Source organism: Coptis chinensis, chromosome 1 (genome assembly GCF_015680905.1).
Source record: "Coptis chinensis isolate HL-2020 chromosome 1, ASM1568090v1, whole genome shotgun sequence".
Classification (NCBI taxonomy): domain Eukaryota; kingdom Viridiplantae; phylum Streptophyta; class Magnoliopsida; order Ranunculales; family Ranunculaceae; genus Coptis; species Coptis chinensis.
Window position 1 is genome coordinate 56369171 of NC_141456.1, and position 72089 is coordinate 56441259.

General features: G+C 36.5%; 1 protein-coding gene and 1 long non-coding RNA gene across 10 annotated transcripts; one reads left to right on the forward strand and one right to left on the reverse strand.

Annotated features, from left to right (window-relative positions):
- The first annotated feature begins 27239 nt into the window (after positions 1-27239).
- On the forward strand, positions 27240-31446 carry LOC147524628 (uncharacterized). Of its 6 annotated transcripts, none has more exons than XM_086603933.1 (7): positions 27333-27497; positions 27605-27708; positions 27790-28017; positions 29491-29607; positions 30294-30467; positions 30621-30680; positions 30764-31446. In XM_086603933.1, exons 3-7 carry the CDS (start codon positions 28000-28002, stop codon positions 30896-30898), a joined length of 504 nt encoding a protein of 167 aa, XP_086460059.1. In that variant the 5' UTR covers positions 27333-27497; positions 27605-27708; positions 27790-27999; the 3' UTR covers positions 30899-31446. The 6 variants fall into 6 exon arrangements, with proteins under 6 accessions (XP_086460064.1, XP_086460059.1, XP_086460044.1 ...); XM_086603924.1 differs by having other exon boundaries at positions 27393-27497; positions 27790-27986; XM_086603932.1 differs by having other exon boundaries at positions 27388-27708; positions 27771-28017.
- A 1333-nt stretch (positions 31447-32779) lies between these two features.
- Positions 32780-36090, reverse strand: LOC147524629 (uncharacterized). Of its 4 annotated transcripts, none has more exons than XR_015197057.1 (7): positions 35749-36090; positions 35454-35585; positions 34880-35358; positions 34681-34767; positions 33306-33497; positions 32964-32995; positions 32780-32857 (listed from the first exon to the last, which is right to left on the reverse strand). It is a non-coding gene; the product is annotated as an uncharacterized LOC147524629 (long non-coding RNA). The 4 variants fall into 4 exon arrangements; XR_015197055.1 differs by having other exon boundaries at positions 34681-34782; XR_015197054.1 differs by lacking the exons at positions 32780-32857; positions 32964-32995; positions 33306-33497 and adding an exon at positions 33535-33724 and having other exon boundaries at positions 34681-34782; positions 35749-36086.
- Between the last annotated feature and the right edge of the window lie 35999 nt (positions 36091-72089).

A 72089-nucleotide genomic window follows, 5' to 3' on the forward strand; every position in this document is an offset into this window, starting at 1 on the left:
GGGTGCACACATTAGGTTCAATGCCTTTAATGTCATCGAGGGACCATCCAATAGCGTAACGATGTTGTTGAATGACATTAATTAAACGAAGCTTCCCGACCGCCAACACCGTGAAGAAATTATAACCGGTGACGCACCAAAGATCGGTCAGACGATTTTAATCTCGGCGAAGTGGTTTTAATTCAGGAGGGCGAGCGGGTATTAAAGATTCTTGAGGAAGGTCATCATCCATGTAGTAAAATAGATCATGATCATCCAAGTTACCGTACATCACCGCTGTAGGTCAAATAATGGTAAATCGGACTTTAATAACTCATTTACTTTGTGTATAATCATCGCCCTCAAACTCGAAGCCTAAAGGAAAGAAATTGGTACACTTCATCCCCGTGAAAAGAGTTTGAGAAATACTTTTGCGGAATGCTGCTAACTCCGGCTGACTTCACCCATCAATGTCAGTTCGAATTTGTTTCATTAACTTGAACACATTCACCCTCGACCAAAGATTTCCGGCGACATGGTCATGGAACCATCTCGACATGCTTAATAAGAGCATTAGTAAAGGGGCAAGGAACGGACGTCCTAAGATGATATAGGAATGGAATCATGCAACTTCTCAGATCCAAAATAACAAAGTCTACAGATAGAAGAAATCTTGACTTTTACAAGGACGCTTTTCCACAATTCCTTTGGATACTTTTGGGAACGATCCGCTAACCGTAGAGAGTCATGCGGTAGGTTTGAGTCCTATGAAGACCCAATTGTTTAAATAAATAATATGGAAGTAAGTTCACGCTAGCTCCTAGGTCTAATAATAAAGAGTCGCAGTATTTGTCACCTAAGGTATGGAACCGGCCCTGTGGTCCTTTGTATTTTACAAATACCATCAGGTTCTGCGGATGGAGGGAAACCGCTCAAATGGGAACGCTGTCGAGGAACATTAGTTCTCTTTTTTCGGTGCACATATCTTTAGAAATTTTGCATGTTTTTGCAGTAATTTTAAGGCATCGAGAAAAGGTAAGTTTATTGTTAAATTTTGAAAAGTCTCTCAATTTCAAAGAAATCTTCCACATCAAGTTTATTCTTTGCTGTCAGGTTTGAAAACGGTTCCTTAGGGCCTAAATTTAGCCAAAAGGGTCTACTTGCTTGTTTCCTACATTCTGAGGTGTCGACTTTGTCAAACTCGGGAATCTTCCATAAGTTCATTATTAGAACTAGAATCCTTGAACCCTCCCGCTTCTTTGCTGATTATCCGCATACGATTTGATTGTCGGCGCTTTTCCATCATCGTAGTAGTCAGGATTGCATGCACCTCACCCGGTCAGTGCCAGTACCTGGGCACTGGTCACCAAAGGTCGGTTTGCCGGTTTAGTTTGGAACCGCTTTGCAGGAAAAAACACTTTTCTTTTTCAAGCCAATTGGTCGGGCGATTGTTGATAGACGCTAAAATTTTAGACCGCCGGGTTCATGTAAGCCGTGAAAGTCCCATTTGTCCCATCCGAATGGTTACGCAGTTGTGCAAATGGTAGTTCTCGACATTGCTTTTAATTGTTTATAGTTCTGGATTCGATTTCACCGGAACAAGGTCAAAGGTCCGATAATTAGCATTTCATTTTGAAATTGACCTTGTTGGTATTGTTGATTATTTTTTGGCTGTATGGAATAAAATTATTGGTAGTCGCACAGTTGATTAGCCAAACCCGAGGAGCCCCTATCGGTTCGGTTATTTTGACGCCGCGTCAATTTGATGTCGGCTCCACCTGCATCGGGAATGTTGAATGCACATGCCTCCTCCTCTTGTCGAAAGTGTAGAAGCATATAACAAAACAATATGCATCGATGATGACTAAGACAAAAGGACACAAGGATGTGTCAACGCTCATGACCGGTTTCGGTAGTCGATCGCTTTACTTGAACCGCAAGCGCATCTACTTTTTAGTTAGGGATTCTATCAAATTTTTTATTTCGCGATCGGTTTTTACCTCAAAAATAGATGTGGCTTTGCAGATCCCTTTGATGATCTAGGACTACCGCTGTTACCCCGCGTACCTTTTTTCTTTTTTTCGCCAAGTATAAGCTTCAAGAGTCCTTTGTCCATGAAGCAACCTCCGCCATTATATCAAGAGTTTTTCTTTGATGATCGCATTGCACTATTAAAGAATGAACTAACAAGGACGCCTTTTTCAGTTGGTGGGTGAGGACATTCTAAATGTATGATCGCGAAACGCATTCCATGCCTTGCAGAAAGGATCCACGCAGGATTTCGACGAAGAATCAAAGAATCTAAACTAAACATAATATCAAGATTCTAACTTTACTAATTTAACAAACAATAATTGAAATCTAATTAATAATTAAGAAATGATATCAACAAGAAATTCAACTAGATCTATAAATGTAATGACAGAAAATGAATTGAATAATAATAAACTATTTTATTAATTTAATCAAATGAATAACAATATTTTAAAGGTTTAATCTAAAACAAGAATTGAATTGAAACTAAACTTAATTAAAAACCATTAAAACTAGATCTAGAAGCTATTCTAATCTAACCCTAGCTACCATTACAAGGAACTAGTTTTCTAAATATAACTGGATAACTTAAGAACTAAGCTTTTCTTTGTTTTTATATGTTTCAGATCCAAAATCGTGCATGGGTTGAGTTATGTTTTGGGCCGGAAGAATCGCCCAAAACCCAATTATTTCGATCCAAAAGGCCTCTTAGAGGCTAGAGTTGGGTTTGACAAATTTTTGTCCACTTTTACTCCTCTGATTGGGTCAAGGCTTAGACCATTGGAAAGCTCTTTTCCGAGCCGGTCGTTTTGACGTAAGGTAGGCCCAATTCGAGGTTCGAGTCCAAAGATATGGTCTTTGGAAGTTCTCTTGACTTTGTACACTATTTACCGCGTGGACTTTGACTTTTCATCTTTTCGACCGGGCTTTACTGGAGGCTTTGTCCTCTTGAAAATTTGCCTTTAATCACAGAACTCCTTAGCAACCGACCTTTGCTCCTTTATCTCGCTAAAGTGGTACATTTCTGCACATAATGGACTTTGAAGACTGGGAAATGCATAAAACACGTAATCGCAAGATAACTCTTACTTATTATTCACATAATTGGTCTAAAAGTACGATTGTTAAGGGGTTAAAACTACAGTTTTGGGCTCTTATCGAGTCATGCTTAGGCTCCATGATATTACCGAACCAGTTTTTGTAAGCTTTTTGTTGTGGTTAGACTCCCATCAGGGGTGCCTTTGCGGGGTTCCATATAACGCCTCCATCGACACCTAAGTTAATAGGCACAAAAGTAATTTGTGTCACTATATCAGAAAAAATGAAGAAGGACGATGGTTGAGAATGTCTAATAAATTACTGGGACAAGCATGTCAGGGATGATAGTGTATCCGCATAATGTGTCCGAAACTGATCCACCGTTTCATTATTCTACCTATTCAAAAGTTCCATGTAAATAGAAAGAACCTGCTGGAAAAAAAATATAACAATAATAAATAAATAAAGTAAAAGAAGTTTGCCATTGTGTGTACGTACGGGCGTTGATGGATTACTATAGGGTAATAATTTGTTTTCAAACCTCATCATTCAGCCATTGTTTCTCATAAAGCAAGTAGAAGCACCTTAGATTAATGTGTAAGATCCGGCCAAAACATCTGACTTTAATAATTGGTGTAATAGCTTCCATGTTTGGTTGATCATCCGCCACCAAGATCGTGCTATGACATAGGCGGTAGTGGTCCTTTTCAATCGATCATCAAGAAGTTCACCTCGAGTGCATATCTGTAGAAGTTTCTCGCCAATTAGCATTCTTTCCTCGAAAAGTATGTCAATCTTTTTGGCATAGTTTTGCCACTTCTTCTTCTAGTACACTAAATTTGTTCCACTTTGGGACTCATTCATGCATTCCTTTTGTGAACTTGTTGTCAACAATATTGTTTGAGGATAGTATCTTCAAATACATTCTCGACAAATCTAGATTAGTGGCATATGCTATTCACAACTTAAGGCTTTCTCTTCAACGGACATTTCCGTGAAGAAGAGACACATTCACAAAGGAACGATATAGAATCTTGAATAGCTTATATAGTGTCTTGAAAAACTTATATAGTGGCTTCCATAACTTTGAAATTGTACTTATCAACTTGTTCCCGGTAAGCTTACATATGACACTAAATTAGTTGTGACAAGACATTATATATGTTTGATCAAGACACTATCGACGCGGGTGAACGTGCAGGTTATATAGTCTCTTGAACGGCTTATATCGAAGTCTTCAATAACTTTTAAATTTCCTCTTAAGAACTTGTTCGAGGGAAGCTTATATATGACTCAAGATCGACGCCTGCGGTGCGTATGAAGTTATATAGGGTCTTGCACAACTTATATAGTGTTATATATAAGCCTAAATTAAAACGTTAGTAACTTGTACATTAAAAAGTTGTTCTTTTAAACTAGATAAGGTGTTGGAAGAGATTATATAAGCTACCCCCACTTCCATCATGTTTAAGCTAAGTTGTTTAAGTGAAAAGCAAATAAAATTATCTTTGACATTTTGAATATGTGTCATACTCTTAGTTTACACCTTATCATTAGTCCGGTTTCATCCACTTCCTTTTAAGCACTGCCGCCACCACAATCTTTTACAATACCTTCTCCATCATCATTGAAGTCCACTTGACGACAACCAAAGACCATCTTAACATACTCTCGCAGCTAGCATTCCACACCCAATAAATCCTTTGCAATTCTCTGTCTGATGTATACTTTAGCCTTAGGGTCAAAATCTGGTGACCTATTCTTGAGAAGACAGCAAAGTTCAATGCATAAGCCCCACAAATGTTATCATCATATTGTTTGCAACAATCGTAACATAAACTTCCACTTGGTACCTAATTTGAGTGATCGATAGAGTCGCTTGTTGAAAGCCAACATCCTCGTAAGGCAATACGGAGAGTACCTTTTCCAAAGTCGGCTTGGGGTCAAGCTCCCACTCCTCACCACTCTCAGTAGCCTCCAAAGAATCAAATATCTTAACAGACCAGTCTCTGAAGTTGACTACAATGAGAATCCAATATATGTTGCCAATATTAACCATTATCATCAAACACGGCTTGTTCGCTATGTTGTTAACAAATGAAAGGAAACCCCTTCTTATGTTGTCTGGTGTAAAGAGCCTCCCAATACAGAATGTGTGACTTTTTTTTATCTTGGTTTCCAAATTAATTTTGTCATCGTCAAGGGTCACTGCCAAACTATTGTGGGAAAAGTACATACAGCGCTGTAGTCAAGGAAAGGAAAATTTATTAGTTAAGGGTGTCATGCAGGCTTTCTTATAAACATACTTCATGGTGGGTCAGCTTTTATATGTCCTTAACAATTTTAACTTGTTAACTTTCTTGGGAAAGCTTTTATATGACACCATATACCCAGTGGAAGACAGTAGATAAGATTCTGAAGACCCTATATAACATTTCTGTAAGCACAATACTATAAGTTGTGAAGGTTATCGAAAAGAATGACGCAGATATAATATGGTGCTTTGGTTCATGTACCATGTCCATGTACCAATGCCACAACAATTCCATGTACATATCGACGGCAGACCCAAACCATTTAATTAGTAAAAATATTTAGGCAATATATTTCCAAACAACCGCGTAAGTAGAAGATCAGTGAGAGAGACATACGATATCATTGAGCCAACCATTCTTATATAAGGTGTAGAAGACAGACATATCTATCTCATCTCGGTAGCCGTACCATCTAACAACCAATGTTAGGTTTGTACCAGCTAGGAAGATTGTGCAGTTTCCAGTAATGCATTACCCGTTGAGTAGTACTAGTCAACTTCAAATAGTCATTGGGGAGCCTTCTCCTATTTGCAATCCCCAGTGGCCTATCTAGTAATGAGCCTTTGCTGAAAATGCTCCGAATCAAGGGTTGGCAGAAATGGGAAACTTCCTTTTCAAGTTCGGGGCGATTCGATTAGTGTCAAAATTTGCGCTGCCTTCTCACCATGTCATCCTGCACTGTGGAAGGAGACACAGAGTTTCGTCCCTGATCTTCATCGTCACTGGACTGCTCACCATCTTCCACATTCTCGTCCTGTTCACCACTCACTGATACTAGCGTAAAAATGTTCAATCAAAGAACTAGTCCAAATTGCAAATAAAATATAAAAAACGCTATTTAAAAGCACAATTTTAAATTTTAACAACACAAGGAAATGCTATTTAAATTTTAACATTTGATTCAACCCTTGATTCAGCACAAGTTTCTTTTACATTCCCATCATCTGTCTTTGCCACATCAACCACTTCAACAACAGGAACAGATACCTCAATGTCCGCACCATCCCCAACAGCAATGTCCGCATCACTATCGTTTAGAGTGTTCGGAGCATTGTGATCACTAATGTTCATGTCCTTAACAGCTTCACTTATTTCCGCTCTCCCTTGCTCGAACTGATTTTTATTCAAAAAGTCATTGCAGATGTCAGTGTTAGATATGCCTTTCGTTAAGTGATCCCCTGCTCTTCTCTCCAGTTCAGGCTGACTCCAATTCAAAAAACAATCTAGGTTTTCAGAATTGGATAACTGAGGCATCAACTGCAATCCAACACCTTCTTCGGGGTTGGGTTGGTACCATTCAGTATGTCACTGTTGCCATATGACGATGACATTGACTGGAGATCAGCTACTTTGCATGGAGATCTCATCTTCTCCACTATGGTAGTGTTAATGTCTTCCAAAGTGTCCATAACACTTTTATGGGCTTCAACATCATTTTCATCCAGGGTCTAAAAATAAACAATTTTTTAGTGACATTTATTACGTACAATATCACCGCTTATATATCAAATTAAGCTTGTAAATGATACAACAAAAATCATACCCGTCCATTGATGGTCCCTCCAACAACACTAGCATTGTTCGAAGAAGGAATGGTGTTATCCAGAATAGCATGTAACATCTATGTCTAGCCAACTAATATCAGCTTCATCTTCGGGCATGTCACGCAAACAACGTAAAGGACTCGATAGAGACTCTTCTTCAGTGACATTAGCAAGACTTTCCTCAAAGTTACATGTCGCTTGCTATCCTTTCTTCCCGGATAACTCCTCGATATAGGTGTTGTATGAGGCACCCTTTCTATTGTTTTATTTTTCAAAGTAGGAGTATAGCATTTATCCTTGCCCATGACTTTTACTCCTTCGGCCTTCTTCTTCGAGGGCAACTTCTTTGAAGGGGGCACAACTTTTACAGCTTCTGCTTTCTTCTCGGAGGGGGGGATGACTTTTACTCCTTCTGCCTTCTTCTTCGAGGGTGACTTCTTTGAGGTTGTAACAACTTTTAGTGCTTTTGCTTTTTTCTTCGTGGGAGGGACAACTTTTACTGTTTCAGTTTTCTTCTTAGAGGGGGGGGGGGGGACAACTTTTACTGCTTCTGCCTTCTTCTTTGTGGGGGTATGACTTTCACTGCTTCTGCATTCTTCTTCAAGGACACCTCAACTATAGCTGGTTTTTTGTCTTGCTTAAGAACACCTCTAGCTCTCTTAGGAGCTGGCTATTTTTCAACATCATCCTCACCACTATCCCCTATTTTAAGGTCTTCCACACCACTATCCTGCCCTGTGTCCCATGCTCCAATGGAACATTTTCTTTTCACAGAAGGGTCCACCATAATCTAGTCGAACCGGAGTTTTTGGTAGCTTTAAAAAAGGACATCCATGATTTTAAAGTTAAGGTTATGCTCTGTTTCTCCCATTTCTTCCTGTTAAAGAGCAATACATTTAGATATGATCAAATAAGAGTGAGGAGACATCCAATAGGAGTGAGAAGACAACAAATAGGAGGGAGACTATATCAAATAAGAGTTACAAACCATCAAAGAAGAGTTAGACATACAATCAGAGGCAAACGTCATAATATAAGAGTGCTAAGACTTCAAGTACTATTGAAAACACTTTAAAACTGACGTCCAATGCAGCTCTAATGGTGGGATGAGCTTTAACATCTTCTGGTACCATCAACACATTTCTGACAAACAGTTTCTTGTTGACTGATAATGGCAAAATTGAATAGTTTACCTACGCAATGAAGCGATGAAACTCAAAACATAAGTAAACTAAAACTATCTACGTGTCTATTTTTATCAAAGTTTCTACTCTCAATTCTATCGAATATAGTGGAGGTAGGAAGTTCGTTCCACTCCTAGTGCTCTAGCATGGAATTGTTTTCTAATCTAATTAGTCGGTCTTAAGTCTAATGAGAGTTTTACGAGGGGGAATTATACTACGATGCAATAAGAAATTGATTATTTTAATTTAAACTACGAATGCTATGGAAATATGATTGTTTTTGAATCTAGATAAAGGATTAGAGGGGAATTGAATCTACCTCGAATCCAACTTAATAACCTAGCATAGATTGTTGTATCTCGATTCTTACGTTCTTACGGCAAGAATTTCGAGTTCTAATCCCTAGTGTTCGTGGTATTTCTACCAAATACTAACTAGCATGTGAGGTCGTCCACCCATTCTCATGGCGAAACACGACCTTCTAGAGTGGAATAGAATCTACAAACAATTCTACACTAACAACTAAGTTTTCATCAAGGATTCATCAACCCCTCTAATGGAGGTTTTAGCCTTGATTCATCAAACTAACATTTCCCATTGAATCTAAACTAAACATAATGTAAAGAATTGAAATTTACTTAATCAAACAATAATGACATCTAATTTAATGACTAAAATGAAATAAGAACAAGAATTGAAATTAGATCTAGAAATGGAAATGACAAAAATCAAAATTGATAAAAATACTACTTTATTGATCTAATCAAATAAAGAACAAGATTCAAAGGTTTAATCTAATACAATGAATTGAAACTAATTAAACTAAGTTCTAAAACTAATTAATGGAGGCTAACTAATCTAGGTCTAACTATCTACCATTAACAAAGAGTGAAGCTTTGGTTTTTATACATTCAGATCCAAAAATCGTGCATGGGCTTGGAGCCATGTTTTGGGCCAGAGAATCAGGCCCAAAACCCAATTCTTTCAGTCCGAAAAGGCCTATTCAGCTGCAGTTGGCTTCAACAGACTTTTTGTCCACTTCTGCTCCTCTGATTGGGTCAAGGCTTGGACCATTGGAAAGCTCTTTCCGAGCCGGTCGTTTTGACATAAGGTAGGCCCCATTCTGAGGTCTGAGTCCAAAGATACGGCCTTCGAAGTTCTCTGTCGACTTGTGTGCTATTTCTCCCCTCAAGGCCGACTTTTTCAGCTTTTGACCGGCTTTTAGAAAGGCTTTATCTTCTTGAATCTTGGCCTTTAATCATGGAACTCCTTAGTAACCTAACCGTTTGCTCCTTTATCTCACTAAAGTGGCACATTTCTGCACATAATGGACTTTGAAGCCCGAAATGCATAAAACACGTAATCAGTGTTAACTCTTAATTATTACTCACATAATTGGTCTAAAAGTATGATTATTAAGGGGTTAAAACTACAGTTTTGGGCTCTTATCAAACCACCCCCAAACAGCATTTTGCTTGTCCTCAAGCAAAGATGAGAAATTAGAATAAGTGACTAAAAATGGAGTTCTATCTACTCTCGTTTCGCTGAGTGTGATTGCATTGACCATATGCAACAAGGCCTTAAACCACTAGGAATTCCCTAGTGGACGAGTTATAGTCTCGTGAGAGTTTTCCAGTGAAGGTACTCACAAACTTCATCTATACTACAACGGCTAAGAAATAAAACTATTGTTTCCTTATTGATGTCTAAATTATCTATACATCTCACTAGCAATGAATACAGAATAATCATGTCGAAACTTAAGCTAATATATGCATAATAATCAATCATCTACAATAAACATATATACAATGAGTAATACTATGAAATGCAATAGCAGGTCCGTTTGAAACTTTGGAATAAGCGCCCTTAAGTAGGTTCTCACATAAAGTCAAGACAAAAATCACTCTGATTTTTCCACTCAAGTTTTTTGCTACTCCAATTGGTAAGTGGGCATACTTTTACCTTACAATCTCAATGACACACAAGGAAGTCGAAGTTGATCAAACACATCTCGCCACTTTACTATCCCACTAACCTATTCCTAATTGAGCTAGAGGTCTTTATTAGGTGTCATGGGATTAGGAGATGGTTTAAGAAAGAAGGAAATGGATATTCAAAAAGGACAAGTCTGAGATAATAGAGTCTTCATATTATGTAACTAGAGAAAACCTTGTTATCTACTTTTGCTTCTACACTTTGTTTCCATCCTTAGCCATATATTTTTTTTCTTTTCTTTGGCTTTTGACTCCTTTTATTCTATTTTTTGGAGTTTTTATTTTATTTCTATTTTTATTTTTCTTTTCTTTGGATGGAAACTTCTTTTCTTTATTTTCTCAAGCAATTACTTTTGTTGTTTACAGTGTTTTTTCTTCTTCTTTCTTCCTCATTCTATTCTCAGACTTATCTAAATTGGGTAGGTTGATTTTTTTTATTATTATTATTATTATTATTTTGTTTTGTTTGTAACAGGGTAAAGGATTTGTGGTTTATGAAAGGGCTGATAAAAGGCTCAGTGGGGCGACTAGCGGAAAATATACTTAGGTCGGAATTTCTAGCTATATCGATCCAAAAAGGGCCTAAATTCTCTCTCTTAGGACATGGTATAGTGGTCAAGCAAGTGGACGGTGATTTTCTATTCGAATATACTTCTCCCTTGTGTCATTTCTCAAATGTTTCACTCATATAAGGCTTTAGGCTATATTCTCACAGGATTTGTAGAATAAGTACTCTAGCCTAGATTTTAAACTTATGCCCAACAATCATAGATACTCATGTAATATATTTATAGATAGATGCAAAGATTATTACCTACATATTAACCTAAGTTTCTAAAAACTATTCTAATGCAAAAGCTAATGGAGACTTCTAGATTATTAAGAGCATAGAGAAAGAAACAATACCAATATTCCTAAGTGTATAGCATAAAATTTTTATTTTTATTTTTATTTTTATTATTTTTAAGACAAATAATACATAATATACAACCTAATATGTGCTTAACATTTACATCGTGTTTCTATACCACCCCCAAACAATTTGGGAGAAGGGGGTTCATGAAACAATTCAATAGCACAATTAAATTATGTAACTAACTAATTTTTATAATTTTTAACATTTTATAAATAAAAGTGCATAATTTACATCCTAAAAGTGTCTAATTTTTGCAAATGTTTCTATCCCACCCCCAAACAATCGAACGCTTTGTCCTCAAAGTGTAAAGAGATAAGGAAAAGAATTTACCATAGAAACGTGGCAAAATTGGCAAAGACTGTGAATGTAAATATTGTAAAGATGATATGATAATATGAAGCACAATTAAACTATTACGTACTAACTAACACAAACTCTACTCGAGTAAACATGACAGGCTTAGGGTGGCAACAAGATTTGAAATGAATACCAAAATACGCCACCCCCAAACAAAATTGGAAAACTCTTTTTAAGTTTGAAATTTTTGTTTGGCCTATACTCCAGAAAGTTGGTATTATAAAAACTTGGGTCTTTTAAGGTCAGATTCCCGAGACTTGCTAGATTACTATTTTTATAGCTTTAAACTTTTTACTTTTTATGAATTAGGTTTAATATAAAGGAAAACAATAAGCCAGTAAAGACATAATTCACACCATAGAGAAACATGACTCAAAAACCAAGAAAACATGCAAGAGTGGAAAACGTGAATTATGTGAACCGTGGACTTAGGATCCGGTATTTACAACCACACACTCCATGGGAGGGCCGGTTACCTGAATGGTGCATTCACCAATATATGGAAATGAAAGAAAATGCACCAAACACAAAAATTGAGTCGCTTATAGTCGATACTCGAGACTTTATTTAAATATATGTATGAATATGCAGCTTTATCATATATCAACAACCTAAATAGTTGTGGATCGCTCCATAAATAAATATCGCAGAAAACATATCCAAACACAATCAAGCACCAAGATTTCCTACGACGCAGCCTAGTGGAATGAAAGTTTAAGTCGATAGACCTATAACATAACCGAAAGCATGCACCTTATGTTTCATCTTTGAACGCAGAGGGTGTCCTAGTAAATAAGTGTGGAAAAGTGAATGGTCAGGGAAAATATGGTGGATTGGGATAAGTTTTAGAGGAAAGCATGGAAAAATGAGGATGTGGGTTTAGCACAAAAACTCATTCATGGTGTAGTTAGGGACCGCCTCAAGTCTGAAAATGAAGGTGTCAAGTGGTTTATCCTGGGAAGTATTTGTTTACTAGGTGGATTTAAAAAATCATGAAACACGTGAGAAACTAAAGGATCGAAGTGCAAACTCGAGGTTCCTTTGAAAAGGTGGAGGGTGGGGAATATTGGTGATGGAAGGTGAATGATTCTCAGCCTAGAGCTCTCAAGTCCATATCATCGTAAATCTTGATATATGCAAGACATTCCTCAATAGGTGGGTCAAAAGGATCACCTGGGATAGAGATTGAAAATTTCATCTTCCCGCCATAGCATCAAGGGATGAATGGTTGTTGGCGCGGGGACTCGCTGTTGGTAAAGAAGTGCAAAAAAGAGTTGCGTGAATTCTTCTTCGATTTCGCCTACTACCGTGGAGTCATTGTTAAAGTCGGAATTTCCGAAGGAAAGGAATTTGTTAACTGTTTCTCCCGAAACATGTTTTTGAAGTAATCTTGAGCTAAGCTCTCGATCATGCTAACCTCTCCATTTGTAGATGAATCGATATCGTGGTCCTCGCTTTTGAAAACATTTACCTCAACGTAAAGATGGCCAAAGGACAAGGACATCGAACCATCGCAGTTTATGATGAGGTTGGCAGTAGCCAAGAAAGGACGCCCTAAAATGATAGGTACAGAGTCGTTAGTGACTTTCGCGGTCGAGGATAACGGTCGGTCGGCGGGTAGTAAAAATTTTGGACTTTAACCAAAGACATTTTCAACCACACCCTTAGGATACTTAATAGACCGATCAGCTAATTGCAATGTGTCATTTTAGTAGGTTGCATCTCCTCTAGACCTATTTGTTTATACAAATAAAACGGGAGTAAGTTAACACTAGCCCCGTGTCTAGTAAGCCGTGGTCGCCGCGGTGAGAATCTCCTAAGGTGCATTGTGCAAAGAGGGATCTAATTGTGGTCCTTGTATTTAACAATTCCATTATCTTCGGATAAAGTTGGGAACCGCTCAGTTAGAAAGGCGCCTTTTAGGTATGTTGGTCTTACGCCTAGTAGTGCACAACTCCTTAAGAGACTTAGCGTGGTTAGGTAGCTTTTTTATAGCTTTGAGAAAAGGAAGGTTTATCGTTAGATTTTTGAAAACGCTCCTAATCTCCTTAAAGTTAGTATCCCCGGGTTAGCATGGCTAATTTCTCGAGGGAACGGTGGTTTCGCTTCTATATTTAGCATATGGCTCGACTTGATGTGTAACCTTGGCTTTCGTTTTTAGGTTATGGTTTAACCGGCACCTCTACTGGTAGGTTCTTCGGGTTTCTATTTCGTATCTAGTTCGACATCCGTGTAGGAGTATCGATGGGGTAACTATAGGCATAGTTACTTTAGTTATCAACCACTCTTCCGTAACGGAGAGTGGTGATGGCATTTAGCTGACTCCACGGATGTAGTTTTCCGTGACTAGTATTACCGCCTACCCTCAAAGGCGCGGTTTGTTGTTCAGGGTTGGGTATCGCTTGGGTTGGAAACACGCCTTTTTGGTTGGGCTTCCTCTTGGGCTAACCGTTGGGTTTAAATTATTAAAGGATTGTAGAATGTGTGGTTAGATTGAGCCATGGTTTGGAAAAGTTGTTGGCTCACTTGTATGAAGGTGTCAAGACGATCCGTCAGTGCGGGTGTAGTAGTCACGTGGGTGGACCGAACTATCTCGCATTGATTATTTATGGGCGGATTGTGATAGTTATTATTTACCGAACGATACCTCTATTAGCATTATAATTATTATAACTACATTGATCTTGTGCTTGACTTTGTCGAGGTTGGCGCTTTGGTTGTTATAATTATTATAATTACCCCGATCCCCGCCCTTGTTGTGGTGGAGCTTGGTTATAACTATGCGCTGGCCTAACATACCGATTATTGTACTCGTAGATGTGACTTGTTGGTTATTTCTCCAACCGAAGTTGGGATTTTGTCTCCGCGGGCTTAGGTTCACTATTAATGGAACAAGAATGTTCATAGGCTATAGGTGACGTTGGGAGTCGGGATGCTCGGGGACTCCAACGTAAAACTACATGGATTTGAATTTACATTCATGACGGGATAGGCTTTTATTGTATAGAAATGGCCTCTACCTTTTTGTGAGGGATTCAATTAGAGTTTTAAGCTTCGGGATCTGATTTAATCTCAAACATACCGGTAAATTTTAATCGTTGAAGAAGAACTAGCGGAGCGAGAGTAATCGCCACTACCCCCCCATTATTATTACGCTTAGTCCGATCTTCCAAAATTTATATGCCTCCGAGGCTCCTTTACTTAGGAAACTACCCCCATTCATTATGTCTAGGACTTCTTTATGGTGGTATAGAAGTCCTTTGAAAAGGCAACCTAACTAACGGTCTTTTGCTAGGTGATGGTGTGGACACTCTATAAGGAGATCGGTGAAACGATTCCAAGCCTCTGGAAATGATTCATGAGGATTTCGGCCGAAGAAGTGAATCTTGGAAAGCATTTCATCCGCCTTTAGGGGGTGGGTAAAAATGTTCCATAAACAATTTGAACAAGTTTGGCCCTCGAGTCCATTTAATTAGGCTTTGGGCGCTTAACCAAGACGCCTTTATCGGGCTAAGGTGAAGGGAAATACCCTCGGTTTAATTTGTTCCGCACCAACCGTAGGATGATGGAATGTTGTAAGGACTTGTTCAATCCCACGATGTGTTGGTAAGGTTTTTCATGGCGTAAACCATGGAAAACGGGTAACAAATTAAATATGTTTGGGGAATTCAAAATCCCCCAATGGGTCGCTAGAACGATGCAAGATTTAGGGCTATCGCCAAAGCTTTGTAGAAGTCGGAGAGAGGAGTCTCTCTTTCTTCAGCCATTATGTCGCTTATGGTTGGTGGGATAGTAGTTAGAGGTGTAGTGATTGGTATACTCGATATGTTTGTTTGTTGATCGTTAATTACGCTCGGTGTTTTTCTCCCACCGCACCTTAATCTCATGCAAGTCTAAGTCTAAACACGAAAACAATCTAAACAATCATGATATATTAGTATGAACCTCTAACCGAGATGCGAGGTATGGAAGAAAGGAATACCCGATAGCGCCCTTGTTTCGCTTTATGAATAGCGCCTTGTTTATTTTGTTTAGTGTAAATAACAAGTTAGAACAAAAAAAAAACTTAAAAATCGGGTTCTAAAAACAAACCTATAGAAATCCGCAAAAAATTTTGCATGTGGGCGCTGGCCGCGTCGCCCTTGTCCAAAGTGAGCGCTGGTTGCGCTTTGGTATGAGTATGGTCGCGCCAAGTCCAGTAAGTGAGGGCGGTCGCGCCAAGATGAGGGCTGGTCGCGCCGAAGTCCCAGACTATAGCGCAGCGCCTCCCTTATAGGCGCGATCGCGCTCCGTGTAATTCTGTCCCGGAATTTTTCAACGCTGAAACGAATAACCACAGTATGAATCAAACAAGGGTGGGTGGGTTTAATGGGACTTAAAAATGACTAATTCTACTATGAAAACAATGCTAAAGTGCAACTAAGATGGCAGCGGCGCCATTTGATAATGGCAAAATTGAATAGTTTACCTACGCAATGAAGCGATGAAACTCAAAACGTAAGTAAACTAAAACTATCTACGTGTCTATTTTTATCAAAGTTTCTACTCTCAATTCTATCGAATATAGTGGAGTAGGAAGTTCGTTCCACTTCTAGTGCTCTAGCATGGAATTGTTTTCTAATCTAATTAGTCGGTCTTAAGTCTAATGAGAGTTTTACGAGGGGGAATTATACTACGATGCAATATGAAATTGATTATTTTAATTTAAACTACAAATGCTATGGAAATATGATTATTTTTGAATCTAGATAAAGGATTAGAGGGGAATTGAATCCACCTCGAATCCAACTTAATAACCTAGCATAGATTGTTGTATCTCGATTCTTACGTTCTTACGGCAAGAATTTCGAGTTCTAATCCCTAGTGTTCATGGCATTTCTACCAAATACTAACTAGCATGTGAGGTCGTCCACCCATTCTCATGGCGAAACACGACCTTCTAGAGTGGAATAGAATCTACAAACAATTATACACTAACAACTAAGTTTTCATCAAGGCTTCATCAACCCCTCTAATGGAGGTTTTAGCCTTGATTCATCAAACTAACATTTCCCATTGAATCTAAACTAAACATAATGTAAAGAATTGAAATTTACTTAATCAAACAATAATGACATCTAATTTAATGACTAAAATGAAATAAGAACAAGAATTGAAATTAGATCTAGAAATGGAAATGACAAAAATCTAAAATTGATAAAAATACTACTTTATTGATCTAATCAAATGAAGAACAAGATTCAAAGGTTTAATCTAATACAATGAATTGAAACTGATTAAACTAAGTTCTAAAACTAATTAATGGAGGCTAACTAATCTAGGTCTAACTATCTACCATTAACAAAGAGTGAAGCTTTGGTTTTTATACATTCAGATCCAAAAATCGTGCATGGGCTTGGAGCCATGTTTTGGGCCAGAGAATCAGGCCCAAAACCCAATTCTTTCAGTCCAAAAAGGCCTCTTCAGCTGCAGTTGGCTTCAACAGACTTTTCGTCCACTTCTGCTCCTCTTATTGGGTCAAAGCTTGGACCATTGGAAAGTTCTTTCCAAGCCGGTCGTTTTGACATAAGGTAGGCCCCATTCCGAGGTCTGAGTCCAAAGATAAGGCCTTCAGAAGTTCTGCTGACTTGTGTGTTGTTTCTGCCTGCGTCGACTTTTCAGCTTTTGACCGGGCTTTTAGAAAGGCTTTATCTTCTTGAATCTTGGCCTTTAATCACGGAACTTCTTAGCAACCGACCCTTGCTCCTTTATCTCACTAAAGTGGCACATTTCTGCACATAATGGACGTTGAAGCCTGAAATGCATAAAAACACGTAATCAGTGTTAACTCTTAATTATTACTCACATAATTGGTCTAAAAGTATGATTATTAAGGGGTTAGAACTACAGTTTTGGGCTCTTATCATTGACCAACTTCTGATAGGGTTATATACTAAAAGCATTACTTTTGTAATAACTCTAATTCTTTATATTTTGAATGAGAATCATATGGGAAAATGTTATGCATATTATATATGTTATTAGTTATATGCATGTGTCTAATACTTTATGTTGTAGATGATATAGTGTGTAGTGACACACAGAAGATCATATCATCAATACCTTATAAAGTATAAGTAATCATTCACAACCTAGATGGATTTGGACAAACCATTGGTACGGTTGTAGTATAATCTGGTATTAGTCTATCTTGACTATAGGATTACACTAGTACACTTTGTGTGTATTGAACAGGACCAAGTGAAGTCGTTTCTCTTTATATTGACTATATAAGAGAACAAACGCCTCTATTATTATGGATGTTTGTCCTCTTAATCAGGATATAATAACGGGCACTTACGTACATTGTACCACTACACCAAAAGGGTGATTTTGTAACGCACTCATTTTTCGCTTAGTAACGTTTTTTAACCGTTACACAATTATTAACGTTTATAAGGCGTTAGTATGTCACTTTATCCGTTACTTAATTTAAGATAATTATCGGAATTAATTTGTCATGCTTGACTAACACATGGATACCGTTAGAAATAAAATAAAAAAGAAAAAAAATCTGAAAAATAAAAGACAGTCTAAAACCGAAGGTTGGAATCCCGCACTCTTCTCTCTCACTTTCAGAGAGGGCGAAGTGGTTGGCTTAAACCAACACTTCCTCATCTAAAACGAAGGTAAGGGTTTTTTTTCTTCTTTTGTTAGTTCTTCGTCTCTTTCTTCTTCTTCTTCTTCTCTTTTTAGGGTTTAGAAAATTTAGGTTTTTATTTTTGTGCTTTCCTCTTCAATTCTCTTATTTACTTTTTATGCTTATATACCAACAGTTTAATTGGATTTCAGATTTCGGTTTGAGAACGAGTTAGGTTTCTCAATGTGACGCTCAACTTTTCTGATTTGGAAAACTAATTTTGGTAAGGGATTTGTGAACATAGGTTCGTTGTTTTGTTGATTATCTCTTAATGTTCTTTGAATTTTTAAATTGTTTGACGAAAGTTTTAACTTTGTTCAACAGTTTTAATCTCTTCTATTTTTCACTCTTTGCAAATCTTGTTTCGATCTTATGCCAGGTCAAATTTGATAAATGATTGGTATTTTTACTACGAATAGTTGTTTGTTAATTTTCACGAAATAAAGTATTGATTTTTTTATGTTATATCTAGTTGGGCATGTGTGTTTATGGGTTCTGTAACATGGGGCTCAATTGTTATTAGCATTTGAAAGACTTTGAATGTATGATTAGTGAGGCTTTGTCAGCTATGGATTGTTCATAGAGATATTAGGGAAAATATAGCCTTGAATAATTAACACATTTTTTCTGCTCATTTGGTAACTTTTCTAAAGTTAGCTTAGTAGCATGGATGTTTAGAGTTGCGCTCTGGGTGTGGGTATTTGCTAGCTTGTGTCTCCAATCTAATAAGCTCAAATTAGAAGCTACTGTACCAAGTTCAACACTCCATTTAAACTATTAACATTAAGAGCCTTTGAATACTTACTTAGTTTAGGGTAAAAATGGAGTGAAGTGTAGAATTAGGGAATCATAAATAGAAGGGATGGAAGTGTGAAAGGAACTAGTGAAGTTTGTTTGTGAGTTCTATGGTATTTGAAAGTTGACGTAGCTGATAGAATGTAGGATTAGTCCTTGAACAGCTAAGAAAAATATGAAGTTATGAACACACTTCTTCTACTCATGTAGTCCACCCCCTTTAAAAGTTAAAGATATAGTAGCGTGTCCGTTCAGAGTTGCCCTGCTGGAATGGGCATTTGCTAGCTTGTGGTTCCTATCTAGTAACTCGGTAGGGTCAAGGTAGAAGCATGTATACATAATTACAGATCCACTCCCTTTAAACTAAACTGTAAGATCTTCTCAGTGTAATTAAGTTTGGGAGGATATTAATTAATATATCGAGATGGCCATATATATTAATCCTTTGAGCCATCACTGTTTCTGCCTCTTGTTACAAGAAGGTTTGTTAATGACTTCGGTGCAAAGACTAGCAGGCAACAAAGAAGACAAGTAGTCGATATCTCAAACAAATTACAAACAAATGAAACAGAGATAACCACAAAGGAAAGCAATCTTGCTAAGATCAAAGATGTGGTATGTTACCTCTTCACTTGTAATTCTAGCTCTTTAGCATTTGTCATAGTCTTGTATTGTCATCAGATACTCAGACAGTAGCTTGGTAGTATAAGTTTTGTTGGAGTGAACTACTAGTTTAGGTAGATCAATTTGGAGCACCTCAAGGTCATAACTATATAACTGCCTCTCCTTTTTAAGTCGTTATTTGTTTATTTAGTTTTCTCATTTATTTACTTTTTTTTTTACAGTACTTATAACTTCTAGTACTATATAACTACCACTACACCAAAACAGGGAATTAGTAACGTTCGCTTTTTTTCATTAGTAACAGTTTTTAAGCATAAGAGAGTTCCTCTCACTTTAATACCGTTAGCAATTATGAGGAACTGTTACAATGATTTTCCATTAAAATTGAATTAATTTCTAACATTTTTTTGGAATTTTCTTAGGAAATATATGCATTGTCAAACCGTGAACACTACAAAAAAACACAAAAAAAATTAGAAATTTGGGAATTAAGTAAACTAAAAACTCGCGCTCTCTTGAAGTTTCACGTATTCACTCTTTAACTATGGAAAAAAAAACTATCTTTAATTGATTCTCTCTCACAAATTTGTTTCGATCTCTCCCAACTAAATCTCTCAAATTTCTTTCAATCTCTCTCAAATCTATTTCATTCTTGAGTTGTTTGCTGCCGCCGCTTGTAAGTACGCCTTCCCCTTCCTCTTCCTTTCAATTATGTAGGGTTTGGTAATTCTTCGGTAGCACTAATTAACTTATCTCTCTCGCTTTTTAATCCATTATGATCTAGGGATTTGCTCGGTTTGTTTCAGTCCAAGTTCGGTTTGAGTTGCTGCAAAAGGTACGATTTTTCTTTTTGCATTTGTGCGTGTTCTTCGAGCGAAACTACTATCTTGTAGTCTGATTGTTCTTGTCTGCAAAAGGGATGATTTTAGGGCTTATGATTTTTACTTTTGCATAAGAATCAGGCATAAAAAATAATTGTTTTTGGGTGTTGTTAGTTCTCTGTTTCAGTTTGTTGGGTTATTTTTACTCTTCTGCTACTACTACTAGTAGTACTAGTATTGAGTGTAAATTTAATGTGCTTGTGTCAAATGCGAGTGAGACTCATACATTTGGTGGTGGGTAGTAGAGCCACGTACATTCCATATATATCAATAATAAGCTCTTGATTGGACGCAATTTTAGCTTTGGATTGCGATAAGTTTAAAATTTTCATGTTTACTAGTGCTTAGTTTTGCATTTTATTTGGTGTATCCAATTTTTAAATCTAATAATGTAAGTCTCAAATAATTATTGTTTTATGAATTTTTAATCTAGTTACAATGAGTTACCTCCTTGTTCATTGTGTTGATTTAGAACTATTATTGAAAAGTGTGGACTGTGGAGGTAATAAGTAATTATGCTACTTGAGAGAACTTGCATTTGTGAGTGTTAAGTTGAGATAGGTTGTATAGAGATCCAATTGTGAGTAGATGAAATTGTTGTTGTATCTCTTTGCACTTTAGGAATAGCGGTAGCAGCTATGTTTACGAAACTTAAGCTGTCATGCTACTAAAGTCTATGGTGGACGTCTATGATTTTTTTTTTGTTCACTTTTTTGGCTATTATATAGAACCGCTCCTTAGCTTATTTCATGTTGTTTTTCTGAGAATCAGAATTGAGCAATTGCCTCCCACAGAAAAGTCTTATATTGATGTCTCTGATGCAAGTAATTTAGTTCATGTACTACCTGAATTTTGAGTGAAGGATACAATTGAGTATGGTTTAGAGTTCATTGAGTCGGCGTTGAAGTGTTTAAAGATATGTTTCACCCAGTTCTTTGGTGTGGACAAGTGTATGCTCATTGGAGGACTAGCATGATGGTTAACATTAGCAACAATATTTCCCTCCTTTTGTTTGATGTTGGTACTCTTTCTGATTTGGCAATTAGCATTGGTGGTAGTAGTTAATAGTAGTAGCCTCCTTTGGTAGCAAAATTCTCACATCTCTAAGTTGCTCGAACCCACTATGTTCAAGATTCCACTTGTTTGTAGCAGTCTTAATCGATAAGAACTTGGTAGTTTTAATGTCTTTGAAATTGAATATTTGGGGTGCTCAACTTGAGTGGGGGAAAATTGTTATGGGGAAGCATTATGCTTGTAGTGACTCATTGAAGGTATTTTTTTCTGTAACCTTTTCTTACTACTTTGAAATCACTTATTGTTTAGTCTATGTAAGTTCATTCATTGCTAGTTTTGTTCTTATTAATGGGTTGTTAGTTGTGGTGTTAATTAGTTTGTTCAAGGAATGTCCACACCCAAATGACAAACAACGTATGAAACTTAGCCAAAAACTTAGGAATGTCGTGTTAATTCTTTTAATTTTTTTTTCTCAGGTCAAAGTCCATCGATCTAGATGTTTTTTATACATAAGCCTGTTTAGATAGATTTTGAAGATACATGGCCTCTTCTTATGAAATATAGATTTGTTCATGAAGCAATGCAAGTAAAGGTTTTGAATAACAAATCTGGCTGCTCAAGTATTCATGAAAGGACTCATTTGTGTATTATTCATAAACCTGTAACACTTGCATTTGACCAGCCATTGGGGGTACTTTTTTTCAAGATGTGCATGTTGCTAAGCCATATATGTCATGGCTTTGTCTAATGGGTGTTCTTGTATTGCATTTCACATTTCAGGGATTTATCTTCTAATGATCTTATTGGACCTGTGCCTAAGCTTTAAGGTATTACGTATAATATCTCTTTGTTGCATTTTAAAGTTTTCTCTATAGTCAGCAAATATTTAAGGTATTACGTATAATATCTCTTTGTTGCATTTTAAAGTTTTCTCTATAGTCAGCAAATTGGGATGAATGGTCTATGGGGTAGTTGGCAGAATGTGGTTAGTGATAGTAATTGCTTCTAATGTATTATAGTTGCAGAAAATTACATGTGTACACACATCATTTGTCTTATTAGAGGACTATATTGATCACAAGGTTTCAAGAAATTTATAATTTATGTGGTGTAGACTCATTTAACTTAGGTGACCAGAAAAACGTTAGTTTTTTTTATCTTGTTTGAACTTTTCACTCTTTGTATGTTTCCCTCTATATAGCTATGTATGGTGCAGCACAAAATGCCTTTAGCTACACTTTTCGTTGTTTCTACCTTCAAAAAGGAAAATTGTGATAAATGGGTGTCATGAAAATGTAATCTAGCTTATTGAGGATTTCATGCTTATATCAATGTTATTGAGATGAAGAAGATCCATCAAATTAGGGCCTTTTTCTTTGTTTGAATATCCTTCCAAGTACAGACCTATAGGTGCACTTCTATTCAGATGTAGGCAAGCTTCAAGACTAGGTCTGACCTTGTTTCTTCATGTATCAAGAATGTGCTGCTGTGAGATAGATTAAAATGCGTTACTGTGAGACTAGGTCTGACCTTGTTTTACTGTTATTATTTTTATGACATCATTAGGTTGTCTCACTTTGAAATGGACTTAAACTATGTCAGGATGCAGGAATCAGTTGGTCATAAAGATCTCACACCATTAATCAACCCTTGATACAACTGAGCAGTAATTTAAACACTAGCCCAAGACTCCAAGTCTGCGTTTCTTTTCAAGTAATATCTCTTTTGTGTGAATTGAATTCTATTTACTTATTTGAAATAGGGTAATAAACTATACGATGTTTGTCCTGAATGGACTATATTCTATAGGTAATGTGATAATTTCTCACAAGCTCATTATACTAGCTATAGGCTCTGAGCCTCTGACTAGTCTTAGGCTATGGGCAAGAGATAAAAAATATATGGTCTAATGAAAAGCTTTAGAGGAAGCTTCCTGTGAGGAGAAGCGGAGTAAGTTGTCTTGCAATAACTTGCTTTCAGCAGAGGTGAATACATACATCCATTTGTAATCAAGTTTATAGTTTACATCCATTTTTGTTATTTTTCCTACCTTCTAGACTTTTTAGAAGCTTGTGTAGCATTTGACTAGTAGCATAATAGCCTCAATGTAGGGTGCTTGTAACATGCAGGTCATAGCTTGTAGTCAATTAGCTTCTTTGGCGGCACTTTCAGATAAAGGTAAATATTATTCTTATTGCTTTTACATGGCTGTTCAAGCTCATCCATATCATTTGGTTGGCTTCTCTTTATTTGGTGGTGCTTAACAAGATTGGATGGGCTGTGGTGGTAGATTTAACGAGTTATCTTCTTCTCAACAACTATAACAATATATAGAAATGTTTCAGTTCCAACAGAGACATAATCAGTTTTTAAGACAAGTAGGGTGTTGATCCTACAAATAGTGATAGTTACAGATATAGTGATGTTCCTTCAATGGGGTTTTCTCAATCTTTATTAGCAAATTAGCATTGTGTTTTTGACTTTTGTACTTGAATTTTCTTAACCTAGTTGTTGAAATATCTATTAGGGATAAATTCTGGCAAGCCTTTAGCCCTTCGTGCAAAATTTCTTTTCATTTTCGAGTACAGAAGGCTTGTATCTGGTAATATTATACAATGTTTGTTTTTGTATCTTTTTCTTTTATTCACTTTGGTCCAAGAATAGATCTATTCAAGGGTCTCGTTGTATATTTGAACGGATGCATCTCTGTTTGGTGATGTATTGGAACGTAGATGGAGAGCAGCAACAGGAGACCTAGCAGTTAATGAAAGGTAAGGTCCTCGTGTGGTTTTCTTTCGTTTCATATGTCACAAGTGTATGCGGGTGTTGGAATATTCATGAGTTTTGTTTTGGAAGATGAGTTCTTACATGAGTAGTGTGAATGTATGGTGTATATATATTCGAAGTGTGGTATCTATGGTTGGAACTAATAGAGGTGTATAACACTGATATAAGTGGAAGTGATGTATATGTTGTTTTCATTTTAATTTTGGTATATAATTTATAGTGTCCTTATGATTCGAGGATTGGTTATTTGACTTAATTGGCATTGGTCGAGATGGTTAAGTAGCTGGTTCTACGAATCAATAAATATTTGAGTAGTTGGGTTTCTTAATCAAGTCTGAGGTTTTAATATATGTTATGAAAGTATATTATTTGATTTTCAGGTTATGACAGGATTTATGTCTATGAAATGTTGAAAATACAGAGGAGATTCTGCCGAAATTTTTATGTTTTTCGTCAAGGTGACAAGGTTATAGGGTTTTGGGGCGGTACATAAACTTTCGTGATCTATACTATGCTTCTATTGCTACTAGTCTGCTGCCACTCTCTTTTTTGAATTCTGAAGTTTGAGTATAAGGAGCTACTACTTAAAAATAAGATATATATAAGTATATATCTATACATATTTGTTTTCTACTGTCTGACTCTCTTTTATTTATTTCTATTGGTGTATACGATGAAAGGGACTTTTTTGATGATACCATCCCAAAGTTATCCCCTGATGATTGCAACTATTGAAGGTGGGAGTTCTGTACAAATGACGTGAGTGCTTCAGTTTAAGGACAAGTCCCATTGATCTGGAAAACAATGTGTATTTCATTCGTGGCAAGTCTTATTTATGAAAAGACGTTTTTGTGATATTATTTTAATAAAATATTATGTGATTGGATGTATTTGTGAGATTTCTTGTTTATGTTATGGACGATTATACCCAATAAGTGGGGGCATCTTTATGTAGGCTCAGTAGTCTCCCAGAAAGGGTGGTTTTGGGGGAATTTTTTTTTTTTTTACATATGAAATAGTTTTGTAACGGTGGAAAACCATAACTAAGCTTTGTAATATGTAACACTTACGAAGCAACAAAACCGTTGCCAAAACGTTACAAATTCTATAAATCAGTAACACAAAAACGTTACTAATTTTATAAAACCCGGATTTGTTGTTAGAAAAGAGTAACACAAAAAAGTGTTACTAATTTTATAAAACCGTTACTGTTGTTAGAAAAGAGTAACGGTCAAAAAGCGTTACTAACTCTATAAAAACCGTTACTATTGTTAGAAAAGAGTAACACAATTAAGCAAAGAAAACTGTTAGCAAATATTTTTAGTTACGGTAAAAACCGTTACAATAAATAATTATGTAACGGTTTAAAACTGTTACAAATATTAATAACGAATTAGAAACGCCAAAACTGTGACGCAAAAAAACCGTTACAAATATTTTTAGTAACGGTTTCTGACCGTTAGGAATGTCCTGTTTTGGTATAGTGACAACAATTATGTTATCGTAGCAAAGGTTTGGGGTCCTAGCATTCACGTGGCCTTTGACTACCACACAAACTAGGTTGGCACCTTCTGCACCATTTCCCATTTAATGACATGTTGGAGAAAAGAAACGCAACAAGTGATGGGGAAAGTCACCATAGGGGTTAATTGGGCTAGCCTACAAAGTGAAGAATGAAAGGGTACAAATTAACAATACTTCTTAGTCCGGTGTCCTTTACACTCCCTGTTGCCATTCTCAAGAGTAGCTTTAAGATGAATTCCATTTTATTGTTCATTATGAAGTTCAATTGCCCTCTCCCAGATAGCCAAGTGATGCTGGCTTCATGATGCATTTGCAACTAAGAGGCTTAGGTGTTAAGGACACAACCAATCATTCCGATGGCACCCATTTGCTGCATGTTCTCCTTCGAGCGAAAGTCGCAACTTGATTGAAAAAGAAATTAGAAAAAGGATAAGAAGAAAAACTTATTTTGGTTTTGTGGGAGGGGGAGAATTATTTTTGAATGAAAAAATGTCAGGACGTCTATATTATAGACTTTTGAGAGAACATCAACAAGGCATCACTTGGTGCTATCACTTGGTGCTTGGAGGTTTGGCATTGCTTCGTAAGCTCTTTGGATGGACGTCGAGCTGGCCAAATATGACAAAGTGACATTCATGTCTTGGGTAACTTTAACAATCGTATTATTGCAGCAAAGTCATATTTTTCTGGATGGTTAATTATGATAACTTGGTTAAGCATATCCAATAGTGGTTGATGATGGCTTGTCAGTTGGAATTTGTATTTTGAAGAATTAGTAAAATGGGTGGTATGATTGAAGCAATTTAAGGAAGTTGTGCATGATCAAAGGAGAAAGCTATGGACCGTAGGTTGTCTTACTATTTTAATGTAAGGGATTTTTCTTTCTTTGGTAGTGTCAGAATAATGAATTAGTATACATCAGAAGAATATGGATTGATAGAAGATTATATTGGGCCCATGGTGGTTGGAGCAAATTTTGATGTTAAAATATCATTGACTGAATTTTATTGGAGTTTATTTTCTTCAGAATTAGTATTGTAAGAGAGTTGTCGTCATTTGTCAGAAGTCAGAAGTCATGATTTCAGTTAGTTGCTTATTAGGTGCGATGGATTTTTAGATTTTTGGTGGAGCACGTTAACATCGTAGCAGTTAAACGTGGAGGGACTCCAACCGAAATATTGCTTAGCATCTATACAACCGAAATACATTTGCCCACGCCAATCATCTGGTCAGCCTTTATATTTACTTTTTAGCCTTTGCAATCTATTTAATATTACAATAATATTTAACTGTTTCTATTGTAATTTTAGATGGAAACTGGAACAAAACTATCTGAAATAATGTAAATGAAGTTGTCTCTTTGTATGAACGGATTTGCCACAGCTCTCCAGCTCACTCACGTACGCCTCATTACAACGTACGCCTCATTACAACGTAGAATAGATAAATAAAAAATAGAATTTGTTTTTTTTGTAAACTAGAGTCCAAACATCGAAGGGGTCGAAGAGCATGTTTATTACTCGCGTCCAAGTGACTACTGGATCAAATCACCCTCTAATACTAGCATTTCGCCCGGCCTATGGCCGGGATTGTTTCAGCCAATAGGATGGGCTTGCTAAATGAATTGTATTAGAGTTAAGGTCCATGTTATGGTCTTTTATGAATTTGGACTTTAGGCATTGGAGGGTTATATTACCAAGTGTTATGATTATCTAACGTGTCCAAAAAGATTATCTGAAATAGAATAGAATAGAAACACACTGAAGCAGCCATTCGTGCTTTCCGTGATAGATATCCTCAAGTTTACTCTAGTGAGCTGCTGATAGAGGGTCAGTTGTGCAATCGAGGCCATTAGTTTCAGTTGTTGCACCATTTCTGCAAAGACATCTCCGGGCAGTCATGGTTGACATATCTGAAGTTTTTCCTATCCTTGCAGAGTCTTCAGATGTGAGCAAGTTTTCCATGTTATCCTATGGTTCTGCAGTTCCTCTTGTGTATAGGCATTGACTTCTGATTTGTGGTGATGATAGCGTTAGCCTGGTAATTATCTTCGTGTTATTGAGTAAACAAAACTAAGTTTACTTACTGATTTAGTTTATCAGGACCATGTTGGGCCTGCAGTTATTCATGAATTGGAGAAGTTTCCTGTTCATTCTTTTGGACTTCCTTCTTTTGTTTCGGATCCTAGTGCAAAGACATCGGAAGAAGCGTTGGTACATATATTTGGCGAAGCGAGGAGAACCATGCCTTCAATTTTAGCTTTGTATGCCGTTTTTATGTGTCTCGCTGGATATGCCGCTGTTAATTGGATAGCGGAGGTAATACTTGCTGATGCACTTCCTTAGAAAGGTAATAATGAGCTTTTTTTTTTAATGTGACAAAGGTAGTAAAATAAATTGTGGTAAAATCGAAGGTTCTAAAACTTCTAAACAAATTAAAATGCATGAACATTCCTAATAAAACTTGGCATAATATAATTGATAATTCCATGTAACTCTATTCTATTCATCATCACTAATGTTGATCACGTTTTCTGTTTCAACATTAGCAAGTGTTGTTCGCAATTCTCTATTTTCTTGTCCAATGTGCATGATATCAACATGTAGGCCTTGATTTATTTCATGAAATTGTTCATTGGCTTTTTGAAGATGTTTGATTTCCTTTGTAGCTTCTTCATGAATTTGACGTAGATGATTGATTTCGCTCCTTGCTTCTTTAAGTTCTGTGAAGTTGAAATCTTTGACTTCGAATTTGTACCATTGACATAGTGATGTGAGAGCGGCTTGTGCAGCTTCATTCTCGGCTTTATTCTGTGTTTCTTCAAGAGTTCCATAGGATGTTTGCAGGGTTGAATCTTCATCTTCATCATATTCGTCACAGTCTTCTTTAAATATTCCTTTCAAAATAGGAACATCTATTGTTACGGTTGATCCAAATTTGTCACCCTTCACTTTTGTTGTGTAAACCGGTGGTTTATAAATATTGATTTCCATCAGGATTTGATTCAATATTGCTTTCCTTGAAATAGAAAAGATTGTATTATGATCCATATTGCTGCATATAAATTTTATAAAAATTAGTATGTTATCTTATGAATAAGTTACAAATTTCAATGTAGCTAATGTGTTAAGATGTTAAATCATGCTCACATATGATGATTGATACCAATCTATGTGATAGTGGTGTAGTTCAATTCAGATAAGTGATATATGTACTAAATATAACAATAAATTTATAACAGAAAGGTAATCAAAAGAATTCATAGAACAATAAATTTATATGTAAATTTGAAAGTTTAGTAGTTTACCTAGGTGTTGAAGATGGGAGATGGAAGTCCGCAAGTTGTTTGAATGTGTTATTGATTGATTCTCTAGTATTTATAAGTTAAACTCTTTTGTTTATTTAGAATAATACTACTTTGAGTGTTTTATAGGGTGTAAAGTTATTGTTTTAGTGTGATTCTTTATTGGTTATGGTTTATCCAAATAATAAATTTAGGTGGCTTATGGTTTATCCAAATAATAAATTTAGGTGGCTTGAACTTTTGGGATTGGGTTATTGACGTTATGGGTGAGGAAACACAAAATATGTCAAGACAAAAACTATTTTTCAACACAAACAATTATCCAAGCATATAAAACGTTCTTAAGGCATACTCAGTATATGACAGAGAAGTTGGATATGTTCAGGTCTGACAAATAAAACCCACATTGTTGGCTTGAATTTCCTTTTATAGAATTATAGATCTTATAGAGGTTAGGTTTCAAGCTTTAGTTTTTGGATACCGTCTAACTCTACGGGTTATATGGATATGAAATATAGGGAATGGGATTCCTGGCTGGTTTGTTGCTTCTTTATATGAGCGAGGAAGGTGCATTTTGGTTGTTGGTTGCTTTACTAAAAGGAGTTGTTCAGGCTCCAATGGAAGGACTGTACTTGGTAATGTTTTCATTCAAAGATTTTCAGTTGGTCCTGCTGCATTTTAAAAGTTTCATACATTTACTTGACATAAATTGTGGCATTTTTTCTGTCCATTATTACCGCCCTGTTCTATTACTATACATGAGAGTCTATATGTTTACATAAACTCATGGAGAGAACAAAAGAAGCACAATAAAGTAGAGGTAATGGGGAACATTAACTTGTCCAAGGAAAACTACTTGTCCCACACGATGTACAAAGGTTGTGTTTGGCATATCATTCCAGTATCCAGAGTTTTATGAATAAGTTAGAATGAGAAAACTGAATGAATAGTTTAAGGTCAAGCTGGAGGAGTGGACCAGGGCTATGTAGAAGAGAAGTTGTAGCCTAAGTGCCTCAGTCATATGCGCCACTATTCAGTAAGGCTATATTCTCAAGGATTCATATCACAACCTAGCCCTTTTAACCCTTGACTTAGACTACCTTTGATTCTATCGTCAAGTATCAAAACTAATGACCGTGGGTTTGAAACTATATAGAATATTAAAATGTTGATCTCATTTTATGAATGCTGTGAGTGTGTTGTTATTCTCGATAATTTTTAAGTTTTACTGTTCCTCTGTTGCATTTATCTGAAAGCCAAACTCATTCTGATTATTATTTGTATTCTTGTGGAATTTGTTGGTTTGCCATTGGTATAACAGTACCTCTTTCAGTTTGAGCAATTGGTGAGAGAACATCTGCCGAAGGTTGGAGAGCATTTTTCCCAAGAAATGATAAACCCAAGCATGTATGCTAGCCAGTGGTTCATCACTGTATTCTCATACTCCTTCCCTTTTAATCTGGCTCTTCGAATCTGGGATGTCTTTTTGTATGAGGTTGGTTATGTTTCTCTTGCATCCTATATGTTATAGACTCTATAGAATTGTCTTTTAAAACACCATTTAAATTTAATGTGGATTGGTCTTTTGCTTCTGAAGTCAAGCATATTTTTGGAAGTAGCAATCTCTAACATTAATAATTTTCATCAGGGTGTCCAGATTGTCTTTCAAGTTGGTTTGGCCTTACTGAAATATTGCCATGACGACTTAGTGAGTACATCGACTCCTTACCTTCTGTTCATAAATTAAAAATTTACCACAACTTCTCATGTGACGTTCTACTTTCCAATCAGATAAAATTGCCTTTTGAGAAGCTCATACATGCTTTACGCAACTTCCCTGATGAAGCCATGGACCCAGATATTTTGTTACCAATGGCCTACTCAATCAAGGTTAACTCTTATGATATTTGTTCTATTCTCGTTTGACTTGTTTAATTAGATTGGCTTGGAGAGGAGCTAGACAGAACTACCTCACCAATTGCATTCTCGGCTTGCATTAAAGATTTCCAACACCGGTTTTGTTCCTCGAGTTCTAGTCGGCGCGGTAGAGTTGAACTGGAGGCCAATGGTCGTGCTTTGCAATCATGGACACTACTGATGAGTCCATGTTAGTAACACTACGCAAAGAAGAAATTCAGTTGCTTGGAAGAGAATGCCATTGACTTGTTTAATTAGATTGGCTTGGAGAGGAGCTAGTGCGACTATGTGAGTGAAATGAGTGGGGAAGCTTTTGCTTTATATAGAAGATGTTGAGGGAAGGTAAAGAGACGAAATATTGCATTTTTTGTGTTGTTGTTACGTAGTTTTGGAATTTCATGAGGCTTTCAATAGTTCATGTATGTAAAGCATCATAGTAACTCTAATCTAGTAATCCCGTCGACGCCGGTTTCAAGTCTCTCGTAATAATTTGAAGAACTTGACGTATTCGTTGAGTGTTCAATCTTTGGAATCAGTAATCCGGCTATTTGTAACTCGTTTTAATGTTAAACAGGTTTAAAAGCAGCTTATTGTATAACTATAAACTATAAACTTTTCAATAATGGTCTTTTTTGTCCTATGTAAATGGTTCGACTTAATATGATCTTGGACTTAATGGAGTTTTGGGAAGTTTGTGCGTAATCGGGACTCTTTTCGCTTTTGTCTTGTAATTCCCAGCCATTTCTCGATGTCGTTGTAATTCGTCTCTCTTGTTTCTCAAACCGACAAATGTTGGTTGATTGACATATAATATTTTCTCTGAAGTGTGGCCACCGATGAGCAGAGGTGTTTACATTACAACCTCACTTTAATTCCGGTCGGCTTACTCGCCAACCCGAGTGAAGACAAAATCCATAACCGGTTCTTCGGGAATAAGCGTAGGTCATTTGTGAATCACATTATTCATCTGCTGATATGCTTGAATGGGTTGGGTATCTCCATTGAACATCTGCCGAGTGCTCGTCCTTTAGTCACCTTCTTCCTAGTTTGCTACCAAAGGCATTTTTCGCATGCCGAAAGCAAATGACATTGAGTTGTTTACTCGTCCTTGTTTCAAAAGAATGAAAATATTCTATTGCCTCGCCTTTAGGCAGAGTCTAAGATTTGAAATCCAGGTGGGGGGGAATTCAAAGGTTCATAGTGTGTCAAAGCAAAGGCAAACATAAAGCAAAGGCAAAACGCAACTATATGGTAATTTGTGAGACTGGAATAGAATAATATTATACTATGGATTAAAAATGATACTATACTGTTGAGTCCTTGAGGCTAGTGTACACATACATAGAATCAGCCATAACCGTAAGAAACAAAGTAACACAAAAGTGACACCCTTCTTCGGTTGAATCAATGTAAAACTCTACATGACCTGCGATTTCCTTTGCAAAGCAACTTTGCCTCCATTTTGCCAACTTCAAACTCTTCGCGACTAATCAACCCCGTTTGTCTCTGTGGTGGATTTGGGATGTAGGCCTTTGCATCTCACAGTTGATCTTCCATTGCATGGAATTTTCCTCTAAAGCTCCTTTTCCATTGTAGTTTACAAAGCATTATCGAGGATTGCCGTGTCTAGCTTCTTCATAAATAGCACCACTTTTTCCACTAATAGAATCCATCGCTTCATGAAGTACAAAGATCTTCGGGGAGAAACTATGGAGTTTTCAGCTGCAATTCCCTCTTCCATGAAATTTCCAAGCATTGTCGGCATTGCTTTTTCTATCGGCTCATGAACCACAAAGTGTCTTGGGGAGAAACTACACCATCGGTTTGCACGTATTGTTACGGCGAGGAAGGGAATTCAATGATATCTCCCGGCTGTGAATAAATAGGCTCCCTGTTCATTCAACTCTATGCCACTAATTGCTGTTTTGCAGGCCGTGGAACCTGGAAAGCCTTTCATTTCATGTGATTCTCGACAGAAAGGCATTGTTGCCTGGGGTAGGCCAAGTTCAGGTTTTCCCTTGTTATATGGACATATGTCATAACAATCATATGGAAACTAAAAATTCCATGATACCTTGGCAATGAAAGATAGTAAACCTGCCAAACCTACAGGAAATGCCTAAGAAGGATTAATGACGACAAATAAACTATCGAATCGAGACATTTAATCAAAGCTAAAACTACCTACATTTCAAATGTCGTATCGAACCGAGACGTCGCGACTATCAATTAGTGATGCAAATAGAAATATCAACCACAACACAATAGTAAGCTTTTCTATTAGCAGGAATCATAAATAGCCGATCGTCCCGGCAGTAATACGGCAGATCCACAAAGAAGCGAGACAACTTTAAAACATCCTAAAACAAATAATGAAGTAAACTGAAAATGGTGTAATTTATTACGAGCTTGGTACCTGATCAAAATTGCAATCCAAGGTTGTTGGCTCTGTGGATGTCTTTGTAAACAACCTTTCGAGCATGACATCAATTAAGTCATGTAAAGCTCCATTCTTGACCAAACCTTGGCTGTAATTTTTAAGACTCCTTGTGACATGTAACTGCTCATGACTCAACATGGTCCAATGGTCCAATAAGTAGATACCAATCTGTAAGTAGAAACAGAAACTCCTTCCCATAAAAAATGAACAACTAAAACTAAGTATATAACACAGGGGCAGCAACTGATGATTAATTGATTTCAGTTTTACCCAAAAATAATGAAACTTTTGAATCAATACCACCCATCTCTCCCAACTCCTTATTCTTTTCCAGACTGCTCCTCTAAAAAATCACATTTGCGGTTGTATCAGTCCCTCGCTGACCATACATTGTGCTACCATCACAAAAAATAGTATATGTTGGTGAGAAATAGGTTTCAAGATAATAAAAAAGTATTTACATTGTTTGCATTTTATGGTAATAATCATTGTAAACAAAAGAAGCATGATTAGGAAGGGTGTCAGGTTCATAGCAAGGACGCCCCTCTTGAATGGCATCACAATTAGCTTTCCCAGGCCTCTTATTTCGCAGTGCAGAACACACCCGTTGATGAGTTCCCAGAAATTATATCTGAATAATTCAAATGGAAAGGGTACACTGCAGTTCCATTCGTATACAACATGCCCCAATTCTTCTTAGATATGGGGCCTGGCCGACTGTGTTAATTGAACAGCTCATAAATGTAAGTGCTGACTGGTACTGATGGCTGGCTAGGGGGCCTGAATTATTGAGCAGCCCTTTCTTACTCTCAGATTTAGTTAAGACACGGAAAGCCGGGTAAGAGTAGAACCTCTATGTAGTATATACCTTGTCTTTTGGTAACATTGTTGTTCCCACTTACCGAGGTGAAAATACATGTGTTTTGCAGAGCCGGTTTAACCGCTACTACTGCAAATGGTTCAAACAATACCGCCAACAAAAAGGTCGAGGTGAGGGTGGTGGATGAGCGACTTGTAAATAGGGCGTTTCAAGGTTTGTCTCGAGGTGGAAGAAGCACAGCAGGAGGCAGGGCATGGGGTGGACGGGGAAGAGGAAGGGGCTTTCATTAGTTCCATGTCCACCACCCTCACCTATCATAATCTACGGACGTGTGCAACTAATTTCTTGTTTATGATACCTCGTGTCATTCTGTCTTATGTGTGTGGATAAATTCCTTGTGCATGTAATTTATGTGTGTGCGTCTGTGCTCTAGATAACTCTTCAAACTCACCTGTCATAATCTCTTTTAAATTTTGTATAAATTGCTAAAGACACCGATGAAAAGGAAATTGGAGTAATAAGAATACATACCCATTTTCATTTTGAGTTTGGAGTCTTGGCTGCAACTGTGCGTATCTATATATAAGCACCACAACTACATCTTTCTTACACTCTTCACTGCTTTCTTACACTCTTCACGGCATATAGTTTTAACAAAAAATTGTATCAATTAAAAACAGGGTCTTGACTCACAAAATATGGAATAACATAAAAAGGGAGATGAATTTACCATCTTTGAATTGGCAGTGGTGATGTCGGTTTCAGCTTCAACCCTCTTCTTTGTTCTTGGAGGATTATTCGATTGTGCTCGAGCCATTTTCATATCCTTCTTCTTCTTCTTTCACAGAGACTCAGAGAGTGGCTTCAAGGCATGAATTGAATCATCACTCCAAAGCAAGCTAAGAAATCAACCTTTATACATTGATGGAGAAGAAATTGAATATATGAAGCATTTGAAAATCAATGACAAAGGTTTTTTTTTTTTCTAGCTATTGGAAGATGTCACAGGTTTGACTATAAATAACTAATCAAATTTGTGAAAGAAAATCCTTTTGTCCACTTGATAAGAATTCCTGAAGATGCTGATATTTGTCTCGCAGGAAAAGAAAACGTAAACCCAAGCTCCCTCTTCATGTCCAATTGAAGCTAAGTGTTATTTTCTCTCTCCACAAACTGCTTCAATGTCAATCCAATGAAATAAAAAAGTTCCTGCATGCCAAAAACAATTGCTTCTGCATCACGATAATGACTTTGTGAAATTTTAAGAACAATGTTACAGAAGTAATCCCCATTGATGAACGCACCTTGCTTGTACTGGTCATTAAATGTTGAGGAATAGGTTGTCGTTCCACTTCCTGCCCCAAGATTTTGGAACTTTTACCACTCTAAAATTTGTGCCCTCCAGATCAAGTGCATAATAAGTTCCCTTTTCATTCCTGAAGATTAAAAAGAAATTCTCAGCAGACGAATTCAGTATCAAGAGGAAAGAAAAACATCTGAAAGACGAATTCAGTATCAAGAAGAAAGAAAAACATCTGAAAGACTATGGATTAAAAATGATACTATACAGTTGAGTCCTTGAGGCTAGTGTACACATACATAGAATCAGCCATAACCAGAAGAAACAAAGTAACACAAAAGTGACACCCTTCTTCAGTTGAATCAATGTAAAACTCTACATGACCTGCGATTTCCTTGCAAAGCAACTTTGCCTCCGCTGCCAACTTCAAACTCTTCGCAATAATCAACCCCTGTTTTGTCCGTGGTGTGGAATATTTGGGATGTAGGCCTTTGCATCTCATACAGTTGATCTTCCATTGCATGGAATTTTCCTCTAAAGCTCCTTTTCCATTGTAGTTTACAGCATTATCGGGATTGCCTTGTCTAGCTTCTTCATAAATAGCACCACTTTTTCCACTAATAGAATCCACCGCTTCATGAAGTACAAAGATCTTCGGGAGAAACTATGGAGTTTTCAGCTGCAATTCCCTCTTCAATGAAATTTCCAAATCGTCGGCATTGTTTTTCTAGCCTCTTCATGAAGAGAACCATCTTTTCCACTAACAAAGCAACCATCGGCTCATGAACCCACGGTGTCTTCATGAGAAACTACACCATCACCGCGTCGCATTACGGCGAGGAAGGGACTTCAATGATATCTCTTGTGAATAAATAGGCTCTGTTCATTCACCTCTATGCCACTAATTGCTGTTTTGCAGGCCGTGGAACCTGGAAAGTCTTCCATTTCATGTGATTCGGGACGAGAAAAGGCATTGTTGCTTGAGGGTAGGCCAAGTTCAGGTTTTCCCTTGTTATATGGATATATGTCATAACAATCATATGAAAACTAAAAATTCCATGATACCTTGGCAACGAAAGATAGTAAACCCGCCAAACCCTGAGGAAATGCCTAAGAAGGATTAATGACGACAAATAAACTATCGAATCGAGACATTACACTCAAAGCTAAAACTACCTACCGATTTCAAATGCCGATCGAACCGAGAGACGCGTTCCCACTATCAATTAGTGATGCAAATAGAAATATCAACCACAACACAATAGTAAGCTTTTTCTATTAGCAGGAATCATAAATAGGCGATCGTCCATATAGAAAAAAAACCCTTTCGTGTATAGGAAATCGGAACAGTAATAGGGCAATCTGGCTGAAACTTGGTGAGCTGAAAATGGCGAGACAACTTTAACTTATGAAGATGAATTTTTGGTAAGCACTCTATTTGCCCATCAAACTAATTTGGAATGATAATTTTAATCCTTGGAAATGTCAAGACGGGTGCATGTTCAGAAGCCTGACAGAGTAGTATGTGGCAGCTAGCACAGTCTATAAATCTACTATTAATGTCTCCTTGAGATTGTTTACTTCAAAACACTTGGGGAGCTTCATTTATCCAACTCCCTAGGAATGTTCAAGCTCAAATGTTGTTTAAATTTATTTTTTCATCTTTTTTAGTTAAGCCGTGAAGTATTGAGCCTAGTATACTATCTGGCTAGCAGTCTAAATCAAGAAATACATAACTAATTGAACCTCCTCTTTGTATGTGTTAAAGGCATACACATTAATAAAAATTAGCCTACCAACCCTAATTGGCTCATCTAGTAGGGGTAATACTAAAACATCCTAAAACAAATAGTGAAGTAAACTGAAAATGGTGTAATTTATTTTGAGCTTGGTACCTGATCAAAATTGCAATCCAAGGTTGTTGGCTCTGTGGATGTCTTTGTAAACAACCTTTCGAGCATGACATCAATTAAGTCATGTATAGCTCCATTCTTGACCAAACCTTGGCTGTAATTTTTAAGACTCCTCGTGACATGTAACTGCTCATGACTCAACATGGTCCAATGGTCCAATAAGTAGATACCAATCTGTAAGTAGAAACAGAAAAGCACCATAAAACAAATACACTAAACAACTCATGCCATGTACGTAGTTGTAAATATACTGTAAAAAACTTTTATGTTTGTACTGTTTACCTGTTTCTCGTTGTCATGGGAGATTGTTGAATACTTCTGGATAGACTATGTTTTTTGTATGTTCGTACAAATCACCGTCTCTATTGTCCAATAATATCTTCAGTCCTTCACGTGAAGTTACACGCGAAACAGCCACATATAGTTGTCCGTGTGAGAATACCTGATTTCTTAGGTAAACTCCAACACTTGTCAACGTCTGTCCCTGGCTTTTGTTAATTGTCATGCAATAACAAAGCTTTATTGGGTATTGTACACGTCGCAATACAAAAGGCCATTTTTTTTTATCAGACTTCATCACAATTCGAGGGATAGTGTGTCGATCTCCTATGTTAGGCACCCCTTATTTTTGTATACCTTTTTTTAGCAAGATAAGATTGAGAATATTCAAGTATTTATCTTATTGAGCCTTTACAAAAGAAAAAAAAAAAGGTGTAGTCTTATTGATCTTAAGTATATGTTACTTAACCATGATGACGACCGTGGAGAAGCGAGGAGGTGTTGGGGCTATTGGCGTACTCCTTCCATTGAGTTCTGAACATGAATCCACCACTTGTCTTCCACCATGCACTTCTATCCAGCTTAACACCAAAGAAACCTCGGTCGTCCTTCTAAATAAGCTATCATGCCTTTTGAGACAATCCAACTCCCTTATCACGCCAACAATATACCCATTTAGATCCATTTAAAGCGCGAACTTCAACCACCCTTTCGCTGTATATAGCATAATAAACATAAAGACATACCAACTCATGTATGGAAATTGACTTACAAAGCGGTATATGGAGCGTTGATCTCAACTGTTTGGTCATTCCGACCGAGATGTCGCTTCTAGTAGCCTTAAGACTGAAGCTTCCGATATGCTATCGCTCATGGTCCATTAAGAGCAAAATCCCAAAAAATATACAAGAAATCTTGCGTCCGAACTCGCAAAAATCAACAAAGAGACATTAAGATTGATGTTCCCGTTATCCATTGGTAAGATGAATACATGTCTTTCTTTGCCTAAAACGAAGAAGAACGAATGATTACATCGAAGAACTTAATTTACTTCACCGCATTTAAACTTGCTGAATCTGAAGAACACAAAGTGTAATCGACTTCCGTGTTTTGTTTTTTAAGGCGACGGGAAGGTTTTTTCACTAAAGGTTTTTCGTTTTTGAGGATTCATAGTTTGAGCGGATGGGATTTTTTTTTTGAATCATTTTTTGTGTTTTAATGTTTCGTAGGTATACCACGAATCATAATTTTGGTTGGCGTGTAATTGTTTTCTTATAATTTTATAAATCTCGAAAACATATAACCAATCTCAAGGAAATCCAACATCTGGTATAATTTTTAGTAAGGACTGGATTGTGAATAATTAAAATAGTGTCCTGACTTTTAATTAACTTTGGGTACCTATTTAAAAATTGTGCTGATGTGGCCTCCTGAAATCACAGATGAGCATTTTCGCCCACTGTGCAATAATGGTTTTAGATAAACTAATCTCTATCCTTTTTGGCTTTTTTTTGTGTGTGCAGGACTTGAAGTGTTTCGTCTTCTCTCTAATGTCCCTTCACTTTAAAATCCAGCCGATCTAGATTGTAATCAGCAGTGGTGGTTACTGAATTAGACATGGTTGCTGAATCAATTGGAATGGTTCTTGGTGTTATATTATTTGGGTGTTGTTTAATGTGAAGTTTTAAACATTACAAGTAAAAGGATTGGGTTAGTATTAGTTACCAGTTATTGTAAACGTAGAATTGTGTGATTGGGTTAGTAACTTAGTATTAGTTGCCAGTTCTTCGACCTTCTTTGGATTTGTATGTGCTGTTGACATGGTGAATCAAATGGTGCAGTTCATTAATTTGGTGTGGATTTGAATTTGTCTGGTTTTGTTTTCCTTATCTGGCTCTGTTACACACAACACACACACAGCCACACGCAAGAAAAGACATATGGAACTCAAATCTATCATTTCCTTTGAAACAGGATGATGGAGTTGTGGTTATTTTGGAGAAAGTCAGTGGTGAGGTAGACACCCCATTGTTCGTGGTGTCGTAGCTGCTTGCCCTGTAGTAGGTATAGGTTCACTGCTTTAGGTAGAAGCACCATTGCTTGCGACTTATAGAGTTAAACAGTATATGTTCTAAAGATACAGCACTGATTAAGCAATACTATAGAATGGTTCGTTTGCTCTGGAACAAAATGATCTTAATGCTTCAGGAATTCTTGCTTCCACTGGAGCTCTGTAAGTCTCTATACATATTGAATGGATGTCGTGGTACACGTGTGTGAAATGGTCAAATGGATATCTTGATTGATCATAAACAAATAAATGAATGGATTTACTTCCACACACAATAAGGAGATATTTGCGGTGATTTATGCAGTGCACAAATGGCGTTCAAGATTATCACTGATATGGTATTGCGTCCTCAAATATATCATAGAACAGTGTATTGGGCGCTACTCCACAAGACCACAACAAGGGAATTTGTGTACCAATCGCTAGGGCGGCGGACTGAGTGTGGGCAAGAAAGCATAGGTGACTCAACACTTGAACACCTATTACTGGACACAAATATTTTCTATTACGAATAAGCGTGCGTTTGTTAATGGACTTTTATGTCCTGGAATCTGGAGTGCATATATGTCAAAGGCGAGGGATATGAGCCACTAGATTCCCCATGCATCCTCTTCTATAGTGCAATCTTAGGATTCTAGCTAATTTCTTATGTTATTTTGTTTAGCAGGGAAGCAAAGAAGGAATCTACTTCTGTTGCTTGTAGTTTCATGGCTGTGCTATTTGAACAAGGAATTGACTTTGGCCTCTTCACTACTCAAAAAAGGGCTTATAAGCTCAGCTAAAAAGTGAGATGTTAGAGCTTTTACCTCGGTTTTTTAGGAAAAACAAACCGGTAAAAAAAAATCAACGAGATAATAGAGTTCTATAAAATCGAGATAATAAGCTACTAAATTATCTCAGAAGTCTGACATCTTATCTAAATCTATTATCTCAGTTTTCTCAATCTAATAGAGATTATATGGAATAAAACCGAGATAAATTGTGATTGAAACCAATTGGTATAGATAAAATTAAGATGTTCTTTTATTGAAACCGAGATAATAACAGTCAACCGTGATAAATTCTTTTGGGAAAGGTAATCACATGTACAACCTTTTATCTCACCTCTTTTTCTGGCCGACATTGTTTGTCATTTTTTTTTTATTTTTTATTTTTTTTCATTTTAATGTTTTGTTATTGTTATGACAACCTGCAAATAGAAACCACTCTCCTGAACAACCACCACATTACCCTTTATATTCATAAACATCAACACTAATCAACAAAAACAACCCAACATAAGTCAATTTCTTTGAAGAATCTCATTTTATTGAATGAACAATGTCAAACATGAAGATAACTTCCAAAGAGTACTACTAACCAATCATTGATAATAACTCAAAATATTATATATATCAACTAATCTTTGAACTATGGTAAGACATGTTTTTAACCTTTCCATATAGAATACTCTGACACGTCTTGGAAGATTTGCACATCCATGCATGTTGGGTATTTTAAGTGGACATGATGTAAGTCAATATCACCTCTCACACTGGCTAGTGTGTCATCTTCATCATTTCTTGAATCTATTTTTGGTTTACTTGTCAAGAATGTTGAAAATAGACGAAATGAGTCCTTGGCTTTGTTACTTTTCAGCCATTGCATTGGCTTGAGAAATGTTCATGGCCCAATGGTCGAAAGCAAAGAAAACCCCGCAAACAAATGTAGATTAGAACTATATCTAATCGATATGGAAGAAAAACAGCAATCAATTAACATTCTACAGTGAAAAATTTATTAAATGTGGATATTTTATCTTTCACAAGACGAGCTCCAATATAGAAAATGGTTGCAAGAGTTGAACAGAGAACAGAATTCGCAAAAACAAACCTAAACCATTAATGATGCCTAGCCGAACCCCATGTTTCATGGGGCTTTCACATTTTCCTTGATAAAGATCACTACTAAAAAAATTGTTTATAAGCTCAACTAAAAGGTGAGATGTTAAAGTTTTTACCTCGGTCTTCTAGGAAAAAACAACTGAAGTAAAATCTATTGAGATAATAGAATTCTATAAAACCGAGATAATAAACTACTAAATTATCTCAGAAGTCTGACATCTTATCTAAATATATTATTTCGATTTTCTAAATAAAACCGATATTATATAGAATAAAACCGAGATAAATTGTTGATTGAAACCAATTAGTATAGAAGAAAACTGAGATGTTTTTTTTTATTGAAACCGAGATAATATCAAAAAATAACCGTGATAAAATCTTTTGGAAAGGAAAATTGTTAGACAACCTTTTATCTCACCCTTTGTCAAAAAGAGATTGTTAGACAACCTTTTATCCCACCCTTTGTCATTTTTTGCTGGACAATTAATCAGCAAATAAAAACCTGTCCCAAACCACCACATATATTCCCTTTCATATTCATAAACATCAACACCAATTAACAAAAGCAACCTAACATAAGTAAATTCTTTGAAGAACTTATTTCATTAAGATAAGAAAGAACAATGTCGAACATGATCTTAACTTTCAAAGAGTACTAGTGATCATTCATTTATTTATAGAAACTCAAATATTGTATCAACTACAATTCTTCGAACTATAATAAGATATTTTTTTAACCTTTCTCTACATATTCAAGAACTGAGACAAATAGTTCCTACTGAATTTCCTCCTTACAGATGGTTCCTGCTGACTTTCCTACTCAAATTTTTTTTGAGAATCCAAAGACCTATTCACATCGATTCGTCATTTTGGAAAAAATTTTAGGCTCTAGGACTTCCTTCGTCAACTTTAGTAAGTGGAGATAAATATCCAAGATGGTCCTGATCCATAAGAGAAACATCATTTCTAACAAACTTATCCTGTGCTAACTTCTGAAAGAATGACCAATGTTTAGGATCATGGTTTTCCAAGTTCATGCTCAATCCAGTTCCATCACTATACAATGGACTTATGCTAGAGGAGTCTTCAGTCAATCTTTCCTTTGAAAATATATCTGACAGGAAATACCGAGGGAATCGGTCATTGATGTCAATAAGAATATCTCCACACTCTGGAGCGGAATGCTTGGCAACCGAGGACTCAACTTGAAGTGCATCTTTAGTGGAGGCCCCTACCTGAACATAATTATTAGATTGCTCAAGGACATCATTAATATGTGTCACTTTGGAAGCTAACATAATCATGGTTTCATACTTGCATGATACAATTTGGAGATTGGTGACGCCATCTTGTTCATGGAATCTTGAAAAGTGTCATATCAGCAATGTATAATTAAAAAATAAAATACCAGATCCAATAAGAAAATTATAATCAAGATGAATGGATAGTAAAATAGATAATAAGGTCTTCGTACATCATCTATACTCCATCTCACTTCTCATTTAGAGAAATTGGAAACTTTGTACTAATTCATTTACATTTCTAGTCCATATTTCCTCGGATTTAACTTACTTTATTTTCTCTAGTGACAATACAAATAAGTTTTTGAACAGCCCAACACTTAGTTCCATGAAGCAATATTCTTGTAGTGAACAGGTTTGATAAAAGGAAAATAATTGTAAATAGAAACAAAAAAATATGAATGTAAGTCACCTTTTGTATAAGGTTGGAAGGTTGATCTGTCTTATCAAATGGGAGGTATCCAGCCATGATGACATAGAAGATGACTCCACAAGACCGGATATCAAGTAATCCATTATAACCTTGATGCATGAGAATCGATAGGCCAAGCTTCACGGCTTAAGAGATATCAACGAATTGACTCCACAAGTATTGAATGTTGAACCATATACCAGTAAGTTAACAATATAAAATCTTTCCAACATCTTAATGGTGTATAAACATAAATGTACCTCAGGAGCGACATAATTTGGGGTTCCACATGTTGTATGAAAATGTCCCACTCCCTGCATATAAATATAAATAAAAACATTAATGTCATAAAATGCACAATTAAAAAGTGAAGCCTCGGTTTGCATCTGTAAGGAGTCCTACTATCTTTACCCCTGCCTAATGCATAAGAAAAGGAAATGCAACTTACTTGTTGGGGCTACACACTTAATCCAAAATCAGAAATCTTCAAGTTTCCTTGAGAATCAATTAGAAGATTTTCAGGCTATAAAATGATGAAAACAAATAAATACAATTAGAAGCAATATATTATGAACTCAAGTGTCGTATAGAAAGAATGCATCACACCTTCAAATCTTTGTGATACACACCCTTACTATGGTAATAATCAATAACATCTATAAGCTGTTGAAAGTACCGCCTAGATTCATTCTTTTTTTTTTTTTTTTTTTTGCTCAGTAAGTTTAAATTTATTAAATGAAAAGGAAAGTACAAAATTTTGTGAACCGCGTGGAAACAAATCCTCTCGGACTAAATGAGACTAGAGTTCATTCCTTTCAAGGTTTGTGAAACTCTTTACAGCAAGTATTTTAACAAAATCTATAGTAAACTTGAAATGGTACTTCCCAATTGTGCAACCAACTTGGTTTACCCACATGAATCTCACTATGACCGATGGCATGGATGCCCATCTTAGTCGCATAGTCTCATGGAAAAAAATTTGCTTCCCCTGAAGACATGTGTGATGGTCATATACAGAATCGAAAGTGTTGTATATCTATCCATCTCGCTTGAAGGGCCCAAGGTATGGAGCTGTTAGCAAAGGCAGTTACCACAGCGAGGGAGTCAGATTCCAACCAAATGTGCTTCCAACCTCTTGTAATTGCTGTTTCTGCACCCTCAATGATTGCCACGCATTCGGCATTATAGTTATTATCCACTCCTATACTCTTGCAGAGGACAAGAAGGAATTCACTATCTGCGTTTCGAAATGTTACCCCAATTCCAGACGGACCAGGGTTACCAAATAAAGCTCCATACCTTGGGCCTAGATTCATTCTCACTAAGCCTTCCTTGGTGAACTTGAAGACCGAAAAATGAACAAAGAAAGAAAAACAGTAACAAATAAAATAGCCATGTTCATAAAGTCTTACTATTTTATCAAATAATTCTCCCCGCGGATCTAATTCCAAAACAATGTAAAAACTTTGTCCGACTCGGCCAAAACCTACATAAATATAACAAGTGTATTGCAAGTGACAACGCTTGTAAATCTTTAACAAAAAAGTAAGTGGTCATAAGATAAAGGTCCCATTACCTCGTGGAGCCTTACTATATTAGGATGCCTGACAATCTTCATATTAGGATACCTAACCTAAATTGTAGTATCAGTCGAGACAAACAACGATGGTAATTAGATAATGAACAAATTAATTTACGAAATGGGTAGTGGAAATCGTTTCTGAGTTAGTGCGAGGTGAAGAGAGGGCAATATACACGAAGAGATAGTGGAGAGGCGAGATAGTGGGGATTAGAACGGCAGTTGCCATCGTGAGTTCGTGCTAGTCATGAGAGAGTACCAGATGTTGGGACTTCTATTTTTGGGACTTCTTTTTTTTTTATTTATTGTTTTATTTGCAAAATTCATTCCGAGATATTTGGTATAATAGCAATTATATCATTTGAGTGCTGAGATATTTGGTTTAATATCAATTATATCAGTTTAGTATGAGATAAATTAAATTTTCTATTATATCGGTTCCTAACAATGGTGAGATAAATAAAATTTCTTATTATATCGGTTCCATACCACCAGTGGTAAAATCCATATATTTTATCTCGGTTAAGTAAGAGGTGAGATAAATGATTAATACTCGTGAGTTAGTACCCTAAGTTATGGGACATATTATCTCATTTATGAGGACATATTATCTCTTATCAACGTAACCGAGATAAGGCTAATTTTAGAACCAAGTAAAAACCCTTTTTTAATAGTGGATCCATAACCTTTTGTTTTGCATTGAAGGAAGTGATCATCCAATGTTCGCGGATAAAGATCATTTGCAACTTGACTTGCTTCTTCATACATCACCTACACCAAGACTCACTTTTGATATATAAAATATAGAGTACAACATGCACTTTATCTTTTTCATAATGATGAAGATATGAGGTTCTATGTGAAAGATGGAAACACGCACCTTGATATTAGTATCGAGACACGCAAAAATTTTGTTGACCATGAGCTTGTAATCCAAGCAACTATAACAAAGCTAGGACCACAAAAGCTAAGTCGCCAATTAGCTATAAATGCTATGATCATTGTTGCAAGGTTGAATTGTTGACATGTTATGAACCAACAAGACCAAATGGTCACCAACTGCACCTTTCAAGTTTGAAGCATTAGTTGATAACCTCACACCAATATACCTACTGAAATAAAAGAATAAAGTTCAGCATATAGCCAAGATGTTGAAGGCTTGAAGCAGACCAGGATTTAAAATTTGATTAGCAAACCTTGAATATGAAGGCTCATCGAACCAACTACTCTCTTGGTACACCACCATCTCAAAACACATGGAACGAATGAGTTCGATAAGTTTACTTCCTGTGACTCCGAAAAGGCATTATTGTATCTTGGTATAAAATGTAGACCAATGCCATCGAGGCCTACAACTGCAAAGGACCAAAACTTGGAATCCTTATGGAGCCTGTGGGGCTCAAAAAAAAATGCTTTGATTGCAATGGATAGCAAGATTCTAAATATAGGACAGAGCCATGGACTACAACAACAATGGATCCCACCAACAAAAAGATAATTATGTCCTATTCATGTAAGCCAACCTTCCGATCGATACCTTTATGCTACCCCTTCACTGGATCAAACTAGAGTAGCCTAGGCCAGCCTTTTGAAGCAACAATTTAGATCGGTCAAATATGTGAAGATCGAGTAGATTCGAACCTAAATGAATCTTAGACCATGTATATAAAGCCATTTAAAATAATTGAAAAGAAATACCTACTCCAAGAATCCTAAATCCGGAAGTCGCCAAGGATATGGAAAGCACTTGCTCCAAAAAATATTGAAAAAAGTTCACGCCACTTGTAATATTTGTCGGTATAGCACCTACTGTGATACAATGACATTAGTATGGGTTTTCCCTTCATTTGGACTCCATTCCATCTGTTTGTTATGCTTAGCAATAATTGAATCTATTATGCACAATAGTCGAGACTATATGTTCTACAAAAACATTAACAAATGTGTATACAACTGAAACAGACAAACATACCCAAAGGTGAATAAATGGTCACTATCAGCAGACATTTGCATGTAATAAACTTCTAAAGGAGCATTCCTTCAATGTCTTAGCAATAATCCAGTCCATTATGCACAACAGTTGAGACTATATGTCCTGCATAAGCATTAACAAATGTGTATACAACTGAAACAGACAAACATACCCAAAGGTGAATAAATGGCCACTATCAGCAAACATTTGCATGTAATCAACTTCTAAAGAAACATTCCTTCATTGTTATAGCCTTACAGGTATAGGTACAGGTACAATGACCTAACCCTAGATAATCTAAATATGCTTGTTTAGATTGAACTTCAATCCACCTATAAAGGTAAACAAACATTCACTATTAGAAAATTGAACCTCAAAATTGCAATAAACTTAAAAACCTTTGCATTATCCTTATCAAGCCATCCTGATTGTCCCATACCTTCTTTTGAAAGACCACCAGTTAGCATTTGGAATCACAAAATTAACAAACTAGAGCGAGCTTAAGTTCGATCCATCCACTTGATTCAATCGCTAGTACCATTCGTGAACCAACCAAAAACCTGTTGGATACATAGGCAAAACCTTACCAGCCCTTGACATATGAACAACACATATATTACTAAATTAATAGATATTCATGCCTATACCACGAAGAAATGCATATGCGGGATGCAATTACCTTCAGTGATAAAATGCTTGAATTCAATTGTAACATTTCAAAGCGGCATGTAACAACTAAGCCTATAAATAAATGGACTATTGAACAATATCAAATGGTTGTACTACCCAAAACAAAGTTTCGAATAGAATACATGTCTCCCCCGACTCATGTACACCTAAAACCAAATTGATATAGTAATACACACAAGAACAAATGTTAACCTAAAAAAGATTAAACACAAACAAATTAAAAAGATAGAAGTGTACCAAATTTTAAAAGCAAACCAAGTTGGAGCAAAGAAATTAGGACTTCCTCTGGTCCAATTTGTTTCTAACAAAGTAACAAGGATGGGAAGTGATAAAAGATCTGCAAATAGATAAATAAATATTTTCAGGATGTACTATAGCATGCCATGCAATATGTTATTGCCAACAACTTTAGAAATCTCTCGGGTTGATCCCACTACAAAACCTTAATATATCTTCTTCAAAAGAAAAATACTTCTCTGCTATCAATTAAAGACATGCATCTAATCCAACACCTCTCCACCTTAATATAAGTTGTAAGAGGAGCTTATCTTTGTAAGACATTCTCTTATTAATTACTAATTTCACATATAAGTGCAAAACCTATCACTAGAGTTAAATGCTTTAGCTGTTATTTGACTGAAAAACATTAGAGCTAAAGTTTCAAACATGATTACTGAAATATCAATTAAAATCTGAAAGTCAGAAAGGTCTTAGAACAATTTTAAAATCAATTATAGTAAATAAGGATGGCAGCTAGAAAAGCCACTAATTACTCTGTTTTATTATTATGGATACACAAGTGATGTGATTCACTACACTAAGATCACTCCATTGTTGCTTAGTTCATAGGTTGGAACAAATGATGTGGTGAACAACGTGAATCTACTAGTGTTGAAAATGAGTTTAGCCTCTTCAACCGAGACTAGATTACTAGAAGTGTACAAACGACAGAGAGAAAGATATGATGGTACTAGTCAATTAGTATATTCATCCGCCCACTTCTCACTAAAAAAAAATTTCATGGAATATAAAAAGGCAAAAGCTCATAAAGAAATTTAGACAACGCCAAGTCTTTGAATGCATTCTTTATAAATACTTGGCAGATTAGAAGGCAATTTGATCTTAATAGGAGCGCATCTAGCTTATCGGCTTCTAAATGAGAGCATAATCTTAGTGATCAATATCGGAAGAGGCGCTTAGGCTCTTTTCCCACTCCTCTAATCACATTCAAAATTAAATCAAAAGGATGCAGAAATTATACTCTCTTCGCTTTGCAAAATTCCGCAGAACGCGACATTAATCGGTCCGATGTCGCCACTTTTGTCTCTCCCGAGATTTTACCAATCCACCGAGCTACCAATTTTGATTAGTTCAGGGTAGTCCGGGCTTAACGAATGAGATATCAGATTGTATTCACCCTCTATGACCGATCTTTCATCAAACAGAACGCAGTGATTCTTGATTCCCTCGAATGGTCGATCTAGGTTGGGTTGTGGGTGATTCCTAATAGTCAGGCCAACAACCGCTCCTCGTGAACTTCCTTCCGCCCCCATATCCCAATGAAAATCCTATTTCCACCTTCGCTTCTTTAAAAACTGTTCTACCAATTCATAGTGATAGAAATCCTCTGTCGAATACCACAGTCCCGTCTAATGTCTCTTTAACATCTCCAGCGTCATAAAGCGGCGCCGTTTAAACAAACGTTTTCGGGCAGAATTCTACGCCGCTATGCCATTGAAGTTATTTATCGATTTGGGGTTTGTAGATGGTGGTGGATGCGAAGTTTGATGAAACAAAACAAACCAACCAGTGGTTATGGTAGGTTCGGCGGCAGTGTCTGAACTCGAATTGGTTGGTGGTTTCGATGGTGGATCGGTTGAGATTGGAAGATTGGTGTTGAAGTTTCTATTATGGGTGGGTGGTGTTTCTATTATGGATATATTCTATTATTTATTATTATTATTATTTTTTTTTATTTTTAGGTTGCTAGGGTTTTGATTTATAATTTGTGTCAAGCGGCCGAGAAGAAGAAGATCGATGATCGGTTTTGAGGGGCTTGCCAGATAGATAGTCGTCGCCTTCTTTTGGATTTTTCGACTTACGAGTATGAGCTGGTCGCTATGATTGATTGCTGGCCGTGTATATTAGAAGGCCCAAGCCTAATTCGTATTTTTCGACTTTTGTCGCATTTTAGCTTAATTTCAAACTAGATTTCCCGCCGTTATCGGTCCGATTCTTTATAATGAGATATGGAAATGATCGGAGAGAATTTCCAATCCAATGATCCATAAAACACTCGATTCCAAACGGGGGTGACGAATAAGATAGTGGAAAACGCCTCAGAAAAGGGGTGCATGACGAAGTTATGCGAACGAATGAACACTAAATTTGATAACGCCAACCCAAAATGAACTATACTAATGGACCTACACAACACAACTAGAAAGTTCGAGCAATCCGGATGGAAAGATCGATTTTCCACCCCAAACAAATTTTTAACCACAAAATTTGTTTACAACGGGTCGCTTAAAGTCGATTCCCAAGACTTGTTGGATTGCTATGTCTATGATTTTATGAATTTTAATTTATTTTTATTTGTTTACTATAATAAACACGAAAAAACAATAAATACATAATTCAATCCATAGAGGAACATGACTCAAAAATCGAGAAAAACATGCGAAAGTGGAAAACGGAATTATGTGAACTGTGGACTTAGGATCCGGTGACTTACAGCCACACACTCCATAAGGAGGGCGTTACCTGAATGGTGTACTTATCAAGAAATGGAAATGAAAGTAAGTACACCAAATGACAAGGTCACCCCTCATAGATGGGTCCCGTAAAAGGACTTCCTCCACATCGGGGGACAAAAGTTCGTGGTGAAAATGTTTTAACCATTGACCATTAACTTGAAAGGTAATCGTTGTCATTGGGGTTTACCAAGGTAATTGCCCCGTAGGGGTGACTTCAAAGAACGAAAAAGGACCGACCAATTCAACGGTTTTAGTTTCGGGAAAATATGTAGACGGAGTTGTAAAGCAAAACCTTTGTCCGACCACAAACTCTTTGGCGCTAAAGATATGCTTCATGAACACGCTTCATGTTGGCTTTATAATCCTTTCGCGAGATCGTAAGAATCGCCAGCTGGATTTCTTCAAGCTCATTTAATTGTAACTTGGCGCTTGACACCCTTCATCAATATTGAAGTTAAGGCTTTTTATAGCCCACGTGATAACGGTGCTCTAATTCGACCGCAAATGACATGGTTTCCCAAATACAAGTCTAAAAGGGAGACATACCTATAGGAGTTTTGAAAGCGCCTATATGCCCATAAGGCATCCGATAGACGCCGACCTCGACTTTTCCTATCGTGGTTTTCATCGTTGTTTCTAAAATCTTTTTGATTTCTATTAGAAACTTCTACTTGTCCGCTTAGTTTGTGGATGATAAGGAGTTGCTATTTTATGTGTAACTCCATACTTTTTTAACTAGGGATGCCACAACTCTGTTGGTAAAATGTGTTCCACCATCACTAATGATGGCTTTAGGAATGCCAAACCGACCGAAAAATATATTCTTTAATAAAAAATACAACGGTCTTATGGTCATTGCTACGATAAGTTAGTGGCCTCTATCCATTTAGACACGTAGTCCACGCAACTAGGATATAAATATAACCGTGGGAAACAGGAAAGGGCCCATGAAATCAATACCCCAAACATCTAAAAATTTCTACTATCAAGATTGGATTTAAAGGCATCATATTCGCTTTAGGATTCGGCCAAGTTGTTGGTAAATCTAATACACGCCTTGCAATGCACTTGGGCATCCTTAAAAGGGTAGGCCAATAAAATCCATTATTGAAGAACTTTAGCGGCTGTTTTCATTCCGCTTAAAGTGGCCACCACACTCTTTGTCATGGCGTAACGATAGACTTCATTATATTCCCACCGGGAATGCAACGATTTAATAACTGATCCGCACAATACTTAAAAAGGTAGGGCTCATCCCAATAGTATAATCTTCGACTCGCCAAGAATTTCTTACGCTCATTTCTTTGACCAATTATGAGGCATAACATCAGCCGCTAAATAATTTACGATGTCCGTGATACCATGGTGATGAAAAATAGCATACGATGTTCATCAGAAAGAGTCGTATGGACTCTTAATCACTACTATCGCCATTTGTAAGTCTAGATAAGTGGTCGGCAACCACGCTTTCGACCCCTCTTTGTCCTTTATTTCTAATGTGAACTCTTTGCAGAGAAGAATCCATCGGATTAATCTCGCTAGCATCCTTCTTTGCAAGAAGGTACCTAGCGGCTGCATGGTCCCGGTAAACTAAAGTTTTAGAACCAACCAAATAAGGACCTAAATTTATCTAAAGCATAAATGATGCTAAGAATTCTTTTTTCAGTAGTTGTATAATTCAGATTGAGCATCGCTTTTAAAGTTTTACTAGCATAATAAATAACAGTGGACTTATTATCTAGTTTTCGCCCTAAGAGCCACTAACCGTGATAGTCACTAGCATCACACATGAGTTCGAATGGTTTAGACCAATCGAGGTCAGATAATAGGTGCAAGTGTAGTTAGGGCGGCTTTTAAGGTTTCAAAAGCCCGCTTTACGGTTAAAATTAAAATCAAAGATTGCATCTTCAAAAGGAGGTTTGTTAAAGGCCTAGCTATTTTCTAAAAAATCTTTTGATGAAACGCCTATAAAACCCCGCATGGCCTAGAAAGGTTTCTAACTTCACCTGACAAACCAGTGGTTTAGGTAGGGTGGTCGCTTATCTTATCTAGTTTGGCTTTATCTACTTCGATGCCATCACTAGATACAATATGACCTAGGACTATGCCCTTTTGACCATGAAATGACACTTTTCCCAATTTAAAACGAGGCTCTTTCTTCACACCGCGGTCAAAACCTTTAGACAAAGTTAGACAAACAAATTGCGGAAGGAGTCTCCATAGATAGAAAAATCATCCATGAAAACTTCCATAAAGCTTCTACCATGTCACTAAATATATGAAGCATACATCGTTTGGAAGGTACCGGGGAGCATTACAAAGGCCAAAAGGCATTCGCTTATAGGCATATGTTCCGGCGGACATGTGAAGGTTGTTTTTTCTTGGTCATCGATATCAATAATAATCTGAAAATAGCCAGAGTAGCCATCCGTAAAACAATAAAGGCATGACCGCTAGACGCTCTAGCATCCGATCTATAAATGGTAAGGGAAAGTGATCCTTTCGTGTCATAGCATTTAAACGCCTCAGAATCAATACAGATTCTCCATTTCATAGACCTTGAGTGACAACATAGTCACCCCTTCCCGCTACGCACTCATGGTAATTCCCCTTTTAGGAACTACATGAATGGGACTTACCCATTCGCTATATCGGAGATTGGGTATATAATACCCCCGATCGAAGTAATCGCAAGACTTCTTCCCTAACCACCTCTTTCATGGCAGGGTTTAAGCGACGCTGAGGTTCGCGAGAAGTCTTCGCGTTATCCTCCAAATGGATACGATGAGTGCAGACATTAGGGTCGATGCCCTTAATGTCAGCTAAGGACCAACCAATCGCAGACCGATGTTCCCTAATCACCCTTATTAAAGATGTCTCTTCATCTTTAGATAACAAAGAAGATATAATTACCGGATGACTACCATCCGGATCAAGTTGTATATATTTTAATTCGGGAAGAGGTTTAAGCACCGGGTGGGTGGAAAATCAATAGATATTTCGTCCGGTCTTCATTTTGCATAATGAATACCGCCGTAGCAAGTCTTCATAATCGCGGTATGGAGCAACCGACGGGTCTACAATTGGTGTGGACTCTAGGATATTGTTGATTCCTCTAAGTAGGAGTCATTTACAAAATCAGAAGTTCCAAAAGAAAGGAATTTGTACATATTGTTTTCGTGAAACGCGTGTTGTTAAAATAATCTTGAGCTAAACTCTCGATCATGCTAACCTCCCCATCTATAGACTAATCCGTAATCGCTTCATCATTTTAAAACATTTACCTTACGTAAAGATGGCCAAAAGATAAGGACATCTTTCCATCGCGACAATTTATAAGCGCATTGGCAGCTGCCAAGCGGGCGCCCTAAGATGATCGGGTAACGGAGTCATTCGCGAATTTTCAGATCGAGGATAACAAAATCAGCAGTGATAGTAGAAACTCGAACCTTAACAAGCACGCTTTTCCACTACACCTTCGATACTTAATTGACCGTCCGCTTAATTGCAACGCTATTTTTGTAGGTTGCATTTCTCGTAGACCTATTTGTTTATACAAGTAATACGGGAGTAAGTTAACACTTTCGCCTCGTGTCTAATAAAGCCGCCGCGGTGTGAATCTCCTAAGGTGCATTTTACAATGGGGATCTAATTGTGGTCCTTGTACTTAACAATTCCATTATTTTCGATAAAGTTGGGAACCGCTCAGCTTAAAAAGGCGCCTTTGGGTATGTTCCTTTCTTTTACGCCTAGTAGTGCACAACTCTTTAAGAAACTTAGCGTGGTTAGGAAGCTTTTAATAGCTTCGGAGAAAAGGGAGGTTTATCGTTAGATTCTTGAAAACGCTCCTAATTTCCTCAAAGTTTGTATCCCTAGTTAGCATGGCTAATTTTCGAGGGAACGTGGTTTCGCTTCTATATTTCGTGATATGGCTCTACTTGTCGCGGTAACCTTGGCTTTCGGTTTTTGGTTGTGGTTTAACCGGTACCTCTACCGTGGTAGGCTCCTCGCTTCTATTTCGTATCTAGTTCGATATCTGGTGTAGGGAGTAATCGATGGGGTAACTATAGGAGCGCTTATTTTGTTATCAACCACTCTTCCGTAATCCGAGAGTGGTGATGGCATTTAGGTCACCTACGATTGTAGTGTCCGTGACTAGAATTACCGCTACCTCAAAGGCCGTGGTTTGCCGTTTTTGGTTTGGTATAGCTTGACCGAAACACGCCTTTGGTTTTCTCTTGGGCTAACCGCCAGATGCCCCGATTTATTGATTGTAAGATCCGCTCGCTTGATTTAGTCATTGATGGAAAAGTTGTTGGGTAACCCAGATAAAGCGCCGACACGATCCGGTTGTGTAGGTGTAGTAGTCACGGGTGGTGGTGCGACCGAACTATCTCTCGCTGATTATTTATGGTGGTTCAGGATAGTTATTATTATTAACCGAACGATAATTCTATTGGTATTATAATTATTATAATTATTTTTGACCTTGTGCTTGACCTTGCCTAGGTTGCTTGGGTGTTATAATTATTATAATTCCCTTTGACTTTGTCCTTGTCCTTGTCTAAGTGAAGCTTGGTTATAATTGTTTGCTTTGCCTAACGCTTTGATTATTGTACTCGGAGGTGTTACTTGTTGATTATTTCTCCAACCAAGTGGATGTCCGCCTCCAAGGGGCTTTAGAATAGGATAGTTATTAATAGAGTAAACATTATCCCCGCTCGTGGTTGTTGTTCATAAGCTAGAGGACAATAATTGTCGTGGTGCTCGACTCAAACAGTAAAGTACATGGGTTGGAATTTACATTCATGACGGGATAGGCTTTTTGTCAACGTAAATAGCCTCTACTTTTTAGTTAGAGATTCCAGTAATTTTTAAGTTCCGGATCGGTTTTATTCTCAAATATACCGCAGCCTTTCATCGTTGAAGAAGAACTAATGAGCCGGGGATATCATCACTACCCCCAATTATTATTTCGTTTAGTTTGGTCTTCTAAAAAATTTGTAAGCCTCCCGTGGCTCCTTTACTTAGGAAACTACCCCGGTCATTATGTCAAGGACTTCTTTATGGTGATGTTGAAGTCCTTTGAAAAAGGCATTTAACTAACGGTCTTTTGCTAGGTTATGGTGTGGACACTCTATAAGGAGATCGGTGAAACGATTCCATGCCTCGAAAATGATTCATGAGGGTTTCATTTGGGAAGAAATGAATCTTGGAAAGCATTTCATCCGTTTTGGGGTGGGTAAAAATGTTCCATAAACAAAACAAGTTTAGCCCACGAAGTCCACGTAATTAGGCGCTTTGGGCGCTTAACCAAGACGCCTTTATCGGCTAATGTGAAAGGAAATACCTTTAGTTTAATCGTCCGCATCAACCGTAGGATGATGGAATGTTGTAAGGACTTGTTCAATCCTAATGACATGTTGGTAAGGTTTTTCATGGTCTAGACCATGGAAAAACGGGTAACAGATTAAATATGTTTGGGGAATTCGAAAATCCCCAATCGGTCCGCTAGAACGATGCAAGATTTAGGGCTATCGCCAAAGCTTTGTAGAAGTCCGGAGAGAGGAGTCTCTTTCTTCACCATTATGTCGTATGGTTTGTGTGATAGTAGTTAGAGGTGTCGTGGGTGGTGTACTAGATAGACTTGTTTGTTGTGGTGTAATTACGTTTGTTGTTTTTGTTCGACTGCACCTTAATCTCATGCAAGACTAAGTTGAGCTTAACTAACATGCAACACTCCAAACAATTCTGATATACTAGTATAAAACCTCTAACCGAAAAAAATGCGAGGTATGGAAGAAAGGAATACCGATAAGCGTCCTTCGCTTTATGAATAGCGCCTTGTGTACGCGTGTTCAGTGTAATAAGATATTAGAACACCAAAAAACTTGACAACTCAAGTTTAAAACAAGCCGTGGAAATCCTCGTATTTTCAGAGAAGCGGCGCTGGCGCTTCTATCTTAATGGCGCCAAGGTAAAGTCGACCTCCAAGAAGATAGCTGGTCGCTTTGTATGCCGCTTCAATGTATAAGTTTAGAAGTCCAAGAAGATAGCTGGTCAGCTCTCTTTGCATGCTGGCAAGGCCATGCTTTTTTCAAGCGGAATTTTTCCAAAACTGAAACGGCAACCACAAAGATGAATCAAACAAGGGTGGGTGGGTGAAATGGGACTTAAAAATAACTAATTATATTATGAAAACAATGCTAAAGTGCAACTAAGATGGCAGCGGGCGCCATTTGATGAATATAAAATGAGTAGTTTACCTATTAAAATGAACTACTTAATCCAAAACGAAGTAAACTAAACTTAATACTTTTACGTGTCAATTATCAAATCTTCTACTCTCAATGCTAATTGCACTAAATGGAGTAACGGTTCGCTCCACTCCTAGTTCCCTAGCATGGATTGTTTTCTAAGTCTAACTAGTCGCTTTAAGTCAATGAGAGCTTTACTTAAATATTATACTACTGTACTTAATTAAGATGATTACTAGAAATTAACTACAATTGCTATGGAAATACTATTGTTGACTCTAGATAAAGAGATTAGAGGGAATTGAATCCACCCTAATCCAACTTAACAACCTAGCGTAGAATGTTGTATCTCAATTCTCACGTTCTTACAGCGAGAAATTGGAGTTCTAATCCCTAGTGTTCATGGCATTACTACCGGATACTAACTAGCATGTGAGGTCGTCCACCCATTCTCATGGCGAAACACGACCTTCTAGAGTGGAATAGATGCTACAACGTTTCTATACTAAACAACTAAGGTTTCATCAAGGCTTCATCAACCCCTCTAATGGAGGTTTAGCCTTGAGTCATCAATCTAACATTTACCATTGAATCTAAACTAAGCATAATGTGAGAATTTGAGAATTACTTAATTTAGCAATAATGAATCTAATTTAATGGCTGGAATAAAACAATGACAAGAATTGAATTTAGATCTAAAATGGAAATGACAATTCGAACTTGATAAAAAATACTACTTTATTTATCTAATCTATCAAGAACAATGATTCAAGGATTTAATCTAAAACAAGAATTTAAATGGGACTAAAACTTAATTTAATTAATAAAACTAGATCTATAATTCTATATCTTAATTTAGGTCTAACTAGCTACCATTAACAAAGAGCTAAGCTTTTGTTTTTATACATCCAGATCCAAAATTCGTGCATGGGCTTGGAGCCATGGGTTGGGCTGAGAATCGTGCCCAAAACCCAATTCTTTCAGTCCAAAAAGGCCTCTTCAGCTGCAGTTAGCTTCCACAGACTTTTCGTCCACTTCTGCTCCTCTGATTGGGTCAAGGCTTGGACCATTGCAAAGCTCTTTCCGAGCCGGTCGTTTTGACATAAGGTAGGCCTCAATCTGAGGTCTGAGTCCAAAGATATGGCATTCGAAGTTCTTACTGACTTTTGCTCCTTTATCTCGCTTAAAGTGGCACATTTCTGCAAGATAATGGACTTTGAAGCCTGAAATGCATAAAAACACGTAATCAGTATTAACTCTTACTTATTATTCACATAATTGGTCTAACAGTATGATTATTAAGGGGTTAAAACTACAGTTTTGGGCTCTTATCAACTCTCCGAGTTCCTTGTGGAAGTTTCCGGAAATCTTCAAATAGGGACCTATCCCGGCTTATGTGGTCTGTCGCTGCTGAATCTACAATCCAATATTGTGATGAATCAGACAGCATGACAGTACTTATCACATTGACAGTACTTAAAGTAAAACTCACCTCAGGAGAAGGACATGCCCTAGCATAGTGTCCCATCTGATGACAACGGAAGCATTCAACACTAGTCATGTCTATCGACTTCCTAGGTTTCTTTTGCTGTGGGTTAGGCTTGGCCTTTTCCTTGCCTTTCCCTTTTCCACTTTTCTTGTTCCAAGGAGCCTTCCTCTTTTTGGAGTTGACAACATTTGCTTCAGTTTGAACAACAGGCTTTTCATTGAGAAGCCTTTGTTCCTCAAGTTTCACATTTCCTTTGCACCGTGCAAAGTTTGTGATATCATTCGCCATCGTCAAGATAAGGCTAAATTGTTCCCAAGTTTTTAGGTAAAGACCTAATGACAGCTTGAATTTGTTGTTCATTTGACAGACTCGGCCCCGCTTTGGGCTAACTCAAGAACCATGTTTCTCATCACCGTGCAATGTCAGGTCATAGAGGTATGGGGCAAGCTTGATAAATTTGTCAAAGCTCATTTGTAGCCTCCTCACCGTGGCAAGTAGTCGTACCCCCAAGGTCCGCTTTTACTGCTTCCCATAGCTCTTTTGCCGATCCAAGGCCATCATACCGCGATCATGAAGTCATTCCTCATGGTGCCAAGTATGGCAATTGGCAACATTATCTTTGCTTGTATACTCATTGTACTTTTTAGTACAAGAGTATAAGCACTTGTGTCAATCCTTCCAATGTAGGGTTCAAGCATCGTCTCGGTTATTACATCAATGACCTTCCTATCTGCGTAATTAGCCAAAACTTTCCTAGACCAAAGTTCGTAATTCTTATCGCTTAACAAGTCCTTTTCAGGTAGCATCAGAACGGGATTTTCCATCGAAGTGCCATTCTATCAAGTTTGAATTCCAAAAATAAGATACTACTTAATAAGAATCATCTCTTAAATTTAAATCTAAGTAATCCACATTTTCACATATGAGATGATCATGATAATCTACTAGCATGATTCTAGCCATTAAATAAAATCAATGCATTTGACTATCAATAACATAGAATATGCAAAAATCTACTACTTAAATTTCCATTTCATAAAATTGTTTCTACAAAAAAAAAGAGTTTCCTATCTTTCAAAAACAATGTAGAACTAAACAGAGCTAGTCAACCATGAACATAGAAGCTTCCGGGTGCCTGTGGGAGTCATCCCTCATCCTCACAAGCCACTATCGACCATTCAAAATTACTAGCCACTTCCTCCGTTTCCGTGAGGTGGGAAAATAAACCCCGATGACACATCATATGGATTTGGTTCCTTAGCATCGCCCCATAATCGATGTAGGAGAGATTTAAGTGGTCGAGCCTCATTCCTATCTTGAATAGGATTGGGGGCTCTTTGGTGTATATTTCGGTGATGGTGGCTCTGTCTCTATCTTATCGATTTCAAGACAAGGGCTTCAAAGTTCTCCTATATTGCTTTGGTAACGTTTCTTGGAAGCCCGCCTCCCAAGATCCGGTTCAGTTTTTCCTACAAGTTTCGGTCTATGTGACTTAGGCATTGTGCCTTAGTTTTCATCTAATCGTTGATAGAAAACAAACAATTTTATATTCATGCAATAGTAAAAATTTAGATTCAAATAATTACTCCATGGTAAAAATAAACATCCTAATGTCAATTTTAATTGTGGAAAAATACATGTGAAAAAAAAAAATCCTAAAAATTTATAGAGAAATAATCTCGTAAAACAAATTTCCATGTAAAATTTCTAAGAAAAAATTCCTAGAAAAAAAAATTTTCCACTAATTATTTCCCATAAATAATTTATTTTACAAAAAAATTAAGCAATATCTAATTAATTTTAAACAACCTAATTATTTAAAATTAATTAAAATATTTTGAAAAACGCATTTTTTCAAAAAAATTGTAGATCACAAGATCAAAACCGCAAAACAAAACGATGCAAACCATGGAAAACCGGCTCGATGCCAATGTAGGATTTTATCGATATCTCATGCATGATTCCTATGATATATACAATTATGTTATACCACATGCATAAAATAGAGCAGCGGAAACAGAAGATCGTACCTTGGTCACAGCTTTCAATTTGAAGTTCCAAGCTTTGATCTCACAGGAGAAGATGTTCTTGACACACTCAAGATCTTCTTCTTCTTAACTTTGCTTGAGTCAAGTTCCAACCACCTAACGGAAGCAACCTTTTTTCACTAACCAAGAACCAAGAACTGACAATGGCTAGGAGGATACCACCTATGGAATCTCCACAAATTACCGGGCTTCTACTTTAGAAAATGTTGGAGGTCGCCATTAAAGAGAGAGAGCTTTTCTTGTTGTTCGATGATTAATATGTGAGAGGTGGGGGTCTATTTATAGAGGTTCCCACCTCCTCAATATTGGATAGGATGGAGTCCTATACTCATCTAATATCGATAGGATAGAGTTATATACTCATCTAATATCCGATAGGATGAGTCCTATACTCATCTAATATCGATAGGATAGAGTTATATACTCATCTAATATCCGATAGGATAGAGTCCTATACTCATCTAATATCGAGATAGGATAGAGTCCTATACTCAGTTGGTTTATCCTTATCTTGCGGGCGCCTATCCAACCTTATTTCCAACAATCATAAACAAATAAATGAATGGATTTACTTCCACACACAATAAGGAGATATTTTGCGTGATTTATGCAAAGGCACAAATGCATGCTCAAGATTATCATCGATATGGTATTACGCCCTCAAATATATCATAGAACGTTGTATGGGCTTACTCCACAAGACCACAACAAGGGAATTTGTGTACCAATCGCTAGTATATTTGGACTGAGTGTGGGCAAGAAAGCATAGGTGACTCAACACTTGAACACCTATTACTGGACACAAATATTTTCTATTACGAATAAGCGTGCGTTTGTTAATGGACTTTTATGTCCTGGAATCTGGAGTGCATATATGTCAAAGGCGAGGGATATGAGCCACTAGATTCCCCATGCATCCTCTTCTATAGTGCAATCTTAGGATTCTAGCTAAGTTCTTATGTTATTTTGTTTAGCAGGGAAGCAAAGAAGGAATCTACTTCTGTTGCTTGTAGTTTCATGGCTGTGCTATTTGAACAAGGAATTGACTTTGGCCTCTTCACTACTCAAAAAAGGGCTTATAAGCTCAGCTAAAAAGTGAGATGTTAGAGCTTTTACCTCGGTTTTTTAGGAAAAACAAACCGAGGTAAAAATCACTGAGATAATAGAGTTCTATAAAATCGAGATAATAAGCTACTAAATTATCTCAGAAGTCTGACATCTTATCTAAATCTATTATCTCAGTTTTCTCAATCTAATAGAGATTATATGGAATAAAACCGAGATAAATTGTGATTGAAACCAATTGGTATAGAATAAAATTAAGATGTTCTTTTATTGAAACCGAGATAATAAAAGTCAACCGTGATAAATTCTTTTGGGAAAGGTAATCACATGTACAACCTTTTATCTCACCTCTTTTTCTGGCCGACATTGTTTGTCATTTTTTTTTTATTTTTTATTTTTTTTCATTTTAATGTTTTGTTATTGTTATGACAACCTGCAAATAGAAACCACTCTCCCGAACAACCACCACATTACCCTTTATATTCATAAACATCAACACTAATCAACAAAAGCAACCCAACATAAGTCAATTTCTTTGAAGAATCTCATTTTATTGAATGAACAATGTCAAACATGAAGATAACTTCCAAAGAGTACTACTAACCAATCATTGATAATAACTCAAAATATTATATATATCAACTAATCTTTGAACTATGGTAAGACATGTTTTTAACCTTTCCATATAGAATACTCTGACACGTCTTGGAAGATTTGCACATCCATGCATGTTGGGTATTTTAAGTGGACATGATGTAAGTCAATATCACCTCTCACACTGGCTAGTGTGTCATCTTCATCATTTCTTGAATCTATTTTTGGTTTACTGTCAAGAATGTTGAAAATAGACGCAGCGGAGTCCTTGGCTTTGTTACTTTTCAGCCATTGCATTGGCTTGAGAAATGTTCATGGCCCAATGGTCAGAGCAAAGAAAACCTGCAAACAAATGTAGATTAGAACTATATCTAATCGATATGGAAGAAAAACAGCAATCAATTAACATTCTACAGTGAAAAATTTATTAAATGTGGATATTTTATCTTTCACAAGACGAGCTCCAATATAGAAAATGGTAGCAAGAGTTGAACAGAGAACAGAATTCGCAAAAACAAACCTAAACCATTAATGATGCCTAGCCGAACCCCATGTTTCATGGGGCTTTCACATTTTCCTTGATAAAGATCACTACTAAAAAAATTGTTTATAAGCTCAACTAAAAGGTGAGATGTTAAAGTTTTTACCTCGGTCTTCTAGGAAAAAACAACTGAAGTAAAATCTATTGAGATAATAGAATTCTATAAAACCGAGATAATAAACTACTAAATTATCTCAGAAGTCTGACATCTTATCTAAATATATTATTTCGATTTTCTAAATAAAACCGATATTATATAGAATAAAACCGAGATAAATTGTTGATTGAAACCAATTAGTATAGAAGAAAACTGAGATGTTTTTTTTTTATTGAAACCGAGATAATATCAAAAAATAACCGTGATAAAATCTTTTGGAAAGGAAAATTGTTAGACAACCTTTTATCTCACCCTTTGTCAAAAAAGAGATTGTTAGACAACCTTTTATCCCACCCTTTGTCATTTTTTTTTGGACAATTAATCAAAGAAATAAAACCCCGTCCCAAACCACCACATATATTCCCTTTCATATTCATAAACATCAACACCAATTAACAAAAGCAACCTAACATAAGTAAATTCTTTGAAGAACTTATTTCATTAAGATAAGAAAGAACAATGTCGAACATGATCTTAACTTTCAAAGAGTACTAGTGATCATTCATTTATTTATAGAAACTCAAATATTGTATCAACTACAATTCTTCGAACTATAATAAGATATTTTTTTAACCTTTCTCTACATATTCAAGAACTGAGACAAATAGTTCCTACTGAATTTCCTCCTTACAGATGGTTCCTGCTGACTTTCCTACTCAAAATTTTTTTGAGAATCCAAAGACCTATTCACATCGGTCGTCAGCTGTGAAAAATTTTAGGCTCTAGGACTTCCTTCGTCAACTTTAGTAAGTGGAGATAAATATCCAAGATGGTCCTGATCCATAAGAGAAACATCATTTCTAACAAACTTATCCTGTGCTAACTTCTGAAAGAATGACCAATGTTTAGGATCATGGTTTTCCAAGTTCATGCTCAATCCAGTTCCATCACTATACAATGGACTTATGCTAGAGGAGTCTTCAGTCAATCTTTCCTTTGAAAATATATCTGACAGGAAATACCGAGGGAATCGGTCATTGATGTCAATAAGAATATCTCCACACTCTGGAGCGGAATGCTTGGCAACCGAGGACTCAACTTGAAGTGCATCTTTAGTGGAGGCCCCTACCTGAACATAATTATTAGATTGCTCAAGGACATCATTAATATGTGTGTCACTGGAAGCTAACATAATCATGGTTTCATACTTGCATGATACAATTTGGAGATTGGTGACGCTCATACTGTTCATGGAATACTGAAAAGTGTCATATCAGCAATGTATAATTAAAAAATAAAATACCAGATCCAATAAGAAAATTATAATCAGCATGAATGGATAGTAAAATAGATAATAAGGTCTTCGTACATCATCTATACTCCATCTCACTTCTCATTTAGAGAAATTGGAAACTTTGTACTAATTCATTTACATTTCTAGTCCATATTTCCTCGGATTTAACTTACTTTATTTTCTCTAGCTGACAATACAAATAAGTTTTTTGAACAGCCCAACACTTAGTTCCATGAAGCAATATTCTTGTAGTGAACAGTTTGATAAAAGGAAAATAATTGTAAATAGAAACAAAAAAAATATGAATGTAAGTCACCTTTTTGTATAAGGTTGGAAGGTTGATCTGTCTTATCAAATGGGAGGTATCCAGCCATGATGACATAGAAGATGACTCCACAAGACCAGATATCAGCGGCAGAACCATTATAACCTTGATGCATGAGAATCTGATAGGCCAAGCTTCACAGCTTAAGAGATATCACGTAATTGACTCCACAAGTATTGAATGTTGAACCATATACCAGTAAGTTAACAATATAAAATCTTTCCAACATCTTAATGGTGTATAAACATAAATGTACCTCAGGAGCGACATAATTTGGGGTTCCACATGTTGTATGAAAATGTCCCACTCCCTGCATATAAATATAAATAAAAACATTAATTCCATAAAATGCACAATTAAAAAGTGAAGCCTCGGTTTGCATCTGTAAGGAGTCCTACTATCTTTACCCCTGCCTAATGCATAAGAAAAGGAAATGCAACTTACTTGTTGGGGCTACACACTTAATCCAAAATCAGAAATCTTCAAGTTTCCTTGAGAATCAATTAGAAGTTTTTCAGGCTATAAAATGATGAAAACAAATAAATACAATTAGAAGCAATATATTATGAACTCAAGTGTCGTATAGAAAGAATGCATCACACCTTCAAATCTTTGTGATACACACCCTTACTATGGTAATAATCAATAACATCTATAAGCTGTTGAAAGTACCGCCTAGATTCATTCTTTTTTTTTTTTTTTTTTTGCTCAGTAAGTTTAAATTTATTAAATGAAAAGGAAAGTACAAAATTTTGTGGGCGACTGTGGAAACAGCTCCCTTCAGACTAAATGAGACTAGAGTTCATTCCTTTCAAGGTTGTGAAACTCTTTACAGCAAGTATTTTAACAAAATCTATAGTAAACTTGAAATGGTACTTCCCAATTGTGCAACCAACTTGGTTTACCCACATGAATCTCACTATGACCTGATGGCATGGATGCGCCCATCTTAGCTGCATAGTCTGCGGAAAAATTTGCTTCCCTGAAGACATGTGTGATGGTCATATACTAACTCGAAAGTGTTGTATATCTATCCATCTCGCTTGAAGGGCCCAAGGTATGGAGTTGTTAGCAAAGGCAGTTACCACAGCGAGGGAGTCAGATTCCAACCAAATGTGCTTCCAACCTCTTGTAATTGCTGTTTCTGCACCCTCAATGATTGCCACGCATTCGGCATTATAGTTATTATCCACTCCTATACTCTTGCAGAGGACAAGAAGGAATTCACTATCTGCGTTTCGAAATGTTACCCCAATTCCAGACGGACCAGGGTTACCAAATAAAGCTCCATACCTTGGGCCTAGATTCATTCTCACTAAGCCTTCCTTGGTGAACTTGAAGACCGAAAAATGAACAAAGAAAGAAAAACAGTACCAAATAAAATAGCCATGTTCATAAAGTCTTACTATTTTATCAAATAATTCTCCCCCTGTGACGAATTCCAAAACAATGTAAAACTTTGTCCGACTCGCCAAAACCTACATAAATATAACAAGTGTATTGCAAGTGACAACGCCAGAAATCTTTAACAAAAAAGGAAGTGGTCATAAGATAAAGGTCCCATTACCTCGTGGAGCCTTACTATATTAGGATGCCTGACAATCTTCATATTAGGATACCTAACCTAAATTGTAGTATCAGTCGAGACAAACAACGATGGTAATTAGATAATGAACAAATTAATTTACGAAATGGGTAGTGGAAATCGTTTCTGAGTTAGTGCGAGGTGAAGAGAGGGCAATATACACGAAGAGATAGTGGAGAGGCGAGATAGTGGGGATTAGAACGGCAGTTGCCATCGTGAGTTCGTGCTAGTCATGAGAGAGTACTGTACAGCGGGACTTCTATTTTTTTGGGACTTCTATTTTTTTTTTTGATTTCTGTTTTATTTGCAAAATTCATTCCGAGATATTTGGTATAATAGCAATTATATCATTTGAGTGCCGAGATATTTGGTTTAATATCAATTATATCAGTTTAGTATGAGATAAATTAAATTTTCTATTATATCAGTCCACAATGGTGAGATAAATAAAATTTCTTATTATATCAGTTCCATACCACCAGTGGTAAAATCCATATATTTTATCTCGGTTAAGTAAGAGGTGAGATAACAGATTAATACTCAGAGTTAGTACCTAAGTTATGGGACATATTATCTCATTTACAGGACATATTATCTCTCTTATCAACAGAACCGAGAGAAGGCTAATTTTAGAACCGAAATAAAAACCCTTTTTTTTAGTAGTGGATCCATAACCTTTTGTTTTGCATTGAAGGAAGTGACTGTCCGAATGTTCGTGACAGCATCATTTGCAACTTGACTTGCTTCTTCATACATCACCTACACCAAGACTCACTTTTGATATATAAAATATAGAGTACAACATGCACTTTATCTTTTCATAATGATGAAGATATGAGGTTCTATGTGAAAGATGGAAACACGCACCTTGATATTAGTATCGAGACACTGCAAAATTTTTGTTGACCATGAGCTTGTAATCCAAGCAACTATAACAAAGCTAGGACCACAAAAGCTAGTCGCCAATTAGCTATAAATGCTATGATCATTGTTGCGTGCTGTAATTGTTGACATGTTATGAACCAACAAGACCAAATGGTCACCAACCAGACCTTTCAAGTTTGAAGCATTAGTTGATAACCTCACACCAATATACCTACTGAAATAAAAGAATAAAGTTCAGCATATAGCCAAGATGTTGAAGGCTTGAAGCAGACCAGGATTTAAAATTTGATTAGCAAACCTTGAATATGAAGGCTCATCGAACCAACTACTCTCTTGGTACACCACCATCTCAAAACACATGGAACGAATGAGTTCGATAAGTTTACTTCCCTGCGGACTCTAAAAGGCATTATTGTACTGGTATAAAATGTAGACCAATGCCATCGAGGCCTACAACTGCAAAGGACCAAAACTTGGAATCCTTATGGAGCTCGTGTGGGCTCTCAAAAAAATGCTTTGATTGCAATGGATAGCAAGATTCTAAATATAGGACAGAGCCATGGACTACAACAACAATGGATCCCACCAACAAAAAGATAATTATGTCCTATTCATGTAAGCCAACCTTCTGACTGATACCTTATGCTACCCCTTCACTCTGATCAAACTAGAGTAGCCTAGGCCAGCTTTTGAAGCAACAATTTAGATCGGTCAAATATGTGAAGATCGAGTAGATTCGAACCTAAATGAATCTTAGACCATGTATATAAAGCTATTTAAAATAATTGAAAAGAAATACCTACTCCAAGAATCCTAAATCCAGGAAGTGCGCCAAGGATATGGAAAGCACTTGCTCCAAAAATACTGAAAAAAAGTTCACTGCCACTTGTAATATTTGTCGGTATAGCACCTACTCGTATACAATGACATTAGTATGGGTTTCCCTTTCTGTTGGACTCCATTCCATCTGTTTGTTATGCTTAGCAATAATCCAATCTATTATGCACAATAGTCGAGACTATATGTTCTACAAAAACATTAACAAATGTGTATACAACTGAAACAGACAAACATACCCAAAGGTGAATAAATGGTCACTATCAGCAGACATTTGCATGTAATAAACTTCTAAAGGAGCATTCCTTCACTGTCTTAGCAATAATCCAGTCCATTATGCACAACAGTTGAGACTATATGTCCTGCATAAGCATTAACAAATGTGTATACAACTGAAACAGACAAACATACCCAAAGGTGAATAAATGGCCACTATCAGCAAACATTTGCATGTAATCAACTTCTAAAGAAACATTCCTTCATTGTTATAGCCTTACAGGTATAGGTACAGGTACAATGACCTAACCCTAGATAATCTAAATATGCTTGTTTAGATTGAACTTCAATCCACCTATAAAGGTAAACAAACATTCACTATTAGAAAATTGAACCTCAAAATTGCAATAAACTTAAAAACCTTTGCATTATCCTTATCAAGCCATCCTGATTGTCCCATACCTTCTTTTGAAAGACCACCAGTTAGCATTTGGAATCACAAAATTAACAAACTAGAGCGAGCTTAAGTTCGATCCATCCACTTGATTCAATCGCTAGTACCATTCGTGAACCAACCAAAAACCTGTTCGGATACATAGGCAAAACCTTACCAGCCCTTGACATATGAACAACACATATATTACTAAATTAATAGATATTCATGCCTATACACAGTAAATGCATATGCAGGATGCAATTACCTTCAGCAGTAAAATGCTTGAATTCAATTGTAACATTTCAAGCGAGTATGTAACAACTAAGCCTATAAATAAATGGACTATTGAACAATATCAAATGGTTGTACTACCCAAAACAAAGTTTCTGAATAGAATACATGTCTCCCCAGCCTCATGTACACGAAACCAAATTGATATAGTAATACACACAAGAACAAATGTTAACCTAAAAAGATTAAACACAAACAAATTAAAAAGATAGAAGTGTACCAGCTTTAAAAGCAAACCAAGTTGGAGCAAAGAAATTAGGACTTCCTCTGGTCCAATTTGTTTCTAACAAAGTAACAAGGATGGGAAGTGATAAAAGATCTGCAAATAGATAAATAAATATTTTCAGGACAGACTATAGCATGCCATGCAATATGTTACTGCCAACAACTTTAGAAATCTCTCGTTGATCCCACTACAAAAACCTTAATATATCTTCAAAAGAAAATACTTCTCTACTATCAATTAAAGACATGCACGCAATCCAACACCTCTCCACCTTAATATAAGTTGTAAGAGGAGCTTATCTTTGTAAGACATTCTCTTATTAATTACTAATTTCACATATAAGTGCAAAACCTATCACTAGAGTTAAATGCTTTAGCTGTTATTTGACTGAAAAACATTAGAGCTAAAGTTTCAAACATGATTACTGAAATATCAATTAAAATCTGAAAGTCAGAAAGGTCTTAGAACAATTTTAAAATCAATTATAGTAAATAAGGATGGCAGCTAGAAAAGCCACCAATTACTCTGTTTTATTATTATGGATACACAAGTGATGTGATTCACTACACTAAGATCACTCCATTGTTGCTTAGTTCATAGGTTGGAACAAATGATGTCTGCAACTGTGAATCTACTAGTGTTGAAAATGAGTTTAGCCTCTTCACTGAGACTAGATTACTAGAAGTGTACAACGACAGAGAGAAACGGAAGATATGATGGTACTAGTCAATTAGTATATTCATCTGGCCCACTTCTCACTAAAAAAATTTCATGGAATATAAAAAGGCAAAAGCTCATAAAGAAATTTCTACAACCCTCAAGAGATTTCTTTGAGAAGTCTGCCATAAGAAGTCGTACATACCATCCGGCAAAATGTCTACTGAAATAGGTATAATAGGGAAAACTACCACCTATGCCATAGCCATTGATTTATCAACTAGTTATAAACTTGTCCTACATCCATAAGATAGCCAATGGCTATAGATTAGAATTACAATTGGGTTCATACGATGTAGAATGATCGACTGCTAACTAGAGGTCAACATTATAAGGAACATGAGCAAGAATTTAAAGATGTATGAAACACAGTAAAATATGAATGTATAAGATGAAGCAAAAAAAAGTTGATGTTGTTTACAGAACATGTTTTCAGTCACAAATTTCGGTTCTCCGAAAGACAATCAACATTAAAAAAAAACAAAAGCTTTCAAACTATACCTTTAGCAGAGAAGATCAACAGTTCAATTCAGTGGAGGAAACAATGTAAACCAAAAAGATATGCACAGACATATGTCTTTAGGATTGTGCTATGGAAAAACAAAAAATGAACATTGAAAATTAGTATATGCTTCTGGCCTAACAAGTCAAGTTGGTCTATCAAATTTTTAATTTTTTCTAGAAGTGCATAAGTGTGATGGAGCTAGTCAATTATATTGGATAGCTATTTTAGGCCTCTAACATAACACTCAATTGTTTCCTACTAATTTAAAGAAAAAACTCAATAAAGAAATTAACTGGAAACATATGGCTATAAGATAAAAAAAAAATACAATTATCATTCAATCCGTTCCATTCCCATGTCACAACTTATAAGCAAAGTTATAGGAAATTATCATGCTAGAAGTAAATTGCGCTTATAGGAAATTATCACGCTAGAAGTAAATTGCGCTTAAAACAATTCCTAGGTGCTTAGAGTTGGGAAGTAGTGTATTCACCAACTAGTGTTGAATGTGAGTATAACGTCTTTGATCATACAAAAAAACTGACGAAACACACAAGAGATTAAAAATAAAAATGCAAATTAGTAAATTGGAAAGATACTAGGTTCTGTATGAAAATCTCCCTCAAAATGCTTCCCCAATCAAACACATAAAGAAGTTTAATCTCAAAGTCAACCCTGGCTTGGTAGGCTTTCTACCCACTCCAAAAAAGAAGGGTACATATGTGTGTGTGCATGCATTATTGCTCCTCTTCGGAAAAAAAAATAACACGCTCATCCTTTCTGTGAACTAGTAAGTAGTTCATTAGTGAGTTGGTAAAGCCCTATGAATCTCTCCTAAAGAATCAAGGTATCAATTTCTATTAAATGGGAAAAATAGAAACATCCAAAAATCAAAAACCTAGTAAAAGACCAACATTGTCTTTATCTGGCAATTCCAATCAAATGGTTGCTTTATCTATCATATATACATATTTAACAAAATAAATAATGAATCAGTTAAAACAAACACAGAGTACAAACTACAACCCACAACTAACCTGTTGATCAGCAACACTATTATTGAAACTTCCAGAATCAGATTCTGCCACACAAAAAAAAAAGTAGTTAATGTCAAATCGCCAATTCACCACATTCTTCTAAACTATCTTTCTTTACTCTCTATATTTTCATTTCTAACCAATAGTTCAGACTAGGTTACAACTTAAACTGTCAATATAATTTTCAAAAACCCTAGATCAAATTTCAAAATGAATACTAATATAATAAAAATTAAATGGCGAGACCAATGGACCTCCATTCTGTTCATTTTCAGGAAACTCTTTTTCCAAATCACGATCAATTATGTCAGCAAAAATGTCTTCTTTTGGATCACTATTACTACTACTACTACTACTATTTGTTACATTCCTCTTTTCTATCTGATCTGACTCATTACTATTAAGATGGAGTAAATTTTTGTACCTGAAAGGAGTGGGAATTGTTTTTGAGATGGAGAGGGCAATATAGATGAAGAGAGAGTTGAGTTGGAGGGGGCAATATAGATGAAAGTGAGTTAAGTTGGAGAGTGGAGAAGCGAGATACTTGGGAGGCTGGGAGCACAACGGGGCGCGCGGTTGCCATCCTGAGTTCGTGCGAGAGAGTGTGAAGAGGGCGGTTGCCATTATCTAATCATGTCCTCCTTTTCTGCAATTTCTGTTTTCTATTTTGCCTATCTATTCCGAGATATTTAGTTTAAGTTTAATTATATCGGTTGAGTGCCGAGATATTTGGTATAATTTCAATTATTTCGATTGAGTGCGAGATAACTGAAATTTCCTATTATATCAGTGCCACACCATCCGATATATAAGAGATAATAATATTTTGGTTTATCTCGGATATGTAAGAATCGAGATAACATATTTCAACTCATAGTTAATAACTAGTTGATGGGACATATTATCTCGCTCATCAGCATAACTGAGATAAGAATAATTTTAGAACCGAGATAAAAACCCTTTTTTTTAGTAGTGCTTTATGAATATCAGGTGCTTCTTAATTACTAGGTATTTTTTTTTTCCAATAATTCTTTTGTTTCTGCTACTAGACTTGCCTATATGATGATTATTTTCTTTTGTTTCCATGTTTATATGATGATTCTACTATAGAATGTTTCTTATATTTCAGTGGATATCATCACCAAGTTGATGTTATTAGTCTCTATTTGAAAGGTTGATATTTGGTAATGCTACTAGCAAAAGTGATAGTAGTTGTTTTTAGCAGTCTGCGCAGGGCAGAAAGTTTGAGTCATGTTCAAGCTGGGATTCCGCTACCTACATGAAAATGTTACCTTGTCGAGTCTACATTCAAGCGAACCAAGTTTCATTACTTGTTGAT

Coding starts and splice junctions, on each gene's coding strand:
- LOC147524628 (XM_086603918.1), top strand. CDS start 27,912: ATGCCTTCAATTTTAGCTTTGTATGCCGTTTTTATGTGTCTCGCTGGA. Junction 27,987..29,490: donor CTGTTAATTGGATAGCGGAG/GTAATACTTGCT, acceptor TATGAAATATAG/GGAATGGGATTCCTGGCTGG. Junction 30,468..30,620: donor GGGATGTCTTTTTGTATGAG/GTTGGTTATGTT, acceptor AATTTTCATCAG/GGTGTCCAGATTGTCTTTCA.